At 33.7% G+C, this 51,286-nt stretch overlaps 6 protein-coding genes and 1 non-coding gene across 7 annotated transcripts in view; 6 read left to right on the forward strand and 1 right to left on the reverse strand.

The window, feature by feature from the left end:
- The first annotated feature begins 1,084 nt into the window (after positions 1–1,084).
- LOC106365718 (uncharacterized calcium-binding protein At1g02270) lies at positions 1,085–3,690 on the forward strand. The gene is made up of 10 exons (XM_013805193.3): positions 1,085–1,511; positions 1,589–1,693; positions 1,778–1,883; positions 1,973–2,184; positions 2,253–2,329; positions 2,397–2,505; positions 2,608–2,733; positions 2,815–2,925; positions 3,008–3,115; positions 3,242–3,690. Exons 1-10 carry the CDS (start codon positions 1,380–1,382, stop codon positions 3,464–3,466), a joined length of 1,311 nt encoding a protein of 436 aa, XP_013660647.1. The 5' UTR covers positions 1,085–1,379; the 3' UTR covers positions 3,467–3,690.
- Positions 3,691–8,763: 5,073 nt separating this feature from the next.
- Positions 8,764–9,532, forward strand: LOC106365717 (DNA-directed RNA polymerase subunit 7-like protein). Its single transcript, XM_013805192.3, has one exon. It carries the CDS (start codon positions 8,764–8,766, stop codon positions 9,397–9,399), a length of 636 nt encoding a protein of 211 aa, XP_013660646.1. The 3' UTR covers positions 9,400–9,532.
- A 122-nt stretch (positions 9,533–9,654) lies between these two features.
- LOC106363939 (IAA-amino acid hydrolase ILR1-like 3) lies at positions 9,655–12,752 on the forward strand. Its single transcript, XM_013803594.3, has 3 exons — positions 9,655–11,921; positions 12,017–12,148; positions 12,216–12,752. The coding sequence occupies exons 1-3, from the start codon at positions 11,157–11,159 to the stop codon at positions 12,600–12,602; spliced, it is 1,284 nt and encodes a 427-aa protein (XP_013659048.2). The 5' UTR covers positions 9,655–11,156; the 3' UTR covers positions 12,603–12,752.
- Positions 12,753–18,752: 6,000 nt separating this feature from the next.
- On the reverse strand, positions 18,753–20,436 carry LOC106365716 (pentatricopeptide repeat-containing protein At4g14190, chloroplastic). The gene is made up of 2 exons (XM_013805191.3): positions 20,026–20,436; positions 18,753–19,961 (listed from the first exon to the last, which is right to left on the reverse strand). The coding sequence occupies exons 1-2, from the start codon at positions 20,371–20,373 to the stop codon at positions 18,843–18,845; spliced, it is 1,467 nt and encodes a 488-aa protein (XP_013660645.2). The 5' UTR covers positions 20,374–20,436; the 3' UTR covers positions 18,753–18,842.
- A 5,715-nt stretch (positions 20,437–26,151) lies between these two features.
- Positions 26,152–26,999, forward strand: BNAA10G07240D. Its single transcript, XM_013803593.3, has one exon. The coding sequence runs from the start codon at positions 26,597–26,599 to the stop codon at positions 26,786–26,788; it is 192 nt and encodes a 63-aa protein (XP_013659047.1). The 5' UTR covers positions 26,152–26,596; the 3' UTR covers positions 26,789–26,999.
- A 7,722-nt stretch (positions 27,000–34,721) lies between these two features.
- On the forward strand, positions 34,722–34,828 carry LOC125579625. The gene has a single exon (XR_007317685.1). It is a non-coding gene; the product is annotated as a small nucleolar RNA R71 (small nucleolar RNA).
- Positions 34,829–46,108: 11,280 nt separating this feature from the next.
- The window catches only part of LOC106434499 (flavone 3'-O-methyltransferase 1), a 6,015-nt gene continuing 837 nt past the window's right edge, over positions 46,109–51,286 (forward strand). The window contains exons 1-2 of the mRNA XM_013875373.3: positions 46,109–46,582; positions 51,019–51,286. The exon at positions 51,019–51,286 is cut by the window's right edge and continues 43 nt beyond it. Of these exons, the coding sequence (XP_013730827.1) occupies positions 46,173–46,582; positions 51,019–51,286 (678 nt within the window). The 5' untranslated portion in view covers positions 46,109–46,172. The remainder of the gene's footprint in view (positions 46,583–51,018) is intronic.

The following is a 51,286-nucleotide window of genomic DNA, read 5'->3' on the forward strand; positions in this document are numbered from 1 at the left end:
GAACACATAATATCGGGAAAATATTTCTATTATACAAAGTTTCCAGCCTTAGCACATATTTTAGGAAAAGAGGTTCCATAAAACATCGTCATAAAAAAATTAAATTAATTATATGAATCTAACGAAATATTCTCGTGAGTAGATATCAGATCATGATTTAAATCATGTTTTAATGTTATCATCAAAACACCATTTACCACATTTTTCTTATACAAATATTGAAAATGTTAGGCCTAGAGACAAACACCTTAACTATTAACTAAATCTTCAAGACAACTCCGCTCATACAAAAGAAATTAGTTTTAGGTCACTTCTCAACAAAATGTATCAGTATCACACTATCACTTAATTCCTCACTAATTAGGCCAATATCTCGAGAAGAACTGCTGCACGCATTATTATGTCTAATTATCTAAACACTGTTCCTTACTTCAAGAAAAATATAGCGAATACCTTTTTTTTTTTTTTAACGCTGATTTATTATGATCTTACAATTATGATATAGGAAATATTACATAGACGATTCGACAACCGACAATACTACCTGCCTTATGAAGATCTACGCCTAACTGCAGCACCTGAGCTGTCCTATGAAGATACACGCCTGACCAGATTTACTTGCACCATGTTGAAGATCTCTTGCAAGTCTTTCCTTTGTAGTCTGCATAATTGGTTAATAAACCGCTCTCTCCGGGACTTGAAACCTGGATTTCCTGTAATCTGCAATAAATTGCATAGTCTGGGATTCGAACCCCAGACCTGGGTGTAGAAGCCTTTAAACCTTAACCAATAGGCTACGGTGCTTCCACATATAGCGAATACCTTACAATAATAAAACTATTTTTTTGAAGAAAAAATAGTATTTCATTTTCATGGATGGCCGAAAGGGTGAAAAATATGGGGCGCCCATTGATCATCGTTAGGAAAAGAAAGAATTAAATAATTTTTTTTTCTCAAAAGGCAAAAGGAATACACGAACGAATATATTAGTATTTAATTTGACCAAAGAACAAGTTCGGGAAATAAAAATATTATAATTTCCAAGTACATTAAATAATCAAAAAGATTACGATACGACCATACATATTCGAGCAGAGTGCTACGCCATCATAATAAATACACATGCACACACGTTTATATATATATTATATGTAGATGAAGAAGAAGAACAGAGAAGAAACAAAAATATAACTAAAATAGTGTTTGGTTTAAATCATAAGAGAAAATTCAGGACGGTCACGACGTTTCTCTTCTTCTTCATCATCCTCTTCCTCGTGTCTCTCTCTCTCTCTTAATTTTTACCGCCGGAGATTTTTTTGTTTTTTTTCTTTATTTTCTGTAAATATATTCCCCGGCGGTTATAGAGGAAAAAAAAAAAAATGAAGGGGAGAATATCAAAGATAGGAAGCTATGCGATATCTTCCTCCATTAAAGACCATCACCAGCAACCTTGCATCTCCTGTACTACTTTCAACATCCTCGCTCCCATCTACAAACGTCTCTCTCCAAAGGTTGTCTTCCTTCTTCAAAACCAACGTCGCTTCATTCTCCTTTGTTTGTTTATGTTTTGGATGATGATGGAATGCAGGATCAAAGCATCCGTGAAAGCGATAACCGAGCGTATTGGATGGGGAGGAATCATAGAATCATTGATTGGTTATTGTACGAGAGGTCTTCCATTATATGTTTGCAGGTTCTTAATTCTCTTCCCTTGTTCTTGTTTTGACAATATTTGAATACGTTTTCTTGATTCTATGTTGATGTTTGACATTTATAGGAGTTTTGGGTAGGCAACGAAGAGCTTGTTAGTTTGTACGAGAAGAGACTTGGAGACGCTGGTTATCTCTGTTATAAGCTTGGCCGTACCAACAATCGTGGTGACGGTAAAGAGTCTTTCTCTCTATCTTATTTGTTATTGCCTCTCTGTTCATGGATATGAATCAAAACAAAACATGTTTTCTTGGTGGAATAGGTTTGCTTACGGCTGTTCATAAGGACTACTTTAGAGTTGTGAACTCGAGGGACTTGCTTTTCAACGATTGTGGTGACCGAGTTGCGCAGTTGCTACATGTAGAATTAGTGCCTCCTTACTCTCAGTATGAGTCTCATCAACAAGTTTTGATCGTCAACACTCATTTGTTGTTTCCTCATGATTCAACACTTTCTATAGTAAGATTGCAGCAGGTAAAAAATGTACAAACTCCACAATCATTGTCATGCATCTTTCTAAATTCAAAATTTTATTTTGACAGGTTTATAAGATTCTTCAGTATGTAGAATCCTATCAGAAAGAAGTTAACCTAAGCCCCATGCCTATTATGCTTTGCGGGTAACTACTAGATTTTTACATTTTCAAGTGTTACATTTAAAGAATAGTACTGAAAATTGTGTGGCAGAGATTGGAACGGAAGCAAGCGTGGACATGTCTACAAATTCCTAAGGTCACAGGGTTTTGTGTCTTCTTACGACACTGCTCATCGCTACACAGACTCAGATGCTCATAAGGTCACTACTTTTGGGTATGCTGTATATTTTTTTGATGATTTAAGTTGCAGATCTGATTCTGAAAAACTCTTGTTATCTTTTTTTTTTTTTGGGTTTTTACAGTGGGTAAGCCACAGGAATCACCGGGGTAACATATGCGCTGTCGACTTCATATGGCTTCTCAATCCAAATCGGTATAGAAAGCTTCTAAAAACAAGTTGGAGTGAGGCTGTGTTTGGCATGTTCAGGGTAAAAGACTCTCCTCAATCCTTTCTCTTCGTGATTGTTTTTAGCTTTTCCCTGTAACGTTTGAGTATTTTGATTTTGCAGTATCTACTGAGAAGAGCTTCCCTAACAGCTGAAGACGCTTTTGCCTTTCTGAAAACTGATAATGATGGTGACTACATTACATTCATGGGTTTCTGCGAGACTCTTCGACAGGTACATACAACCCAGTAACACATTTTAATCATTCCTCTTATTCATCTGAGTCTTCACATGAGTATTCTCTTTCTCTATGCAGCTGAACCTAACGGGTCATTGTAATGGGCTCACCACAAAGGAGATCAAAGATCTGTGGACTCAAGCTGACATTGATGGAAATGGTCTTGTAGATTACAAGGAGTTTCAGGTAAAGCTATTTATTGTAATAATATCCTGTGTACATAGATATAGAAAGATACTTAGAATGCCTTAGCTTAAAACCCTCTCAGAACACACACACATGTTGCTCACTAGCTACTGTAACTTATTGCAGCAAAGAATATGGAACCAGAACTGGTCAGAACAGAGAGATGTAGAGGACGGAGAAGCAAAAGGTAGCAAAGAACAAACCGTTGGTTTCAGCGTCAAGAACGCAGTCTTGTTTCCACCTGAAGTGGAAAAAGGAAGGTGGCCAGAAAATTACTCTCTCTCCGATCACGCGAGGCTAACCGTTGTGTTTTCTCCCATAAGAATGCCTTGCTCTCAACTGGTTTCATGACAAAAGCATTAAACAATAAACCTTTAGCTTCTTCCATTTTATCGACCCTTTGATTTCTAGTGTATCCTTTAGAGAGCAGAATCAAAAGAAAGAAAGAAAGGACACAACACACAATGGTATTCTACATTATACACTGTACAGACATGTTAACAAAAATTTGGAAGCTTTCATGTAAAAAGAAATGTTGTCGTAGAGAGATTTATGAAGCAAGCAGCTTTGCGACTCTTTTTCTTTTCCTTTTTTTCCCCTTTTCGAATTTAATTTTCGACTCTATTTTTTTCATACCTCTATAGAGATTGTTAGCATTAGTGCATTCTGAATTTCTGATTAATGTACGCATTTTGACTGACTGGGAGAGGTGTAAGTAATTCATATTCAAAATTATAAAAGAATAATAAAGTTTTCAGTACTGGACATTGATCCCATGAAACACTTAAATTGGCAGAAACAAAATTAACACTTTGGACTGAGACACATATATTGAATATACCGAAGACAACACCACATGTAGAAGTTGCGATCCTACCGTCAATTTCAAGACGACAGTGTTTTATATATGGTTTCTCGAAAGAGAATGATATATTCTCTGGACAAAGTTGATTCAGTACTCTTGAAGGTTTTGATAGTCTGATGGGAGCAAAGAATATCAGGGCTAGTCTCTCTCCTTTTCATGCGGAAGTGGAAGTTACTTTAGACAATGGAGTGTATGAGGAACTTACTTTAGTTTCAGGTTACGTTTGCAACGCATTGAATTGTTTTCAATAGGTAAAGATGGATTCAGAACGAGAAGAATAACCAACATTTGCAAGTTATTTGGAAGATATCAAGACCCTGAAAAAAAACTTTGGTATACAAAATTTAACGGCAGACAGTCTAGCACGTAATCAACCGTATTTTCCGGTTTGGTTTACATAGTCAATATGAGTATGTTTTAAATTGATGACAAAAAAACAATTATAATATATATATTAATTAATCTTCTTTTTATATATGTAATTATACATTAAATTTGAAAATTCTTTATAAATAAATTTATTGAAAATTGAATTAGAAGAAACACAGTTGTTTATCAAAAACAGAGGGAGTAGCTAAATTAATTTATTTACAAAATTCAATTCTAGTGTTTGTATACAGTTTTAAAATCTTACTGGTTGTTTGGACACATGATCTTCCGTAACCGGACCAAGAACATCGTCCCATTAAAATAAAATAACCTAAAACAGCGCATTTGAATTCTGTTGATAATATTAATTCCTATAATCCAGAATAACTCTACACTAAATCATAAAAATAAATACTTAGAGAAAAAGATTAGGATAACACCAAACCAAGTTTTTGTTCCCAAAGTAGCAATGAAGGTTCAAAGTCACAAAAATAGGTTTCATTAAAGAGGTAAATATACACTTATACCCTTTGGGTTAATTAATTCAAACCTTAAGGTTTAGAGTTAAGGGGTGGGGTTTTGGAATTAGAGTTTAAAATTTTATAAAAAATAAATACTAAAATAAAAAATAAAAATTTTAAAAACAGTTTCAAAAAGTATTTTTAAATTATAAAAAGAAAATTTGAAAAAAAAATAAAAAAAAATTTCAAAAAAAAAATTTCAAAAAAAAAATTATAAAAATTTCGAATCTGAAAACACATAATCTGAAACTATAAAAAAATATTTCTTTTTTTTTATTTTTATTTTTATTTTTTTATTTTTATTTATTTTTGTTTGTTTATTTAATTTTAAACCAAGGGTATTAGAGATATTTTACCCTTTAATGAATGTCATTTTTGTGACTTTCTCCTTCTAGTGCTATTTTTGAGACATAAACTTCAAAAGGTGCTATTATTGACAATTGCCCAAATACTTATGTTCAATACATGCATAGATTTGTGTTCTTTTCCCATTCTCTGAGATTTGCGATTAGTTTAAACCATTTTTATGCACGCACATCATGCATACAGTGTCCGTTTCTCTTGTATGTTAGAAGATCCGTCCGTATCTTCAATACATGCATAGATTTGTGTTTAAATCATAGATCCCAAATGGTTGCAGCGCTTTTAAGTGTAGGTTTGGCTTAAACAGGAGTGAGTGTAAAATACGTAAAATTCATTCTCTTGTATAAATGTCACACACAAGTCAAGCGTGGTTTAGTGTCTGAACATGGGTTTTTAGTTTGAACGGGTGATAGTCAGGCCCGTCTCAATTGGAAATGAGGCTCAGTGCTGAAAAAAAAAATTTGGGACCTTTTCAAAGAGAATAAACAAAATTTAAGGTCTTTTACTTTAAAAAAAATAATTTCAAAATATTTCGAACCTTAATCTAGACTAATTTTTTTATAAATTGTAATGGGTCATGTGCAAATATGCTCCCAGCACATGCACATGACCGGGGGTGATAGTATTGTTTAGAGGAGGAAACTCACTCGCCTTTGTTGCTGTTTTCTTTCTTTATGCCAGAATTACTACTTGGAAGCTTTTTATTATGCGTCAAACCAACGTCGTTGAGGTAATTTTTCTGTCTACGAAATTAAAATGCAAGTTTTTTTTCTGACTGAATCTTTTGGAATTCAAACGAAGACAAAGTCAAACACATTATATATCAGCCTTGTTCGAGACGAAGACGCTGCGTCAAGCGTCCAGAAAACAGAAAAGCACAGTAACAACTGCAACTGACTTCAGATTTTCGGCAACGATTTGAGAGTTTGGACGCTAGCGATTGGTTGTTGACTTAAATTTTCTGGAAGCGATGACGCTGTTAATTCCAGCGTTCCAAAACATGTTTAATCTAACGCTTGAAATGATCGCTGCATCCAAACTCTGGATTTTTTTTTTCAGATCCACGCTTTAAATTTTGACCCTGACGCTAGTAGCTGCGACTGTGTCCCGAACAGGGCTATCATATAACATGTATTGTATCCTTAGTACATATTTAAATAATTAAATAACTAAAAGTAAGATTAGAACATAATTCTAAGAATATATCTTCAAAAAAATTTGTATATTATATTAAATTAATTATTCTGCTTAAGGTAGTATAAAATAAATATTTTGCTATCCAATCTTTAAAATCATATTTTTTATATGATAGTAATATAATATACATCAATCATTTTATAATAGATTTTAATTAGTGGACACTCTATCATATGTAAAATACTATAGTGTTCGTAATTTAATTATTGTGCTATAATCTTTATTAAAAAATATATATATATATACATAATGAATTTGGTCATTGGATTGATCAAAACTTTAAGATCTTCATAATTCTCAAACAAATAACACCAATGAAGTAAATTCCATATGTGCCTAGGTTAATTACATAGATAATAAGTATAACAAGTATTATATCCTTAGTACATATATAAATAACTAAATAACTAGAAGTAAGATTAGAATATAATTCTAAGAATATATCTTCAAAAAATTATGTATTATATTATCTTGAATAGTCAACTTGAAGCAGTCTTTCAAGTAATATTTTACAGAATATGTGGCTTAATATTTTAATGTGTATTAGTTTATTTAAAATAGATCATTTATAATTTGTTATAATGAAATAATATTATATTTGATTGTAGTTTACACGATATTCATCTTTACCAAAATATAAATCTGTAGTTATGAGACAAACAAAATTATCTATATCCTAAAGTTTCTTCAAATTATTTGAATTTATATATATTTTGATTAGAACTCTAACTTTGTTAAGTAATATATTATATTTAATATAAAAATAAATAAACATACAAAGTCTTGAGAATGTTTACAAGATCTTTTATATTATATTTCAGAATGTCTTGAAATTAATCTTATATTGTTGATTAATTGTGTATACAACTAAACTATACCTAATAATTAATATTTGTTGATGAGAAAAAAAAATTGTTGTTAAAATCCCAAAATAAATTTATACTATATCTAAGTAATATAATAGAATCTTTCAAACTTACTATTTTCTGAATTTAACATAAATACTAGATATATATATATCACAACTCATACATGGTAATTGTTTTTTTTTTCATTTTCATAATTATAAAATGCATGTGTTACGATGATAAATATAAAATAATAAAATTTAGGTTGATTCCTACATTATTAACCAATCAAAAAACTTCTATTTATTTTTTATCAACAAATTTAATTTATCAAAAATTTATAAATTTCAAAACTTGGTTATCTCAAATAATATTTAAATGATAGTATCTCGCGATATTGCGGGAGGTCATCTACTACAGGTTTATATAATTTTTCAAATAATGTTTAAGAGAATTTTTTAGAGAATAAAGTTATTTAAAATTCAACTATAGTTTGAAAATTTGAAGATTTACAATTTAAAAATCTTCTGACTTGTTTGGACACGTGATCTTCCATAACCGGGCAAAGAATATCTTTTTTCTTTAACTAACAAAAACTGCGTACTATAGATAAATCACAAGAGAGCGTAGCTAACATACACACCTTAAACGAATTGTATCAGAGACAAAGAGTTTCCGGTAGCATGCGTTTAGGCAGAGTATAGAAAGTCGCTTCCGTACGGTGCTCCTTTGGGCTCCTCTCCTCTTTGAGATATTGAATTTTCTCATAAAGGTTAGATTCTCCTTCTTCTTCTTCCCACATAGTTCTCCTTTGTTTGGCTGAAACTTTTGATTTTTTTTTTACTTTTGGGTTTACAAAACTGGATCTTGTAAACACTCGAATGGTTAGCTGATCTCTGGTGATGTTCTGAGTGGAGAACGAAAAAGGGATTTTGTAGAGAAAAAGATAAATCGATTTGATATGGGTTTTATCATGATTTTGAAAACAAATTAAGAGAGGGAAAAAAGTTTGAAAATTTCGATGTTGGGCTAAAACTTGTGTGTTCGTTTACTGTTCCAACGTTTTGTATGGTCGTTTGTCTGAACTGGAACTACTTAATTCTCTTAAAGATTTTGAGACCAAGCAAGTTACATATGTTGTGGGAAGCTAGCTAGTTTGGTTCTTTAAAAAGTTATTGTGGTTGTTAACTTTGAGAAAAGAAAAAAAAAAGGAATCTGATTTGGTTTGATGTAATTTTTTTGAGCAATTTTCTCTTTTCTTTGTCAATTTCTTGTCTTGGTTGCTTCCTTGTGCTCCAATCTTGAGTTTAGATTATTAGTAACTCTAATGCAGGTCAAAATGCTCTAACTTTAATAACCTCTACTTTTACAGCTTTATAATCTTCATTAGTCAGATCTGATTTGTTAGGCTATGCAAGTTATTGAGTAGCTATGTACCAAAAGAAAAGCCTCTTTTTAATGTGATTCCTCAGGTGGTGAAGAGAGATGAAGCGCATGTTTTCAGAAGTAGAAATGTGTCGGGACGTGGCTATACCTGCCAAACAATTGAAGAAGGGCCATTCGCCACCACACCAACAGATTCTAACGAGACTACTCCAAGATCTGCTCCACGAGAAAGCATGCAGGGAACACGGGTTCTATCTCGCCATCACCGCCTTAAAAAGCATCGGTAACATCAACAGCACCACAGACGATGACAATCCTCAAGCAGACGACGTCCTCACATTCCCTGTCTCCTTCACATGCCGCACATTCTTGCCTGCACGAGGAAATATCATGGTAGGGACCGTGATGAAAGTATTGTTTAACGGTCCTAACGGAGCTGCTCCAGCTGTTTTGATAAGCTCTGGTCCACTCAGATACGCATACTTATCATACTTGAAAATGCCGGATTACCATTTTGTCCCGCCAAACTCTGAGGAGGAGGAGGAGCCGTGCTTTCAGAAAGATGATCACACCAAGATTGCTGTTGGAGTTGTTGTGCGGTTTGTGGTCTTGGGACGTCGGTTTAAGGTGAGTCCAGAGAAAAGAAGAACCGATGTTTACGTTCTGGCCTCTGTGGAAGGTGATGATACACTTGGTCCCGTCTCTCTTACAGGCTGCGATAGGCCTTATATGTGATTGGTGCCAATGTTGAACGCTTTTGGGTTTCCAAGTTACTTTCAGTCTTCTTGTTAGTTGTTTAGTATAGGTTATTAGGTGAAGGAACTCATCACTCATTAATTAATGTACACAAAAGTTTTCTTTCTTTCAACCCGAAATTCATATTGTAGATCAGATATCTCTAAAAATTGTAGTCTGAGATGTGATTCTCTTAAAATGCTATAGTCGGAAATGTGAAAAATAACCATACTACATCTTTTTCTTGATGCTACAACAGTCGTGAAATGGGATTTAAAAGCAATTAGATGTAGACAATGCATTCTTACATGTTAATGTACTATTGTGAATAAGACATTTGTCATATTTATGCTTAAGTCTGTAAATGCATTGTTGATAATTAATCCTAGAAACTCAATAAATGAATTGCTCTTTTGATCCTCTTCACTTTTGTTCTAAGTTTTTGTGCTTGCTAACAATAATAACATTCACATATCTCCAAATTAAACATATCATTTGCTTTCCTATTATGAATTTGGTGAACTAGTAAACCATCAAAGATAAGATCAAATCACCTTTTTACTAAACTCATGTACAATAAAGTGAATAGAACCAATAGACAATCCTTCTTAAAAGCTCCAAATCCAATACATATAAGAAAATGACATGTATATATTATGTCAAAAATTTAACTGGATCACAATCATTTGAATTAGCAAATATTAATTATGGTGTGCAGAGCGATTACGCAGCAATAGCTAACTCTGTCTCAACCCCTTGCCCGAAGAATCCTTTATAAACCTCTTTCAGAACTCTAAAAACTTCTGCCAACGATCTATCCGTCTGACGCTCGTCTCTCTTCTCCTATGCATAAGATTTCAGGTACTCTACACTCAAACAAGTTACTCCTATGAGTTGAGCAGAGAGTATTATCCGCAATCACAACTCCACACTCATCAAACCAACAAAAAATAAGCGTCTTGACATGAGGACACTCCCCTTTTGGGTCTGAATAGATCTCCAAGGTATATGTTTATCTAGATCAAATTAAAGTTTCAACACAATTTGCTAACCGACGGCCTATCGTGTAAACACACTTGTTGGATTCTTTAAGAAACTCACAAACAAAAGTTATAAGCTTTATAAAGAGCTCGATTGAGTAGCCTAATTTATTTAAACATCCATAGATCTTCCCCTTGAATCACTTATAGTCTAATATGTTATTTGGTTTGTTGTTGGACTTGTAGATTGACTAGTGATATATATATATAACTTTTGAAATTGTATGATTGCGGTTTAATTCTTATTAGACAAAGGAAATCAATTGTGACAACATATTTGTTGTGTGTTTTCTTTTCTCAAATCTGTTTGCTATAGAAAAGCAGAGTCATGCCTAAAGTGTTTAAATTCTTAAACAAATTTAATCAAACATTTTGAAATAAATAAAATACAAACAAATGTAAATATTTTAATAGATATAGTTTAAACAAAGAAAACCATGTCACAAAATATTTTGTAATTTCAAAACTTTCTATAAAATGCATATAAGAGTGTGACTTTTCAATAAAAAAAAGTTATAAAAAAATAAAAGAGAAATGCCGCCCAGAAAGAAAGAAAGAAAGAAAGAGTAATAGTAATATTTGGCGTGACGTCAGTGGTCAGGTGATCTCGCAAGCGTTCGATTGGTACTTGCCACCAACCTTGGCTAAAGTCGTCGTCGTCGTCGTCTACCTCTTCCGATCACAGCTTCTTTGCCTTTCGCTGATCCCAGTCCGGGGATGGCTATTTCCTCAATTCCACACTCAGCGCCTCTTCTTCTTCTTCTTCTTCTACTATTGCTCGTTATCGTTTCCGTCAATGGAGAGTACCCGCCGCGTCTTCTACTGGAAGCTGAGGCAGATAAAGACTGGCTAGTCTCCGTGAGAAGACGAATCCACGAAAACCCAGAACTCCTTTACGAGTTGCACCAAACGAGTGCCCTCATTCGCCGCGAGCTCGACCAATTAGGAGTCTCCTACTCCTACCCCGTCGCCCAAACCGGAATCGTCGCTCAAATCGGGTCCGGTTCACCTCCGGTTGTTGCTCTCCGTGCCGACATGGACGCTCTTCCCTTGCAGGAACTGGTCGAGTGGGATCACAAGAGCAAAATCCAGGGCAAAATGCATGCTTGCGGCCACGATTCTCACACCACTATGCTCCTTGGTGCTGCCAAGTTGCTTACCAAACGCAAACTTATGCTCAAGGGAACAGTGAGGCTTCTCTTCCAGCCTGCTGAAGAAGGTGGCGCCGGTGCTTTTCAGATGATAAAAGAGGGTGCTTTGGGTGAATCTGAAGCCATTTTTGGGATGCATGTTCATCATGGCTTGCCTACAGGACAAGTATCAATTATCTCTGGTCCTTCTATGGCCTCTACAAGCATTTTCAGTGTAAGAATATTCAGTGGAGGAGCTTCTTCTTGTGTTGACCCACTCTTGGCTGCTTCATCTACCATCTTAGCTTTGCAGCATATAGTCTCCAGAGAAGCAGATCCTCTCTTAAGCTACGTACGTGTATATATCTTGTCTACTTTCTCCTCCTCCTCCTCATCATTTAATTAGCAAAAGTCTTCTTCTGAGTTACTACTTGATTTGGGTTTTAGGTGCTGTCTGTTACGTTTATGAAAAGCAGCGGCGCTTCTGATGAGCTTCCACCGTATGTAGTAGAATTTGGGGGAACTTTGAGGAGTCTTACGACCCATGGCATGAGCTGGTTGAGACGCAGGATGAAAGAGGTAGGTACAAAACATCCTAGTGCTTAGCAAAGCAAGCCAGGCCTGAAACCCATTGTTGGTTTGACAGGTGGTTGAAGGAGAAGCTCAAGTACATAGATGCCAAGCGGATATAGATATGCATGAAGAAGATCATCCTATGTATCCAGCCACTGTGAACGATCACAAGTTACACGAGCACGCTGAAAGGGTTCTGAAGCTCTTGGTTGGACCCGAGAATGTCAAACCGGGTGAGAAGATAATGGCCGGCGAAGATTTTGCCTTCTATCAACAGAAAATACCTGGTTACTATCTAGGAATCGGTATCAGAAACGAACAAGTCGGTTCTGTGCATTCGGTTCATTCACCTTATTTCTTCCTTGATGAAAATGTTCTTCCCATTGGATCAGCAGTGTTTGCTGCCTTAGCCGAGATGTATATACAAGACCACCAAAATCAAACCAAGTCTGGACAATGAAGAAGAAAAGACCAAAGCTCAGATCCAAAGTCTCTTAGTTACTTACTTTCACGACTGAAGTTATTGTTCTTCATAAACAGTTAAATTTGACAAATCAAAAATGTTCCGTTAAGTAATGCATCTTACATTTGCAGGTGCAGTTTAAGTTCAGTTTTTCTGATTCTTAACCACAACTTCAATTAGATACTGATAAGTCCTTGGCTTTGAATCGTGATTCATCACTTCATTGCAGCTTCTAAGAAACCGACCTTCGCCAAAAGAAGAATAAATCAAAGGGTCAGTCTTTGTTGGGTATGTTTCTACTATTGGGTTTTATTAATTATGAAATTGGGCTTTGTCGTTTCAAGCTTTGTTTTCATCGTTTAAGTTAATTATTTTGATAAGAAAATGTTTTATAAGAAATAGAAGAAGTCAAAGCTTGCGGCTGAATTTTCTGAACGGAACGTGATTGTGGGAGAGATGGGAAGGGATCTCTCCTGAGCAGTTACGATCTTTTGACTATAAAGAGAGAAGTTTGGAGCTTGATAGAGAACACACAATTTCATCATCTCTTCTTCTTTCTCTTAAGTTTCTGATTTTTTCAAATTGAGAGTTTCATCTCTCCTGGATTGAGTGCACAGTTCAGGTGAGAGCAGAGTAAACCCTGGAGTGACCCGTCTTGGTTATCTTGCACCCGAGATTAGGCGGTTTTTCGCTCAAGTGCAGTAGATCTTTCTACGGCTCTGCAACTTGTTTTTCTTTTGTGTTCTGGTTTCTGAATTCTTTAAAGTTTTACTTATAACATTCTTGAGCGAATAATTTTGTTAATTAAGATTCAGAATGCCGAAGAACTCTACAGTACCGGATCTGTCCAAGCTTCAACCTCTGACTGGTTCTAATTACCGAAGGTGGTCAGAGGAACTCATGTTCTTCTTCCAAGAGATTGGGCTTGACTATGTTCTCAACGAGGACAAGTCCTTTGCGACTTCTGCGACTCCAAATTCCGACAACTCTCAAGGTGAGACTGGCTCGCAGTCGGGTAAGAGAAAACCAGAAGGCACTCTTGAAGATCACAACCGAACTTGCCGTGGTCATATCATCCGACACCTTTCCGAGAAGCTCTTTGACATCTATGTCAACTATGACTCAGCAAAAGAAATCTGGAACAACTTGAAGAAAAGATACGGAGCTGAAGATGAAGGGAAAAAACAGTATGTCACCTCCCAATGGTCCTCCTTTCAGATGAAGGATGACGTACCAGTGCTGGATCAACTCCATGAGTATGAAGCCATTGTTTCCAAGATTCAAGCTGAGGGCTTACCAATTGATGAGCAGCTGGCGGCCTTGGTGCTCATCGACAAGTTGTCTCCATCATGGAATGACTATCGCTCCAAGCTGAAGCATGAGAAAAAGAAGATGTCTCTTGACGAGCTGATCGCGGACATTATGATCGAAGATGCAAACAGAAAGTATTTAGAACAGGTTTCAATCTCACAAAAACCATGGCACAAAAGCTCTTAAACCATCTGCTGATTTCAAGAAAAAGATGAAGTGTTGGAACTGCAACAAAACTGGCCACAAGAAGCAAGACTGTCGTCTGCCACCACAACGAAAGGACTCAAACAAAGCTCATCTTACAGAGGAGTTAATTGCTGTCACCACTGAGGTAAACGCTGCAATTGACGTTGTGGAATGGATCATTGACTCTGGCTCCACACGTCATATTTGCAGCAGGAAGTCTCTGTTCAAAACTCTTGATGAGTCTCCACGTGATAGTGTCTTCTTAGGTGATGCTAGTGCTTTGCAAGTTGCTGGAATTGGTGAAGTTGATTTGAAATTGTCATCTGGAAGAGTTTTAACTTTGACTAAGGTTTTGTTTGTTCCAAACATGCGTAGAAATCTGATTTCTAGTGCTTTGTTAATGATTGCTGAGTTTAAACAAACTCTTGATGCTGGAAAGTTAGTGATTACTAAAAATGGGGGGTATGTGGGAAAGGCTTTTTGTAATGGGAATCTCTTTGTTCTTGATGTTATGAATGAAATAAGTGGTAGTGCTTCTGCTTACTTTGTGTGTGCTTTGGACACTTGGCATGGTAGACTAGGACATTTAAATGTGAACTCTATCAAACGTTTAAAGCATGCAAATCTGATTTCTGATAACTTGGAGAAAGATATTTCAAAATGTGAAATTTGTGTAGAAGCAAAACATGCTAGAAAGCCTTTTTCTCATCCCATTGATAGAAAATCTGAATTGCTTGAACTCATTCATTCTGATTTGGCTGATTTTAAAAACACTCCTAGTAGAGGTGGTAAACATTATTATATTACCTTTGTTGATGATTTTTCTAGATATACGAGAGTTTATCTATTAAGAACAAAGGATGAGGCATGTGAAATGTTTATGCAATATAAAGCTGAAGTAGAAAATCAGTTAGATAGAAAAATTAAGAGGTTAAGGACTGATAGAGGTGGAGAATATGAATCTGAAATTCTGAAGTCTTTGTGTTTAAAAGAAGGAATTATTCATGAAAAAACTGCACCTTATACCCCTCAGCAAAATGGTATAGCTGAAAGAAAAAATCGTACTCTTAAGGAAATGATGAATGCTATGCTTATTAGTTCTGGGTTACCTGATCAAATGTGGGGGGAAGCTGTTCTTTCTGCTTGTTACATCTTGAATAAAGTGCCTCATAAAAGAGTTCCAGCTACTCCATATGAACTTTGGAAAGGTCATTCTCCTAATTTGAATTATTTAAGAGTGTGGGGGTGTCTTGCTAAAGTAGGATTGCCTAGTTTTAAAAAGAATAACATTGGTCCTAAGACTGTGGATGCTGTCTTTATTGGATATGCTTTGAATAGTGCTGCTTATCGTTGCTTGACTTTTAAACCTGATTCTCTGCAATTTGACAGCATTACCGAGTCTAGAGATGTTGAATTCTTTGAAAATGTGTTTCCTTTTAAGAGAAATTTAGAATCTGGTTCTTCTAGTAATACATCTACTAAAAGAACTCTTAATGATAATAATGAAGAGCTTAGAAGGAGTAAGAGAATAAGAACCGAAACTGATTTTGGTCCTGATTTTATTACTACATTCTTAGCTGAATATGATGAGTTTAGTGAAGAGTTTGTGTATGCATTCTTGATAGAAGAAGATCCTAAAACGTTTTCTGAAGCTATGAAATCCATTGATGCTGTTTTTTGGAAAGAGGCTGTTAACGTTGAGTTTGATTCTATTATGGCTAACCACACTTTTGAGCTTGTTGATCTGCCTAGGGGCTGCAAGGTTATCAGATGCAAGTGGATTATGAAAAAGAAACTGAAAGCTGATGGTACTCTAGACAAATTTAAGGCAAGACTGGTGGCGCAAGGAAATTCTCAAAAACAGGGAGTAGACTATTTTGATACTTACGCTCCTGTTACTAAGATTGCATCCATTCGCATATTGTTTGCTCTTGCATCTATTCATAAGTTAGTTGTCCATCAAATGGATGTGAAAACTGCATTTTTGAATGGTGATTTGCATGAGGAAATTTATATGATGCAGCCTGAGGGATTTATTGTGCCTGGTCAAGAACATAAAGTGTGCAAACTAAATAAATCTCTTTATGGTCTTAAGCAGGCTCCTAAGCAATGGTTTGAAAAATTCAGTAACACTTTGCATGAAAATGGTTTTGTTCCAAACTTTGGAGATACGTGTGTGTTTTCTAAGATGCATGAGCATGGATATGTTATTATATGTTTATATGTTGATGACATGCTTATTCTTGGCACATCTCTGGAAATTGTTTGTGAAACAAAAATTTTCTTGAGTTCTAAATTTGATATGAAAGATTTAGGTGAAGTTGATGTCATTCTTGGGATAAAAGTGGTAAAAACTGACACTGGTTTTTCATTAAATCAATCTCATTATATTGAAAAGATTCTTAAGAAATTTGGGTATTGGGATGAAACTAGTGCTAAATCTCCTTATGATTCATCTATACATTTGTGTAAAAATAGAGGAGAAAGTGTGAACCAGTCTGAATATGCTAAGATCATGGGAAGTATAATGTATTTGATGAACAGTACAAGACCTGATATTGCATATGCTGTGAGTAGATTAAGTAGATATACTCATAATCCTGGTTCTGATCATTGGATAGCACTTGGTCGTTTAATGAGATATTTGAAAGGAACTCTTGATTGGAACTTGTGCTATAGTGGTTCTCCATGTGTACTTGAAGCTTATTGTGATGCTAATTGGGTGTCAGACAATGATGAAGTAAACTCTACCAGTGGTTTTGTATTTACTTTAGGTGGAGGAGCTGTAGCATGGAAATCTACTAAACAATCTTGCATTGCTCGTTCCACCATGGAATCTGAACTAATTGCTCTCGAATTGGCAGGTCAAGAAGCTGATTGGTTGAGAAACTTGCTTGCTGATATCCCAATGATAGGAAGACCATGTCCTTCTGTGTCCATGAGATGTGATTCTCAGGCTGCTATAGCAGTGGCTATGAATGCATTGTATAATGGGAAGAAACGGCATATCCGTATGAGACATAAAGTGATACGCAGCTTAATTGAAGCAGGTGTGATATCACTTGAGTTTGTGAGATCAGGGAAGAATATAGCTGATCCACTAACGAAAGGCTTGTGTGGACGAATGGTCCTGGACACAGCAAAGGAAATGGGATTAAAACCTCTTTCAGGTTAGATCATTTTGGATACCCTACCAAGGAATTCATTTATATTTGAATTCTTGGTTCAAAGTGGTCAAACGAAAAAATGATCATAATCTGATGGCATTTAAAATCTCTTATTGTTGTATGTGGCAGGTTGAGACATATGGTCTCTTAATGAACTTATTCCCGTATGGGGGTGTGAGACAACACACACTTGATAAGTCACCTAATAAGTGTTCAGGTAAATATTGCCTAACTAGATGAGTTGTGGATTAACTCACTAGAACACTTATGATGCAGGGTTGAAAGAATAAGTTTAAAGAACGCTTTGTATAGAATTTGCGAAACTCTCAAATTATTTTGTTGATTCAAGTCTGTAAAAAGACATCAACGTTTCTTTTCAATTTTTTTTTTTTGTTCTCGAAACATGTGGGGGATTGTTGGGTATGTTTCTACTATTGAGTTTTATTAATTATGAAATTGGGCTTTGTCGTTTCAAGCTTTGTTTTCATCGTTTAAGTTAATTATTTTGATAAGAAAATGTTTTATAAGAAATAGAAGAAGTCAAAGCTTGCGGCTGAATTTTCTGAACGGAACGTGATTGTGGGAGAGATGGGAAGGGATCTCTCCTGAGCAGTTACGATCTCTCCACGGGCTTATCAAGGAACCCAATTCTAGAGTTTTAGCAGAAGGACCTTGTTCTAAGGTTTGGTCTCTCCTTCTATAGGTTATTCATAGTAAATTAGATTAAATCCTTTCATATGTTGAGATATCGGAGAATCCCTTGTTAGTATAAGTTTTCTATTTTATCCGGAAATAACTCTTCTCTGCTTTTACTTTTCATCGTAATGTTTATTACGATGATCGTTTTACACCGAAACGCTATTTCTTGTTAATTTGTCGTAACTCCTTTATTACGACAAATTAATAAGGAAAACAGTCCTTGTAATATGTGTCTCGTAGTGTTAAAGATATATTTTTACTAAATATTATCAAAACACATTAAAATGTTATGAAAAATTAAAGATAATTATTTTCTCAATATAAAATAAATAATATAATATTTGTTTGTACTTAAAAATACATATTAAGCAATTATTTAATATTGGTAAGTTTTTAATATATATTCAATTTTATAAAATAAATTTTGGACAATATAAAAGTTAAAGAAAATATATACCCGCACGGGCATGCATATCAAAATCTATTACATACCTTAAAATTAAAATTATAAGGTGCGTCATGCTTCTTTGTTTCACGTCAACATTTTCCTTTCCAACTTTTTTTCTCATTCTAAACATTTAACCAACGATCACAGAGACAGATTCACTAACGATTGCGCTAAACCAGACCAAGGACAACCTCGGCATCCTATTCTAAACGGAATAAACTCTTAATCGGCACCATTTTTCTCGTACTTTTTTGGTTTGAATTTTCTTGCTCTTCCCATATATATGTCTATGGCCTATAGGTTCACCAACATCATTGTGGCATATGGAACATTGTATCATGCGACAATGCAAGCCTCTTAGTTACTTTTACCTTTCACAAATAAAGTTATTGTGCAATTTATACATTGAAATTAACATACTGAGTTTCAGTTTTTCTGATTCTTAACCACAACTTCTAGTAGATATTGATAAGTCAATGACTTTGATTCTTGCTTCATCACTTCTTTGCAGCTTCTGAGAAACTGCCCTTCCCCAAAAGCAGCATGAACCAAAGGGTCAGTCTTCATCTCCACAGGCTTATCAAGAAACCCATTCTTTTTCCAGCTCATAAAAACTGCAGTACCCTCGAACCCAGCTACGCTCAGGTCGAAGACCATTCCTACAGTCACAAGATCAAGTTTCACACGTCTCTTCCATAGCTCAAAGAGTAAGAGTTCTTTAATGCTCTTAAAATCCCCCATCTTCCAGTAAGCTAAAAGAAGAATATTAGCAAAAGTTGTAGTCCAAGGAACTCTTGCTTCGTTCATCTCTTTAACAAGGTAATCCAAACCTTTCCGACTCACAAGACAGGCCTGACATAGTCCCCTCAGACACCAAGCCAGATCGCTCCTACGAATGCCACGACCCAAATCATCGAGCCTCGAGAACATAAGGTTATCAATGTAAACACAAGCTAACCTCCTAACTAACTCATCATCCAGACAAATCCCAAACCTTAGGATCTTGTCATACGTCTCCTCCATCTTCTCCAACACCCCAAACTCCGCATAAGCTTCAAGCATCGACACCAAAGTAACAGGGTCCAGAGTCATCTTCCTAGACATCAAGCTCTGATACATTCTCTCCATCCTCTTAAGCAACCCTCCTCGAGCAAACTCACGCACGAGGAGATTATAAGTAACGTGGTCACGCGCACAACCCTCAGACTCCATTCTCTTGACGCACAAAACTATCTCATCGTACATTCGCCACTTACCGTACCCTTCAATCAAACCGTCGTAGGTCTCAGTTTCGGGTAACACACCATTCTCTTTCATCCCGTTCAAGAACAACATAGCTTCCTCGAACTTACCACCGTCAGCGTAACCGTGGATGATAGAATTGTAGATTTCTAAAGACGGTTTTATCTTATGATCATCCATCATAGATTGTAAAGCTCGAACCGCTTCGCTCATCGATCTTTCTGCACATAGAAGCCTTATGATCTTCTCGTAGTTAGCCTCGTTGATTCGCGAAGGCTCTAGCTTCTTCCACGCATCGAACACCTGAGATTGCAGCATTAGAAAAGAGAGAGAGGTTCTTGAATATATATAAGGTTTTGAAATTTACAGGAAGAATCTGGTGGAGTCGTGAGGAGTGAGGGAGGAGGAATCGGATGAGGGCAAAGAATTGGTCTTTGCTCCAGTCTCCATCCTCTTGAAGCAGCCGTAGAGGACACGAACCGGGATGGCTGAGTCGTCGCGGTAATGAACTGAGAAACACACGGTTGTCGTGGATATCGGAGAGAAGAAAGGTGGATTGGGGGGTGGAACAATCGAGAGACAACGGCGACGAGCGGCGGAGGGATGAAGTGGACGTGAGATTGGGTCTAGCGATTAAGGAAGTGAGGAACCTTATGTTCGAGTTCCGTAGCGGAGGAGGTATCTTGTGGAGAAACTGCGCCGTGAGATTCTCCATCACTTCTTCACTCTAACGAATGTGAATGAGATGTAAGATTATGAATTGGGATGAAACGGAGCCGTTTTTTCTAGCACGGTTTGCTGTGAGTTCGGGTTTTATAGAGCTTACAAACCGGTTAACAATTTTGTATTTTGATTGGGTTTGGATTAATTTGGGTAATAAATAGAGAGATCTCCCATGTAAAACTTCATTTTTCTTCTGAAATTGAATAACTCCATTATAGAGTTTAGATTTACTCAATTACCAGACTATTAATAGATTTTTATCTAATTGATATGGCCCCCTCACGTAAGAGATTTTAAGGATCTCTAATATCTTTTTTTTTTTTTTTGTAACTGTCTCTAATATCTATTTTCCCAGTTTGTATTTTCAAAGTCTACTCTTTGATTTTCTGCAAGACAAAATCAAAATAAACTAACATTCTAAGGATATTATTTTTGTAGAAGCGTAATGGCATTTCTAGTTACGCTTTAGTACACGCCTTAAGCATTTCTAGAGCTTCAAATTCAGTCATGTCCTAAGTTTAACATATTTACTATTTAGCAATACTAATTACGTACATGGAATTAACCGCTGTAGAGTTTACTATAATTTGATTTGGTACGATATTACTATGGTTAACCCTAAAATCTAATATATTTTTTCACAGCAAGTAATCATTAGGGCTGGGTAAATAAACCGAACCCGAAAACCCGAACCGAATCCGATCCGATAAAAATGAATCCGAACCGATCCGAACCCGACGTAAATACCGAATGGATCTTGTTTTGTGGTATTTCGGGTTATGGGTATTATCCGAACCGAACCCGAATCTAAATGGACATCTGATAAAAACCGAAACATTCAAAACCTCGAAAAGATCTTGTACCAAACATGATCTCAATTTCTAATATGTATCCAAAATACACTATGAAATATTGAACATCTAAAATACTTATCTATTACATGAAGGTTGGTGGTTCTATTGCATGAAGGTTGGTGGTACTATTACATGAAGGTTGATGGTTGAAGATGGCCGTTGAATCTTGAAGTATTTAGATTTAGATTTTGTTTTCGTTAAACAATGTTTCTCATTTCATGAGAACTTGGTTTTCATTTTATGCTTTTATTTATTTGGTTTTTTTTATCAGTAAATATGTTTACTTTTCGTTTGATTTTGAATGATCATGGTTGATGTTCCTTATTTTTGAATCGATTTTACTTAACTTTTGGTTACAAAATAGATACAAATCAGGTATTTTAAAACTGAAGAACCGATTTTACTCATGTTTTGGTTATAAAATAGGTAAAAATCAGGTACTTTTAAACCGAAAAACCGATTGGAACCCGAACCCGAAAGTATATTGGGTTGTACCGGTTCTTTGAAGATTTACTAACCCCGACCCGAATCCGATAGAACCCGAACCGGTCCCGAACCGAACTTTCATATAATCTGAATGGGGCTGATTTTGATAAACCCGAAAAACCGAAATCCGATTGGATAAAACCGAAATCCGTTTGGGATCCCGAATGCCCATGCCTAGTAATCATATTTAACGGTTCTAGTCTTTGTCGTCATTAAGACACATCAACAGTTATAAATTTCTAGTTATCATCTTTAAGCATCCACTAATTACTATCTAACTGAATCAGCCATTTTGGAGTAGTTTTTGTTTTCTGCAATTCAGACACATTTTCTGTTTTCTTCGCTGGTTATGAACCCTATATTATTATCAGATCACGCTTTCAAGTCTCGAATCTGAAAGTAGATTCTTAAGTTAACTATTTATCTACAAATTATATATTATCTACAAAATATTCTATTAAGTACTGAAAGTAGATTATATATTATCTACAAATTAATACTGAAAATCTATTAGTTAAATGTGATGAATCTGATGATGTAACATTAGAGCAACATGTGAACATGTCAAGTTATATACACACCAACTAGGTTCTTGCGCGGAATGAATATTATATATAAATTATTTTTAAGTATTATATATTTTTTACATATTATGAAATAATGAATAATTAAAAATTTAATAACTATTACGTATATAATTAAATTGGTACAAATACTTAAATAAATTTTATTTATCCAGACAAACACTTTTTTCAATTTTATATGTTTTAAAATTAATTTTAAATGATATTAACATAGAAATATAGTACATATTTAATATTGACATCTGTTAAAAAATATTTTATACTCATATTATTTTTGATCGTTTGTATTTATTTATAACAAAAATTTTAAATCAATGATAAGAATAAAAAATTTATGAAATGTTTAATAGTTTTAGTAATTTATAATTTTAAAAACATTCAATGCAAAGTTTAAAATCTAAATACTAAGTTGTCAATAATTTTTCAAAATGTTTATCAAAAAATTTCAAATCAAATTCTAAATTAAAATACTTATGTATTTTATATGGTATAAAATTTATTTTTTAAAAAATATTAATATGCATATATATAATATTTATTAAATGAGACTTCCTACTTATGTAATTTCGTAATCATTTGTTTCTTGTTATAACATAAATTTTAAGCCATGGATCACAAAAATTTCAGTGTGAAATTTTTAACAACTTTAGTCATTTATATTTGTTTTTTAAAATTCAAAATATAACATATACGAAAAAAATCTAATTTTTTATTATATAGTTAATGTAGTTGTTTAATTTATTTTAAAATGAATTAAAAATGATAGAAAATAGACTGATTTTTATCAAATTTTTATTATTCAAAATCATTAATTGTCATATATACTTTAGGAAAGAAACAATGAAGAACATTTATGATTAATTTATGGTTAGTTTAATAAAAAGCTTATTATATATTTATATGAACCAACATATTTTTCTAAGGATTCTAAGAATGATTGTGGTGATAACATGTGGCTACAAAAATATGTTATAATGCTTCTCTTTTAATATATAGGGGATTTTTTGTTTAACATATAAACACCATTAAATAAACCACTAACTACTCTTTGATAGTAGCTCCAACAAGAATCGATACAAAGTATTTGATATTCATATACAGCTACACAAAAGGGATAAAGCCTTAATTTTAATTATTCCGATCATTGACCTCTAGTTCTGTTAGTTAATTAGTAATACATATATATATATGTATACGTAAATTTAACATATATATGGTAACTCTTAATGTAATCCATTATATCAATACTATTAAAAAGGAATGAGTCTTAAAAAAATCTATCTATAAAAGTTGGTTGGGCCATTTCATTTATCTCATTATTTTTTGGTCTTACCTTAAATTTAGACTAATAATATATTACCATATATTTCTCTAACCATAATTTATTCAATTCATTTATTTATTCAAATCTGACTTTTAAATCCTAATCACTACTATGCCTATATTTACCATTTTAATTTTTAATCATAAAAACATTGAAACTAATATTTTATATTATCACTTTTATCATATAATATATGATTTAAAACAAAAGAAGTTATACGACATATATGTGTACACTCTAACTTCCTCTTTCCTTTATAGTAAAGTAATCATATCATATATAAACTTTCCCACTAAAATCTCATATCATATACTAAACTTTCAACCATTTATAGTTTGATAAATATTTTCATATTTAAAAATGAGTTTTCTGAATATTCATGTTACCTTCACAAAAATGTAGAAATTCATTGGTTCTGTAAAGTTAACCCGACTTCACGATATCAATATTGATTATTCACGATTTTGAAAATTAATGGTTTAGATATTATACTTTTATATACATTTCACTTAAAAACGAATCAATACTATTAAAAGAGAAATAGTCTTAAAAAATCTAATATAAATAAGTTGTTGGAGTCATGTGTAACTATTTTTTTCGTAATACCATTACTCATTCTAACCATACAATATTTTAAATATTTTTAACAGATTCTTATGTTATTCCTTGTGATACATTTACTCAGAAAAATATTTCAACTATCATGTTTTTGTGCAATAACGTTAAAAATCTATATCAAAAGGTAGTTGAACCTGATATGAACGTAAATGGTCCACATATATTCGGGTATTTAGGATTCTAAAAAAAATCGAAATATCTAAAAAATTTGAAAAATATTTGAAACTCCAAACAAATACCCAAAAAATTCAAATACTTAAAAATTCAAAATCTTATTCAAAATCTGACATGATGAACTGAAAAAAAAACCCACTTTTTTTTTTAATTTGAAAATTTACCTGAAATCAAAAACTATAATCGTAAACCAAAAACTCTAAAAAAAATATCCATAATACCGGAAACATATTCAAAATATCCAAATATACCTAATATACACAACATATTTATGATCGGGTCTATGGTAGGACTCGTACTCAAACAAAGACCTGCGGATCCAAAAAAAGCCAAATAGGTTATCTTCTTTGAACCTGAACTAAACCTATATTTTTGGATCGGTTCAATTTGTTTTTTTATCCGTATATAATTCTCATGCCTAAAAGAAACTTACATAAAAGTGTACATATAAAATCTCAAATAAACTAATTCGTAGATTATATAACTGTTAAAAATTATATTTTTCGATATAATAAGATTGTATTATAATATAATCGCTCTTTCCAAGCGCAGATCAAAATCTAGTTACAATTAAAGTACAAAATAATAGTTGCCTATTTTTAATTGTTTTTTTTACAGATTCTCATTTATTTTTAACTAATTTTAGTCATTTTATTTATTGTCTTTTCTAATTAATTTGATGTCATTTATTACAAAGTATAAAAAAGAATTTGCACATTTTTAAGTATTCTATCACATTTTTTTTTATTTTTTCACTCTTCCTAACTACTTCATTAATTGAATTTACTATAGTAATTGGATATCATTTATTCTAAGTGTTAACCATAATAATTTTAAGTTTTGAATGAAATTGATTCATTCTTGACAAGGATAAAACTGGTTAATAAATAATTTTTTTTAATTTGGTTATAGAAGCAGTTAGATATGTACATCTGTGTACTCATTCAAGTGTGAATCAATTTTTTTAGATATCGGATTTTTTGAGTTTTAAAATTAAACTCAATTCAAATATTATAAATTTTCAGACAGAATTCGAGTCGGATCTTTAATGGACCGGATAGGTTCGTGAGAACCTAAAAATATTCAAATAATCTATGTGTTTAAAAAAATCATTAAACTATATATATATATATATATATAAAGTAAAAATCAAAATTTGTACGGGCGCGCAAATCAATCTCTATTTATAGTGTCATATATTTAGTACTACCAAAAATGTAAGTTACAATAAGTAACTCAAATATTTTTTTTTGTCAACTCGTAACTCAAATTGTGGACCGAACAAGTTATTTTTGCATCTTGATTTAGTAACATATATGTTTTTTGGTTTAATAGTAACATATATGTTCACTAAGTAATTGACTGTTTATTTATGTATAGATCATAAATACATGGTTGCTTATAATTTATAAAAGTTAATTTTTAGTACAAAGAATTTGCATTGAACGTACGAGCAGTGGTCCTAAAAATCAAGTTGTACAGATTCATTTACGAATCTAAATCAGATCAAGTTTTCTTTTTGTATGGACAAAGCTCAAATGTCAAACTTTTTTTCGTCTCAGTGTACAGATCGTAGAGAAAAGTTACCCTAATTTTTTTTATATAAAGTGATTCATGCTAATCATGTATAAAATGAATTATTGAGATGCATGTATTAATAGATAATGTTTTCTATAGATCCACATAATTGAAAAACCAACAAATTTTGTTGAATCCAGGCTATACGCGTATGGTGAACCAAAGAAGGAAAGAAAAACCCATATAATTCACCAAAAAAGAAATTCAATGATGAAGTTCGATTATAGTACCATTATTTTTATTTATTGAATTGTAAAATGGTTTTATTTGAAAAATCCTTCTAAAATGATTAATTATCTCCTCTGTATGACCCACTAAAAAACATATCTTAAACAAATAGTCCCTTGATTGGTTTTACATGTAATGTTCAGTGTGCGTGAGAGGCAAGTGATTAAAAAAGTAAGAAAAAAACAGAAAATATATTGTTATTTTCTGTCTCTCACTCTCTGTCTCCCTCTTTTTCTCTCTCTCTGATGACTACTTGAAAGTGAAAAAAGGTCGCCTATATAAACACACAATGAACTCTTGTCTTCTTCACTAATCACATTTTCTTCGCGTATATATCACAAAGAAAAACAAGAAGGGTAAAGAGAAAAGATGATCTCAGTGGTGATAATAACTGAGTACCTAGTGGAGTACACGACGGCTCTCGCTAAACTCACCGCCGGGATTCTTCCACGGCGTACCGGCGACAGAAACGTCTTACGGATCGGCGGTTTCCTCCTTCCCTCACCTTCTTCAGCTGTCTCTAGGATTCCTGATTTCTCTGCTCACCTCGTCGATTTTTGATTTCTCTTAGCACTTATTTTTTGGGATTTTTCAGTTCTTGACATTAGATTTTATTCCTCTATCTTTTCTATGAGAGGCGGCTGAGATTTTTACCGAGTGTCTTGTCATCTCCTCTCTTTTTTTTTTTGTTTATCTTGGTTATGAATCTGATAGAGCTTTTGTAAGTAGATCCATATCTAATTAATATATAGAGATGAATATTTGATGGTTTTTTCTTAAACGATTTCATTTATCGACCCAATTGGGCATATAAGCAGTACGTACAAACAGTGACTGCCCGCTACACTTCCCGCTACACTTCCGAAGGACACACAGTCGATATGTTATTTTCATACCTTAGATTTTTACTAGTTAAGTTCATGGTAATGAAGACCTTGACGTCCATTTTCTTCTTCTTTTTATCAATCTTCTGAACTAATGTGTTACTATAATATTATCTACACTAGTTCCAAAGCTACAATTAAATAATAAAATTTTGAGAAATTTTGTTTGCTGGATCAAATTTTCAAATGAAGAACCAAAAAACTGGTACAGTACTGAATCAAATGAACATAAACTAACGATCAATCCCGTTACTGATATTTTTTTATAACACTGAAAAATTCATTGTTCTCTGTACAGTTCGAAAGAACCCATTAAATGGAAAGACCACAAACTCTAAAAAGAGAAAAAGGAGAAAACACTAAATGCCAGTATGCATCATGGGAAGGAGCAGGTCCAGGGTAAGCCAACCCTGAAACATTACTTGTCTTGAGCTTCATTTCTTTCCTGCAGAAAGTGATCTAAGCGCCTTATCTCAATCTGGGAGAGATAGCTCTGGATAGCATGAATGATCCTTGAAAAATGAGGAAAGAGACTTGGATTCGTTAGAACCTTCCTTACTTCTTCCGAAGATGCTTCGAAGATTACACTGGCCTTATGCAGAGAATGCATACTTTAAACAGCCCATAGCATAGACCACAGCTCAGATTCTGTTTTGGATGGGCTGTAGGAATAAGATCTTCGGCGGCTACGTAAAAGTGTCCTGCTGTTCTCATCTCTAAGGATCCATGCAGCCTCACTGAGCGTGTTGGGTCAAATCCAGGAGGAGCCTTATATTGAATTTTAAGCAACCAACAGGAGGTTTCTTCCATCCCACTTCTTGATCACCTTTTGTAGTGGTAACTTCAACTTCTTGACGTAACTTATGTGCGTCTATCCACGATGAAGCTTCCTCAAAGGCTCTTCTTGCAATTGAGAGGGGATCTTCCACACGGTTCTCAAAAGCCAACCCATTTCTTGCCTTCCACAAATGCCACAAGACCCAAGGAAACACCATTCTTGAGCTTTCTTCCACTGCAGAGTTTCTGAACACAGATACTAGATGCAGAAGGTCGATGAGCTGGAAAAGCCTTCTGTAGGTAGCTGGAGGTTCGTGATCTTCCAAACCTCTTGTGCTTTTTCGCAGGTGAAGAGAACATGACAAAATACTCTCTACCCCACGTCCACATTGTTGACAGTTGGTATCCAGTTGAAAGCCTCGGGTCTGTAGTCTTTCCTTGACAGCTAAAGCACCAGAGAGAGCTCTCCATAGGAAGTGCTTAATTTTTGGTGGAGCTTTAACCTTCCAGATATTTTGCCATAGTTGCTTCTCCACTGCAGACAAAGAAATCGCTTGTGGATGCTGAGTCTTAATTATAGAGTCGAGAAATTTGTAGCCAATCTTCGTTGAGTACACACCACTTCTTCTAATCCCCACACTGTAGTATCTTCTTGAGTCACTCTGGGTTTCAATAGCATAATCCCGTATATATATTTATTTATATAAGTTAGGAAGTGTCTACTAACTAGGTCATACTGCTGGCTGCATAATATCCAAATGAGAACTCCCCGGTACTGATCTTTCAAGTTTGTCGTCAAATTAACAGATCCCGACACATCAAGGTCAAATTTCATCTTCCTAACCATACTACCTATGGAAGAGGAAGGATACATAATATGGCTAGGGTCTGATAAGTTTCTTGGGCTTCCAACTTAAAACCAAATGGTGATTAGTGGATTGGCCCAAGTCCCTTATATATTACTCAAGTCCCTTTCATATTTTCGATGTGGGATCTTTTCTCCAATAGGGTTACCTTCCATTTCTGATCTGCGTAATAGAAACGAAAGTCAACAATCTAAGGAAAATCAAAACGAAAGATTCGACTAAACCCTTGAATTCTACAACTAAACTAACAGAACAGAAGGATTACACTGAAGTTGAAAACCTGAAGAAAGCGAGATCGCAAAAAGACAATCGCAATTTAAGGAAAAGAAAACAAAAAGAATTCGTAGAAAAAGAAAAGAAACCAAGATATAAAGGATAAGAGAAAGAGTTGTGGTCTCTCCTTGGAAAAGCCACCAATAAAAGGATAGTGGATCCGGAGCAAGAATAGATGATCCAATTTTTAAATCGGCTCTAACGGCACAATCCTACAAAAACGCAAAATTAAAAAGATTGAACTATGAATCAAAGCCGTACTTCACCAATCAAGGGGGCATTTCTATTACAATATTATACTCCGGCCTCCTAACTAGGGGTTCCTGCCTCAAAGCAGCACAACAATCTTCCCTCGACATTGCTGAGAGATCTAAGTGATTATCGTCTGTCAAAGGAAAATACATGCCAATTGTAGCATCTTGCTGTTTATATCCCGACCCAGGCAACAATATTCTCCTAAAAATCAGGAAAACAACATGCTCGCTGAAGTATATCGACGATCTCCTCACCTGATCCGACCATGTGCCACTTAGATCAGGTGATCACGCGGCTACGTGCCAACAAGGCTACGTGCCATTAAGGTCATATATATGCCATAAGATGGGTCTCGTTAGTCATTGTAACATGAATCTGGTATCAAGAATCTCTCAAGATCACGCGATCACATACAGATTTTTGCCGAAACCACCTAAAGAGCAACAGTTTCCTTTGACACCTTGCAATAACGCATCTACTACCGAGTTTCTAAGTGCACATGTTATCTCCCAACTTCACCCATAAAATTGAAAGATAAGGTGCAAACTGTTGGGGATAATTAATTCAGGAAGTCATGCATCCTGCTTAGAGCAGGACACCGACCTTCTTCTCCTACCTAAGACGATTTTTTGCTTTGGGTTGGGTTCTCCTCCTGCCTTCGTGTTGATGTTAGGAGTTTTCAAGGCTCCTAAGACAAATGTTGTAGTATAAGAGATTGTCGAACCAGTTCTGAGGGATATCAAAGCACTGAGAATGCAAGTACTCACTTAATCTAAGTGCAACCAATGATTTAGATGGGTTTTAAGCTATGACTAAAACTAAAAAGCAATAACAGAATGATACTTTCTTGACTAAGGGAAAAGAGAATTCATGGGCATAGGGATTAGACCTTGGGTGATCAAGTATCGAACTAAGGATGGCAAATGATCAATCAAACTATCAACCTTAAGCCTAGACACAATTCTAAGCAAGCTCTATGTCTAGATGAATGCTCATTTGCTAACACATCTCAAACATCAAATGTCTTTGGTTGAATAATATGAAAGCAATCATTACTAACAAGTCTATTAGCTATCTTAGCACCTTTAACAACAAATGTCTTTGGCAAAGTATACTAAAAGCCTAGGAGAGTTGTCTCGGGCATTTCATCGAACACCTTTCGGGTGAGAAATGCCTAAGGATCAACAACTGAGTGGCCAACTCAGAAGATGCATTATGATTACTCTACTAGCAAGGAAATATGAATGATCTACACTAAAACATCCTAGCTCTAACCTAATCACCCTTAATCTCCCTAACCCATGAATTCAAAAGGTGATTACTCACTAATCTCCATGATTCCTCTTAAACCCATATTGGATTTCAGATTAATCATGTAGAGAAACACAGGAAATAGATAAGAACACAGAATTCTCAATAATAAACTCATCAATTCATTCAAAGAAATCCCTTTCCAAAGGTTTTTGGTGGTTTTTCTAAGAACAAAGATAATCCCCTCTTGGTGGCTTACAGAGTATTAAAACATAGGTTTTCAGAATAAAAAACGTGCATAATAAAATGACAAAAAGCCCCTTGAGAAAACATGAATTCGAGCAGATAGGCGACGCGCAGCGACCTCGGCAAGTCGCTCCAGCACGTCGCTCTGGGCTTCGGGAGCGACCTCGCTGGGTCGCTGCGAGAGGTCGCTCCGAGAGCGATTTCGTGTTTCCGAGAACCAAAATGGCGAGCGACTTCTCCCTGTCGCTCTGGTAAGGTCGCTCCAAGCTTCGGGAGCGACTTCAGCACGTCGCTCTGGAAGGTCGCTCCGAGGTCAAAATGTGTGTCTCCGGATGTGAAAACGCGAGCGACTTTGTGCAGTCGCTCTGGATGAGTCGCTCCGGGATGTGGTGCACAGCGACCTCATGCCGTCGCTCCGAGAAGTCGCTCCAGGCAGTGCTCGTCCAAAGACCACTCTAATCACCTCCTTTGAGCTCCAAATGCACCCAAATGTCTCCAGAAACTCCATGTGGTACTCAAATACCTGATAGAGACATGTGTATGCAAAATGCAACCTAGACATGGCTAAATCCTAATCTATATGATGAAAATGCACATGAATAAATGGATAAGACAATGTAAATATGCAAGATATCAACTCCCCCAAACTTGTTCTTTTACTTGTCCTCAAGTGAACTTTCTAGAACTCATAAGGAGAGAGGTTTGAAGGTGGGAGCTCATAGCCAAAAGAAACACAACTAGCAAACATAATTAGCACACTCTCTTATTACACTCTAGCTTCTCTAGGCCTATCTCAACTCTTTTGTCCCTACACTCATCATCAAGCATCCACACATTCAAATCAACCAACTCTCACATTCATTAAGCAGAAAACATCAGGTGAATTCTTGCAAATGGTCCGTTGGTCCAAGTCATTTGGTTGGGAAAGGGAAGGCTTTTATTCAAGTGATTCAAGAGGTTCAAAACATATGATCTTTAAGGTGGTTTACTCTCAAAACAAGTAGCCTTGACATTGCACATAATATATCTAAGAAAGGGACCAACTCATGCATACAATGCTCAATCTCCATTATTCTACCCTTTTCCCAAACATACAATTACACAATCATTCCCAAATGTCAAACCCAACTCACATCTCTCACCAATAGATCCTAAGAACTTTAACTCTTTCTTTTTGAAATCTACAAGGGATTTTTCTGCAACCTCAAAACATTTCTTAGCTCCTAACAACTTTGCTAGCCCCCTTTTCTTTCTTTTTTTTTTTTTTTTTTCGATTTCTTTTTTTTTTTTTTTTTAGGTTGGGGGCCAAGACTTTTCGAAACTAGAGCTAGAGGTTCTCTACTTATCCCAGAAAATCAATTCACTTAAGCACAAAGAGTCTATCCTTTTTATTTTTCATTTCTCCCAAATCATGATCACAACACTCACCCTCCCACCTATAGCTACACAAAAGAGTGTCCAATCTAGCAAAAATGAAGATCAAGCATTGTCGTTCCCGATACTCTCAACATTATGCGCATGTAAGACTTTCCGAAGAAGGCCTCACTCATCAAACAATGAAAGCTTAAAAGGAAGGAAAGGTTTTGGGAGTGGTCTACCACTAGAGTTTGTCAAAAAGATTGGCATAAAAGATGTGAAAACTCCAGTGTGTATAGCCATGACTCAGTACACAAGGGACCCTAAGCAAGAAGCATTAAGTTCATTCATTTCTAATAAGGTTGTAGTTGGCTTCAAAGACTGAGTTTCAGCAATCAACAAGTTTCAGGAAGAGTTTTCAAGCTCGAAACATACAAGTCTTTTTGAGAGGTGCAAAAGCTACTCAGGTGCAACGTAGTGTTCTTTACAAGGCATTCAAAATCATTGCTCCCAATGCAAGTGAATGCAACCTATATGCTCTAGACTCTCCTAAAAATGCAAATGATGCAAACTAAATGATTGGTTTTTTTTTTTTTATGCAAATAGGTATGCAATGCATGACTCAATGAAACAACATCAAAGCAAACATGATCAAATACTTGGTACCTCCCCCAAACTTGAGTTACACAGTCTCTGTGTCGTCAAGTAGAGAGAGATACCGAAAAGAAGACTAATATGCAAAAATGAAATGGTATATACAAGGGAGTGTGGTGGGTTACCTTCTATGGGGAATGAGTAGAGGGAGATGCTCCCTCCTCGTCGTCCTCAGGTGGTAACTCTTCAAGGTGCTCATCAGCAGGAGTGCACATCTCTTCAATGCAGAAGGCTTGCCCGAACACAGTTGGTTTCCTCATTTTCCCCTTGATGTCAAAGTGGAGGATGTTCTCTTTACCCAAATGGAGATCGATCGTGCCCTCCTTCACATTAACAATAGCTCCTGCTGTAGCTAAGAATGGCCTTCCTAGAATCAATGGATCTTGAGCCTCCTCACCCATCTCAAGCACCACAAAATCTGTAGGTATCTCATACCTTCCAATCTTCACAGGGAGGTCCTCTAAGATGCCCACAGGGTACTTCACTGAACGATCAGCTAACACCAGAGAGAGTCTACACTTCTTGTACTGAGTGAATCCAAGCTTCTTTGCAACAGACAAAGGCATCAAGCTGACACTAGCTCCCAAATCGCAGAGACTTTTCTCAAATACCATAGGTCCAAGAGCACAAGGTAGTGTGAAGCTTCCTGGATCCTCTAATTTCTCTGGAACATCAAGCCTCTGGATGATGGCATTGCACTCATGGGTAAGAATCATCATGCCTTCCATCTCCTTCTTCTTTGCAGCTACAACATCTTTCAGGAAATTGTTGTATTGAGGAATCAACATGAAAGCATCGATGATGGGCATTGCAACCTGAGCTTCACTCATTTGCTTCTCAAACAGAGCTTTGTATTTCTCTAGCAGCTGCTTCTTGAATCTACCAGGGAATGGAAGTTTGGGTTCATAGGGAGGAGGAACAAAAGAACTTTCACTTGCTGGAGTAACAACTTCACCATCCTTTACTGTCTTCTTCTCCTCTCCAACCTTTCTTTTACCTTTGGCTTCCACTATCTTCTCCAAGATCTCGTCATTGATCTTCTCATCAACAATCACCACTTCATCATCTATGTTGATGGCAACCCCCTCACCTAATTTCTCAGCATCCTTGGTGAGGGTTCTAGGAGGTAACTGCTTACCACTCCTAAGGGTGATAACTTTGGCCTCCTTGGGATTTTGGTCAGACTTTCCAGGTAGAGATCCTTGCTGGCGATTCTGGTGAGTGTTCAGGGAAGCAAATTGATTCTCTAAATTCCTGACTGTAGAAGCAAGGTGTGAGAATTTGTTGTTGAGCTCATTGTAGCTCCCATCAATCTTGGAATGAAGGTTCTTCAACTCATAACCAACTTGCTTCTCACTTCGAGTCTGAGACTCCAAGATTTGCTTCAGTAAGGTATCAGTGCTGCTCTCTTGAGGAGCAGAGGAACCAGACGAGGGGTTTTGCTGAGGCTGATAGCTGCTTTGCTGGTTGTTTCTTGGCGGATAGCCACTCTGTTGGTTGTTTGGATAGGATTTCTGTTGGTAGTTGTTGTACTGAAAGTTGGGCTCCTTTTTGTACCAGCTACCATTGTTGTTGATGAAACACAACTCCTCTTGACCTTCCAACCCATCAACCTCATTGACAGCAAGTGGATCTTCCTGCTTGGAGTTACCAACAAACTTCAGCTGTTCTTGGATTGCTTTTTCAGCAATTAGTAGGTCGATCTTGTCTTCCAAAGCTTTGATCTCTTTCCTCGTCTGCTTATCATCTGTTCTACTGCCTCTGTCGTGGTCTCCACTGTAGACTGCATCACTCTTTACCATGTTGTCAACCAGCTCTTCTGCATCCTCCTAAGTTCTCCCCAAGAAGAACCCATTGCTAGCTGTATCCAGTCTGGCTCTGTACTTAGGAAGAGCACCACGGTAGAATGTGCTCAGCAAGCTCTCCTTAGAAAAGCCATGGTGTGGGCATTGAGCTTGGTAGCCCTTGAATCTCTCCCAGGCTTCACTGAAGCCTTCCAAGTTCTTCTGTTGAAAGCTGGAAATCTCGTTTCTCAGCTTAGTAGTTCTTGAAGTAGAGAAGAACTTCTCCAAGAATGCTTTCTTGCAGTCATCCCAAGTAGTGATGGAGTCACTGGGTAGAGACTTCTCCCACTGACGTGCCTTATCCCCCAAAGAGAAAGGGAATAGCTTGAGCTTTAAGGCATCTTCGGACACACCATTGGTTTTTGACAACCCACAGTAGCTGTCGAACCTCTCCAAGTGATCAAATGGATCCTCTAGAGCCAAGCCATGATACTTGTTGTTCTCGATCACGTTGAGGAGTCCTGATTTGATCTCAAAGTTGTTGGCTGCCACAGCGGGTGCTCGGATTCCCAATCTATGACCATGAATGTTGGGGCGGTCGTAAGTGCCAATGGGTCGAGCTGCTCGCTGTTGGTTGTGAGGTATGTCTCCCATATCAGTACTCAATCTCTGCAAGTGAGCCTGTTGCTCTTCTTCTCTTCTATTTCTAGCACACTCTCTCTCTAAAGCTCTGATGTCTGCAGCTATTGGAACTAGGTTTGATGGACCCCTGCTCCTCAAGTTCATACACCTGTAGATTAGAGGGAGGTGAAGAAAGAGAATCAGTAACAAAAGAAAATAAAAATGACTTAGTCTCAAGCAAGTGACTAAATCTCAATGTTCAAATCTACTCAGAATTTGGCAACGGCGCCAATTTGATGTTAGGAGTTTTCAAGGCTCCTAAGACAAATGTTGTAGTATAAAAGATTGTCGAACCAGTTCTGAGGGATATCAAAGCACTGAGAATGCAAGTACTCACTTAATCTAAGTGCAACCAATGATTTAGATGGGTTTTAAGCTATGACTAAAACTAAAAAGCAATAACAGAATGATACTTTCTTGACTAAGGGAAAAGAGAATTCATGGGCATAGGGATTAGACCTTGGGTGATCAAGTATCGAACTAAGGATGGCAAATGATCAATCAAACTATCAACCTTAAGCCTAGACACAATTCTAAGCAAGCTCTATGTCTAGATGAATGCTCATTTGCTAACACATCTCAAACATCAAATGTCTTTGGTTGAATAATATGAAAGCAATCATTACTAACAAGTCTATTAGCTATCTTAGCACCTTTAACAACAAATGTCTTTGGCAAAGTATACTAAAAGCCTAGGAGAGTTGTCTCGGGCATTTCATCGAACACCTTTCGGGTGAGAAATGCCTAAGGATCAACAACTGAGTGGCCAACTCAGAAGATGCATTATGATTACTCTACTAGCAAGGAAATATGAATGATCTACACTAAAACATCCTAGCTCTAACCTAATCACCCTTAATCTCCCTAACCCATGAATTCAAAAGGTGATTACTCACTAATCTCCATGATTTCTCTTAAACCCATATTGGATTTCAGATTAATCATGTAGAGAAACACAGGAAATAGATAAGAACACAGAATTCTCAATAATAAACTGATCAATTCATTCAAAGAGATCCCTTTCCAAAGGTTTTTGGTGGTTTTTCTAAGAACAAAGATAATCCCTTCTTGGTGGCTTACAGAGTATTAAAACATAGGTTTTCAGAATAAAAAACGTGCATAATAAAATGACAAAAAGCCCCTTGAGAAAACATGAATTCGAGCAGATAGGCGACGCGCAGCGACCTCGGCAAGTCGCTCCAGCACGTCGCTCTGGGCTTCGGGAGCGACCTCGCTGGGTCGCTGCGAGAGGTCGCTCCGAGAGCGATTTCGTGTTTCCGAGAACCAAAATGGCGAGCGACTTCTCCCTGTCGCTCTGGTAAGGTCGCTCCAAGCTTCGGGAGCGACTTCAGCACGTCGCTCTGGAAGGTCGCTCCGAGGTCAAAATGTGTGTCTACGGATGTGAAAACGCGAGCGACTTTGTGCAGTCGCTCTGGATGAGTCGCTCCGGGATGTGGTGCACAGCGACCTCATGCCGTCGCTCCGAGAAGTCGCTCCAGGCAGTGCTCGTCCAAAGACCACTCTAATCACCTCCTTTGAGCTCCAAATGCACCCAAATGTCTCCAGAAACTCCATGTGGTACTCAAATACCTGATAGAGACATGTGTATGCAAAATGCAACCTAGACATGGCTAAATCCTAATCTATATGATGAAAATGCACATGAATAAATGGATAAGACAATGTAAATATGCAAGATATCACGTGTAAAATGGAAAACTTCAACAAGAGGGACATCTTTCCATATTTCAGTATATGGAAGGATCTAACCCAATTATCGACTACAAGGACCTATAAACAGGGTTCCTAAACCTTAGAGGGAGGGATCAACTATTTACAACTTTCACTATAGAGTTAGGCGGCTATAACTAGGGTTACAAGACCTAAACGTTGTAGTTTCGGCTCTATTGATCAAGAATACAATAATTTTGATCATTGACTCTTTTTTACTACTTGCTTCTTGTTTTCGTAGTATCATAAAGAACCCTACTTAAATTTACCATAACGCCAATGAACCTAGCATTGTGCGGTGGGTGTTGGTATCTAAGCTGGGAAGCTCCATGGACATTTCCTCCATGGACATCTGCTCCATAGTCTTGTTCATTTTGAAGTTGGTGTGGTTGATGTTCCATCTCAAATCCCAAACAATCTAAATGATCATATCTATCTTGCTCTCTTCTTTGTCTTGTAAACTCTTTTTCTTTGCCTTGATATTGTCAACTCGTGGCAGTAGGTTTTAAGGTCTTCTGCATATCAAGTTCATGCACCTAAAGAGAGGAAAAAGAGAATTAGTAACCAAATGTAAAAGAAGGTTTTGTCTCAAGTAATGAATAAATCCTAATGTTAACATCAATCTAAGTATCTATGTAGTATAGTAGGTGTCAAACCAACAAAAGAGGATCACAATCACTAAGAATGCAAGACATTTTTAATCTAAGCGCAATCAAAGACTTTATAAGTAAGTAACCAATTGACAAGTCTAGAATCTAAATCAAACAAGTGACAAACAAGAACAAGTAAATCAAAGCTGTCAATCATTTGGATAAAGAAGTACCCACGGGAAATATGTAATTTGTCTAAGGTGATAAAGATCTAAGCCAAGGTGCTAATCAAACAATCATCAAGCTTCCATAAGTCTGGAACACCAAAATAGATTAATTTTTTTCCAAAACAATAATCCCAGTGTAATCAAGCATTAATTACACATCAAATGCCTTTAGTGTAATTCAATTAAAAAATGCATTAAGAACAAGTCTATTAACTATATAGCAATCCTAACATCAAATTATTTTGATTATTCAAGCTAGAGCAATACTAATTTCATTCAAGCATTTTAATGAAAATCTTGGGTGCATAAAAAGACTTAAAATCGAGATGAGAGTGATCAAATATTTAGCATTAATAATTATTATCAAGCATAGAAACAAGTATATTTAACAATAAATACCTTAACTTTTCCCTAATCACCCTAAATCTATCTAACCATGGATTCAAGATGAGTCTATTTACTAATCATGATGAAAAACCTTAAACCCATGTAAAGTTTAAGACTAATCATACTAGATAGATAAATAAACATAACAACACACAATATTCAAAGATAAAAGTAGATTAAAGATGCTAAAGATTGAATCTTTTACCAAATAAACAAGTGTTTAGAGAGAAGACAAGATATATTAGATTTTTTCTGCCTAAAACATATATATAGGTCTCTAAATGCGAGTTGGGTAAAACGGGTACATGATGAATATTGACTCCTAGGAGGTCCACAGCGGCAAAAGTAAACCGCTGCAGACCGTTGTGCACCTACAACAGTTTGGAAACAAGGTCGCAGCCTTTTCTGAAGACCGATGTAGGTGTTGGCACGGATTATAATCGACATCTTCTTCACAGCCGTTACACTGCACCGCTGTCTCATCCCACAATTTAGTTGGTGTATTTACATTTTGTTCTAGCGGCTTTCACATGCCTCTGTCTTGGACCGTTACATGTGTTTGACAAGTTTTGGTTTTTGGTCTCTAAGAGCTATAGCGGCTATACTATACCGCTGCATCATGTCGCTGGTAGTATTGAAGGTTGAGGTTTGTTCACTGCGCTTGCAATAGACTGCTGTAAGAGCCAACAACTTACCCAGTGGTTTATGATCTGATCTCAGCGGCTTCAGAAAGCCGCTACGAGTTTTGGCAGAGCACAAGTTATCAAAACAAAAACTCATAGCAGCATACCTATATCGCTGCTCATGGCCGCTGTTACTCTTGTTTTTCACTCTGTGTCTTGATCAGAATCACCTCTTTTGCTTCATTTCATGCATCAAATTCAATAAGTATCTCTAACATCTGATAAAGACAAATGCAAATGCTATGCACGTAAATTAATTCTAAATTCTCCTAAATGATCAAAAAGAGAACAAAATGATAGGTAAAACAATGCAATAATTACAAGACTTCGAATCCTAAGATGGGTAGATATAAAATATAATATAGTTCTATAAGATAATAATGTTTAAAAATCTTAGCTAAATATATGGTTTCATTAAAATTAGAACTTAATTATGATTATATATATAAATTTTATATAAACATAAGAAAAATATTTCATTGTTTATTTTTCTTCAAAATGCATTTTATGTCTAATTTTATTTTTCATTTTTATATTTTGTGTTATTTTACTGAATTTCTTATAAAATGCATTTATACATATTCAACATACATAAAATATCAAATAATCTAAAAATTGATGAAATATAAACCTATAAAATTTAAATAATATCTTGAAATAGTTTTTATTTTTAAATAAACATTATTTTAAAATAAAAATTTTAAAAATATATAATTTTCCCTAAATTAATAAACTATCATAGTCTCAATATCATTAATATAAAGTTTTTACTGTAATAGGTATTCTAGAAACAAATATTTAGTTTTATCAAGTAATAAACTAGATCAGTAATTTGTAAATATTAATTGTTCTCACATATTTGATAAAATAAGTACTTCAACAAGTCAAGTTTAAATCTCAAATGAAATTATTAGAGGTGTCAAAATGAGCTAGCTAACTCGCTCAACGCAGCTCAGCTCATAGTGAGCTCGGTTCTTTTATGAGCTAGCTTAGCTCAGCTAATTTATTATATGAGTTTCAATATGTAAACGCGAACTCAGATCATCTAGATCATGAGTTAAATGAGCTAACTCGTGATCTAAATAAAAATAATAATTATAAAATAATTACAAAATAAAATAAAATAGTGATAGAATAACTTCTATTATAGTTCAAAATTTAAATATTAAAAAAATCCAAAACATAAATATTAAATACTAAATAAAGACCAACACATGACAAAAATTTAAAAAAAACTACACCTAACACAAATTATATTAAAGCACAACCAATGATCCAAATGTCTATTCTTCGTGAGTCTTGAGACAATTCATCTTCAATGTCTTATATATATATATATACATATATATATATATATATGTTTTATATTTTAATTTTAGAAGATAAATATGATAAATATATAAATTATCTCTTTCTTACATAAAAAATAGAAGTTATCCAAATATATAATATATTATATATGTAATATATTATATATAACTGTAAGTATAAAAATGAACAAATTCATGAGCCAGCACATGTTTATTAAATATCATTCATATAATTTGTGATATAATTTAAACTCGATCATTAAATTCATTTATTAAATGAACATAAAATATAGAAATCATGCTCATGAAAAAACGAACTAGCTGAACCAGATCATGAGCTATATAGCTCATTTTGATATCCCTAGAAATTATTTGAATTGGCCAAGTCAAATATCCTACTATATAAAAGGGACTAATTTAGAGCTCAATTAGAGGTGCCACATAGGATGAAATATTCTCATCCAATCATACCTCCACGTCATTACGAATTTAACAACCCTAATAATAATAATAATACTAATCCTTTGGCCCAACACCAGCATAACCCAATAACGTTTAAACAAATCTTTGAAATCTGTTTTGATAACAAGATTGCCCTTCTTCTTTGGACTTCATGGATTCAAATTTATAATGTGTCTTAATAATCAATAAGACCATTGAATATAGATTAAAAATGTTTATATTTGAAATTATATACCGTGTAACACGCATGTATCACAGCCACCGACGAAGCAAACAATTGTTTTTTAAAAGCACTATTATTAAAAAATATGTATGAACTTTACAATAAATAATACATATATGAACCGGAAAATCTATGGTGGTAAAAATCCCTATTTGTTTTACTAATTCAAGTCAATACTATTAAGTTAGGAACATGTCCAGTTAATAAAGGTTGTGTCCAATTTAAAGAAATATAATTACATTTAGAAACTACATTTATATTCTATATATTTTGTAACCCCTGCAAATATATATTTTTAAATTAGTCTAAAATATGCCAACAAATTTAACTCTTATCTAATGCATAAAAATATAAAGATGATGTTGTGAGATAAGAATGTACACACAAAATTTCAAATAAAAAAATTGACAAATTATATAATTTTTTAAAAAATATTTTATATAATAACTTAATAATATAAATCATAATCAAAATACCATTCATATCACATTTTTATTAACCGAAAAAAACTCGTGCTTTCGAAACGCGGATCAAAATGTAGACTAATATAGCTCCTAATATTTATTTAAAAATTAAATTTCTCAAAAAAAGATTAAAGACAGCTATCAAGTCTGTTTAAAAAATATAGTGGTTTGTTCTTGCACCAGAATCTTGGTTATGCAATTCAAAACCTATTATGTTGTTTTGTTACTTTTCTCCTTAAAACAGAGATAAAGAGTAATGAACAAAGACAAATTATGAACTCTTATTATCGGATTGTTTGTTTTTTTTTCTCTCGCTTCAATTTGATGACTATAACTAATTATTTCAATTCACACAAGACTTTCAAATTTTAAACGTATCACGTTAAATATAAAAATCTTCAACAGATTATAATACTTAAATGTTCTTCTCGATAGACAATAATATCAGAAAGGCAAGTAGCACATCTTCTGCCACAATCACCGGCTGCACTGAAAGTTCAAAAAAATCTTTTGTCTCATCAATCCAAATCAACAAAATATACGAATAAATTCAGTAACATTGCATATTTGATACAAACCGGTTAACAACCTCAGCTCCACATAACATTCACATCATCTTCCACTCAGAAATTTGCAACGAGAAGAAAGGCGGAGACAACTATTACGTGTCAGTTACTCAATCAGTGGATTTCCACATTTCAAGATCTCTCTCTTTAGCTGACTCATTTTCTAATTCTTTCTTTCGTCAAAGGGTCGTTTTCCTCAACACGATGGTCAAATCAAACCACAATGATCCTCCACCTGCTGGAGGTAAATCAAAATTACAATTTTACTGTGCGTTTATAGACTTCTCGAACACATACGAACCCAATCATCCCTCTCTGGAATCCAAGAAATCATTTGTCCAAAATCCGGACATAACATCTTAACTATTAAATGCAAAATCAAGCGTAGAGATAGTTTGATTTGGTAGGTTATACTACGTAAGTAACACAATAAAACCTTAGTATTAAATTTTTGATCAATTTATCTGGTTTTTTAGTTCATAAGTTTTTTTCAAGGGGGTCTTTTTCAATGTAATTCATAAAATTTCCAATTAGTTTATTAATGAAAGATCTAAACACACTTTTAAAAGATTATTTCCAAATTCAAAACACCATAATGCTAAACAATATCTCAATTACGAAGTACTTTTTCATATTTTTAATTTTCAACACGTTAATTTAATTTTCATTACTACAGAAAACTAATATACACAACCAAAAACATCAACTCCCCTCTACTTTTACATCTCTATTGATTGACTTCCAACAACATTCGCATAAAAAAATGAACAATCAATCTTAAAAATCTCAATGTCATATATTCCTTCTTATAATTACTTTAAATCTATTTTAACAACAACCAGAAACAGCCACAACTATGGTCATACACAAATTTTAACTTCATCCAATATCCTCGCGTAGCGCGGACACGATCCTAGTTAACCTCTAAAAGTTAGTAAGTAGTTGGGCGGTGCCCGGCCCTTATTTCTAAAAATGAATGCGAAAGTTCTATAGAATTTATAAAAGGGAAAATTCCTTAAAAATACACAGACTAATTTTCATTTGCTAATAAAATACACAAACTATTTTGACTCCCCGTTTAATACACGAATTAATTTCCGTTGCCTATTAAATACACAAACTTTCGAAATTCGCAGGTTTTACACATAGTTTTAGACGGCGTTATCTATATTTAACGGAGGTGAAGACGATGTTAGTGTTTAATTAAACATGTGCTTAATTTATGAAAATAAAATTCCTTAAAAATACACGAACTTATTTGTATTTGTTAATAAAATACACTAACTAATTTTCATTTGTTAATAAAATACACGAACTATTTTGGATCCCCATTTAATACACGAACTAATTTTTGCTTCTCATTTAATACACAAACTTTTAAAATTTTCAGATTTTATACATCGATTTAGACGACGTCAACTATGTTTAACATGATTTAGTGGATGTCAACTATGTTTAGCAAAAGTGAAGTAGATGTTAGTGTTTAGTTAAACATGTGGTTAAACTGCGAAAGACAATTTTTTTAAAAATCCTTCTGATAGATTATATTGGTAGTTTTCTTCTTCATTACACTTGCATAGTGTAAATTAATCTTGATTGACGAAAAACAAGAATCAAAAACTAATTCCAAAATCAGAAACTCGTTTAAAATTACCTAGTTTTCTTCGTCATTTTTCATGACATGGAAATCAACTCCACTTTGAAGCAATATAAAATGAAATCAAAGCGAAGAAGAAGAAAATGAACATAGTTTGATGAGTAAAAGAGGTTGAAATAGATTAGGGTGTCAAACTTGAATTGATGCTAGCTTGAATATAAGGATCAATCGATTCGAGTGGTTTTGGTTGAGGGTGAGCGTGCTTTTCACATTTTAACCATACTTTTAGTTAAAACTAAAGTCATTTCTGTTAAACGTAGTTGACGTCGTTTAAATCGATGTGTAAAATCTACAAATTTTAAAAGTTTATGTATTAAATGGGAAACAAAAATTAGTTCGTGTATTAAATGGGGATCCAAAATAGTTTGTGTATTTTATTAACAAATGAAAATTAGTTCGTGTATTTTTAAGGAATTTTCTTTTCATAAATTAAACATATGTTTAATTAAACATTAACGTCGTCTTTACTTCCGTTAAACTTAGTTAACGCCGTCTAAAACGATGTGTAAAACCTGCGAATTTCAAAAGTTTGTGTATTTAATAGACAACAGAAATTAGTTTGTGTATTAAACGGGAATCCAAAATAGTTCGTGTATTTTATTAGCAAATGAAAATTAGTCTGTGTATTTTTAAGGAATTTTCTCTTTATAAAAATAAACAAAATAGATATTTGTTTTATTTCTTTCATTTATTGCTAGTGAAAGTTTTTTTTTATGACGTAACGGTGTTAGGTAGGACGTGTGGACTCCTTTAGATCGAGGAACGAGTGTGTCGTTGTCTTTGTACTTTGGTTGTCTCTGTCACCGAGAGAAATGGTTAAAGATATTTCTTTTAGGACGTATATAGTCTAATTATTTGTAGTGTTTTTGTTGCCATAAGAATCAAATTGTTGGTTTGCTTTTAAAAATGTATCTATTATTTGACATTTTATACTTATAGAATTTATAACCACTACTATTCTTTGTGGTCAATGGCTGTTATTTTATGTTAATATGAGTGAAACCGCGAATTTATTTGTGTAAAACATAACCACAATAAGTTTTTAACAGCCTACGCTTAAAAGTATACAGTTTGAAAGAGTAATAAACTTGGGAAATGAGGAACTACAAGCCTTAATAATTTTAACATTTAGACCCAAAAACAAGCCTTAATAACAGAAGATAAACATTTTGTTGAACGCAAATTAACATATATTAGAAGGATAGAGTTACACTGCTGCAGAGAATTCGAGCAGTACTTTCTTTGCAAGGATATCAGCTAGCAGATTGTGTTTGCGAGGGAACAAACTAAACGAGAAATAGGTAATGCATCGTGCAAGCTCATAGATATCTTGGAGGATACAGAAAAGTTCCTTGATTTGCATTCTATTGGTGATGGCTTGGATCAACCAAAGATAAAACAAAACATCTTTTGTTAGCAAAAAACGTTGGTAAAATAACGTTTTATGGTAAACTATAGTTAGTGACAAAAAAATATGGTAAACTATAGTAAAAATTCTATAAATTAATGATTATAAAATTATAATATTTAATTATTTAAGAGATTACTTTCAAAAATTTATATATTTTGAAGTACGTTGATGTAAAAATAAGAAGATGAATTAATTTAAATATATAGATATCCACTAAATTTTACAAATACAAATTTTATGTTTGTTTTGCTGGATTATTTTGGATATAATGATTATGCTTTAAAATGCAGATATGTACAGTTCCACTTAAAAAGTTTGGTCTAGCTCCACAAACATCATATTCCAAATAAAAAGTTTGGTTTTGAGAAGCAATCAACCCACAAACAAATCAGTGAAACTTTAGGCTTTAAACGAACAAATATCATATTAAGTAAGAAATTGAATATCTGATGACGAATATTTAGTTTTAGGAGAGCGTTGGGCCATTTTCAAAATAAAAAAGTGTTGCAAAAAAAGTGTTTGGCTTAGAAGAAATTTGGTATGTCACAAAAATGGTATCAGAAAAAGATTTGTGATCCTTAGTTTGCAAGGAGGATTGCTAGGATAAATATGCAATCCAGATCTCGCATCGATACTAAACCATAAAGTGTGTATATATATATTCTCTCGAGTTCCACTTAGTGTAATGTTTTCTGGGATAAAACAATCCAAAAATAAAATTGTGAGGACTTAGATATAAAGCGGATAATATCATAATAAACGAAGAGTTGAACATCTAAATCAGCTATAGATAGCTAGTAAAGCGTTAAGCGTTTGGCCTATGAAAACATATAGTTTATCACAACAAGTTGACGCTATGTGGTCATTTGTTTGTGAGGAAAATTGTTATGATAAATAGACAACCCAAGTCTTACATCCGATATTAGACAAAAAAGAATCTAGCATATATATTTAGTCCAACTATATTTAATAGTATGAGTTTGTTTGAGAAGCAACTGAACTAAAAATAAATCCGTAAAAAAAGTATAAAATCGATAATATCATAATATACGTGAGATTAGACATCTAGCGGTGGACATACGTTACAGCACGACATGTTGCGAAACCTAACCCCCATGCATATTTCCTATATAATAGACCACTTCTCACATATCACACATCGAAACCCAAAAACAAAGCATTCTAAAATCTCAGAAATTTCACGAAAATGGGCTCAACGGCAGAGACACATTCAACTCCAGTGCAAGTCACCGACGACGAAACTGCTCTCTTTGCCATACAGTTAGCCAGTGCCTCAGTTCTCCCTATGGCTTTAAAATCAGCTATAGAGCTCGATCTTCTAGAGATCATGGCCAGGAACTGTTCTCCCATGTCTGCATCTGAGATCTCTTCTCATCTTCCGACCAAAAACCCCGAAGCTCCGGTCATGCTTGACCGTATCCTCCGTCTTCTTACGGCTTACTCCGTCCTCACTTGCTCCGTCCGTACACTTCCCGACGGCGTCGACCGGCTTTACGGGCTTGGTCCAGTTTGCAAATATTTCATCAAGAACGAAGATGGCGTCTCGATAGCTCCTCTCTGTCTCCTGAATCATGACAAGGTCTTCATGGGAAGCTGGTAAGTATTTACGAAGCCACACTGAAAATTATCATATCAGTTACTTTTTATAAGTTATGCTTCTTGGTTGATGTACTTAATAATAATATACATAAGTGAGATCCACACAGTGCAAAGACCTTAATTTGTTACTGCACCAAAAGTATACCGGTCATATCATTGGTTACAACGATTAAACAGACTGGAGAACAAAATAATTTTAATAAATTATAGGAAAAAAAATAGATAAAAAGGCATAAATTCAAAGTACGGGGTACTATGTTGGATTGGTCATCAATAAGATGGCCGACATCACTTGCTTTTAGAGCGTCCATTTATCGATCTAATATTACGTGTGGCCACAATCAAGATCAGCTTACGTTGTATAAAGAAAACACAATGGTCCCTCCGTTGTAAAGGATTTATCTAACTCTGTTCAAAAGAGTTACAAATCAGAAAGTAATACTATTTAAGTTTAAGAATTATATTGAGATACAAATTGTGGCGAATGCATGCTGCTTTTTTTTACTGGGGGAAAACTAATAACCGACTATTTAGTTTAATACTAACTAGATTTTGATCCGCGAGTTTGCGTAGATATATTTTTTTAAAAATATGATTCTATTTGTTTTTATGTCACTATTTAGGGTTGGGCAAAAACACTCGAATTCGAAGAACCGAACGGATCCCAATCCGAATAAATAGTACCAAATCCGAACCAAAATTGATTAAATATCCAAATTATTCAAAATTTTGGTATTTGAAAAACTGAAACTTAATCTGATCCGAACCAGAGTATTTTGGGTATCCAAAATAGATTTATATACTTATATAAATTAATTATTTTTAGATTTAATATTATATAAAAACATCTAGAATATATATGATACTTTTAAGTTTGTTTAAATACTTGAAAATATATACAAATAATCAAACGTAAATATCTAAATAGTTAAAATATACTCAAAACTCCAAAACTACTTAAATAATTATTAATTATCTATCCAAATATTTAAACCAAACCAATTTATATGTTAAGTTAGGTACTCTAACATATGTTATCTAAATTTATATGTAGTATATTCTATTGTTTATAGTTTTTTTTTTAAATTAAATAATAAAATAAATTTTAAAATAATTTAAATTGGTTATCCAAATCCAAACTGAATCCTCAAAGATTTGAACTAAACACGAAATCCCAAACAAACCCCGAAAACGAACCCGAACGCCCACCCCTAATCACTATTATATATCTCATATGTGTCATCATAGGTTACAAAAATATGTGTTATCATATAATTAATCGTATTATATATGTACCATCAAATAGGTAATCTTATAATTAATAATATTTTATATGTACAATCATATAAATGATCACATATATTATATTTTTAAATTCCAATATGAAATATAAAAACCATAATTTAAGTTGATGTTTGAAATTGGGCTTTGTATTGTAATTTTCTTATATATATTGAAAACATTTTTATAATGGTTATTGGAAAATATGTTAGTAAAAATCAATTTTTGAATATATGTATATTTTTGACTGAATTTTTGATATAAATAAATTTAAATTATTATTTTGATTTGAATATATATATCAAGTAACATAAGCCCATTACTTTTTAATATAATGTAATGAACTTCTAATTTTATTAATAGCATAAGTCCATTATGTTTTTTTTTTCCAATTTACTGCTATTAATATTTCCAAACAACACTATACTTTTTTAACTACTATCTATGTTGCCAAACAAAAGCTTAAAGTACTTCTACTTTAATAAGATAGATTTACAAGGTTGAGATCCACGCTTTGCGTGGGTTGAGATCCACGCTTTGCGTGGGTTGAGACGAGTGTAAAAATTATATATGTCAGGTAAGGTTGTTCAATACAGATTTTGATCTGGTTTCAGTTCAGTTTTTTGGTATTTTGGTTTATAAGAATTAGATACCATATTTAAACCATATATATATATTGGTTTGGTTCGGGCTATATACTGTCAGTTTTTTTATACCAAAAACTTAAACTATATTTATCTGTTATAATATTTTTTCAATTTAATTTTGTATGATTAAAATTTGAATTTATTAAACAGTACTATAATTTTTAAATATGATGTTTTCTATTTAATTTAAATATTCAAAATAACTAACAAATAAATTATAAGATTATAATTTCATGAGATGAAAACAAAAAAGATTAACAATATAAATAACTAAATTTTAGCAAAAATGTATGTCAATGAAAGTCTTTAGTTAAAAAAAAAATTATTCAAGTTAACGTTTTAAATATTAAAATCATACCAATAAACTGAACTATATATATATATATCATCAATTATATTATGTAATTTATGTATAACTACATTAATATATTTTAATCTTTTTGTTTGGTTGGATCAATTTATATACTGAATCATATTCATTTACCGTATAACTATATTACTATACTAACTTGTACTTAATGTAATCAAAGTTTTTTTATTTTATAATTAAACCTAAAATAATTTTTGAAAATAGATCCCATCTTTCAAAGTAATAACCGAACATAATATATAAATTTGTGATATAATTTCTTCAAAGAATAATTTTTTTTGGAATATATACTTTCATATGTTCCATAAATATATTGATTTTTCCTATTTGTTAGGATATATTTATGACGATATATCTTTTGATTCATATATACTTTGAAACAAAAAAAATAGTAAGAAAGATATTTTTTATTTAATACAAATGAGTTGTATGTTGCCAAATACAGATTTGAAGTCAACTTGTATATAACGTGTATTGATTTAGTATTTGGTTTACATTTTCTCTCTAGGCTAATAAGAAAATTAATTGACTTCTAATCAGTCGACGGATCATTGTTTTGATCTGGTCCGGTATAAAAAATAGTTGAATACTCAACTAAAATGGATTAACCAACTACATGTACGTTTTGTACGTTTTGGCGTTGCACCATCATCCTACATAGATGTTTTGGACATGCCCCAACATACAATTTAAAACCAACGAAGAATTATTCTGTACATGACAGTACAGAATAATAAAACAGTTGAAACAAATATGTTTTGAGCATAACAACGTATAACTATCTTAACAAAACAATGCAGACAATTATTATTATGTCTAATTTGTATAAGGGATATGGCAGTGGGTCATAAGTATCAATCTTAATAAGTTGTGTAAGAATACTTTTTAATGTTGTCAAAAAAAATTGTTGGTCTAAGGTTATATGTGTAGTTAATTAACTGATATGCATAAAGATAGCTGTGAATTTATTATATGTCTGATTAATAAATTTTTCTAGAGAATAAAAAGTTGGTCTAAGTTTGTCCAAATTAGTTGTAAGACTGCCACGTAATCAAATATAGAGATTTAAAATAAAATGCTGACAATTCAGTAAAATTAAAATGTAATTAATACAAAATAGAAGGTTAGATCTTTTTAAATGATCTTCAAATCATATACAGTAGAACCTTTACAATTAATAATGTTGGGACTTTTGAAAATTTATTAATATATAGAGATATTAATTTCTAAAAGTTTCATTATTTAGATTTTTTATTTTAAGATATATATATTCTAAGATAACAAAAATATTTGATTTTTGTGTATAGACATTAATCGTTTTCTTCTGAAATTTGACATCTATATTAATTTTATTACATTATTTGGTGTATATAATAATGTTGGGACTTTGAAATTTTATTAATTTATAGAGATATTAATTTTTAAAAAATTCATTATTTAGATTTCTTATTTTAAGATATATTTATTAAAAGATAAGAAAAATATTTGATTTTAGTGTATATCGTCATTTTTTGAAATTTGACATTTATATTAATTATATTATATTATTTGGTGTATATAATATATATATTTCATAGAACTTAAATGTGGTTTTAAATATAAAATTACTAAATCTCATCAAAAATATTAAATGTTAAGAAAATATAAAGATAATTCCATTGTGAGTATAAAACAAACATTATAATAAAACATACTTATTTATATAAAATATGCATAGATATAAATTATTATTTTATGATTTTAATGGGACCATATATTTGCATAAAAGTTTCTAAAAAATTATTATCTTATTATTTTAACGATTTTTGTCAAATTTTGAACGAAACCAAGTTGGGACTGGCAAAATTTATTAATTTATAGAGATAATTAATTTATAGAATATTAATTAATAGAGATTCTACTGTATATAGGGGATTAGAAAAGACTATGTCTCAACAGTATAATATATATTTGATAGTTTTCAATAAGTTATAATATAAATGCAAATTGTGTCATACAATTTCAGAACACATTTATAATTAGTGATAAAGACTTAATTGATCTTTTAAGAAAAATGTTGATGGGTTAGTTAAGCTAAAGGAGAGATTGTTTGTTTGTTTGTTTTGTTAAACTCATGCCAAAGAGTTTTGTTGCAGGTACTATTTGAAGGATGCAGTTCTTGATGGTGGGATTCCATTCAATAAAGCTTATGGCATGAGCGCGTTTGAGTACCATGGGACTGACCTGAGATTCAACAAGGTTTTCAACAATGGAATGTCTAACCATTCCACCATCACCATGAAGAAGATTCTTGAGACCTATAATGGTTTTGAGGGTTTGGTCTCCTTGGTTGATGTCGGGGGTGGCATTGGTGCTACTCTCAAAATGATTGTCTCTAAGTACCCTAATCTTAAAGGCATCAAC

This window comes from Brassica napus, chromosome A10, assembly GCF_020379485.1.
Source record: "Brassica napus cultivar Da-Ae chromosome A10, Da-Ae, whole genome shotgun sequence".
In the NCBI taxonomy this organism is placed as follows: domain Eukaryota; kingdom Viridiplantae; phylum Streptophyta; class Magnoliopsida; order Brassicales; family Brassicaceae; genus Brassica; species Brassica napus.

Bases quoted from the DNA above. Each gene is read 5' to 3' on its own strand.
- LOC106365718 (XM_013805193.3), top strand. From the start codon at position 1,380: ATGAAGGGGAGAATATCAAAGATAGGAAGCTATGCGATATCTTCCTCC. The intron at 1,694-1,777 runs GTTCTTAATTCT...TGACATTTATAG, and splicing joins CTTCCATTATATGTTTGCAG to GAGTTTTGGGTAGGCAACGA. The intron at 1,884-1,972 runs GTAAAGAGTCTT...TTGGTGGAATAG, and splicing joins TACCAACAATCGTGGTGACG to GTTTGCTTACGGCTGTTCAT.
- LOC106365717 (XM_013805192.3), top strand. From the start codon at position 8,764: ATGAAGCGCATGTTTTCAGAAGTAGAAATGTGTCGGGACGTGGCTATA.
- LOC106363939 (XM_013803594.3), top strand. From the start codon at position 11,157: ATGGCTATTTCCTCAATTCCACACTCAGCGCCTCTTCTTCTTCTTCTT. The intron at 11,922-12,016 runs GTACGTGTATAT...TTTGGGTTTTAG, and splicing joins CAGATCCTCTCTTAAGCTAC to GTGCTGTCTGTTACGTTTAT. The intron at 12,149-12,215 runs GTAGGTACAAAA...TTGGTTTGACAG, and splicing joins TGAGACGCAGGATGAAAGAG to GTGGTTGAAGGAGAAGCTCA.
- LOC106365716 (XM_013805191.3), bottom strand. From the start codon at position 20,373: ATGGAGAATCTCACGGCGCAGTTTCTCCACAAGATACCTCCTCCGCTA. The intron at 19,962-20,025 runs GTAAATTTCAAA...CTGCAATCTCAG, and splicing joins GACTCCACCAGATTCTTCCT to GTGTTCGATGCGTGGAAGAA.
- BNAA10G07240D (XM_013803593.3), top strand. From the start codon at position 26,597: ATGATCTCAGTGGTGATAATAACTGAGTACCTAGTGGAGTACACGACG.